The 72,089-nt window shown below is 44.3% G+C and overlaps 3 protein-coding genes across 12 annotated transcripts in view; 2 read left to right on the plus strand and 1 right to left on the minus strand.

Moving 5' to 3' along the window:
* CSPP1 (centrosome and spindle pole associated protein 1) overlaps nt 1–6,469 on the minus strand; it is a 77,002-nt gene extending 70,533 nt beyond the window's left edge. For all 4 annotated transcript variants that reach the window (XM_075583803.1, XM_075583798.1, XM_075583811.1 and 1 more), the window contains exon 1: nt 6,360–6,469. The gene's annotated coding sequence lies outside the window, so the exon portion shown is untranslated. The remainder of the gene's footprint in view (nt 1–6,359) is intronic.
* Nucleotides 6,470–7,893: 1,424 nt separating this feature from the next.
* COPS5 (COP9 signalosome subunit 5) lies at nt 7,894–30,818 on the plus strand. The gene is made up of 8 exons (XM_075583821.1): nt 7,894–8,155; nt 9,960–10,194; nt 14,542–14,670; nt 16,681–16,746; nt 17,100–17,185; nt 17,737–17,848; nt 27,983–28,131; nt 30,493–30,818. The coding sequence occupies exons 1-8, from the start codon at nt 8,007–8,009 to the stop codon at nt 30,575–30,577; spliced, it is 1,011 nt and encodes a 336-aa protein (XP_075439936.1). The 5' UTR covers nt 7,894–8,006; the 3' UTR covers nt 30,578–30,818.
* A 30,761-nt stretch (nt 30,819–61,579) lies between these two features.
* PPP1R42 (protein phosphatase 1 regulatory subunit 42) overlaps nt 61,580–72,089 on the plus strand; it is a 79,975-nt gene continuing 69,465 nt past the window's right edge. For 2 of the 7 annotated variants that reach the window (XM_075583827.1, XM_075583857.1), the window contains exon 1: nt 61,676–61,797. The gene's annotated coding sequence lies outside the window, so the exon portion shown is untranslated. The other 5 variants (XM_075583845.1, XM_075583855.1, XM_075583837.1 and 2 more) reach the window with 5 other exon arrangements.

Below are 72,089 nucleotides of genomic sequence, written 5' to 3' on the forward strand. Positions count from 1 at the left end.
ACACACCTCATATGTACCGCGCACACACACACACCTCATATGTACCGCGCACACACACACCTCATATGTACCGCGCACACACACACCTCATATGTACCGCGCACACGCGCACACACACACACCTCATATGTACCACGCACACACACACACCTCATATGTACCGCACACACACACACACCTCATATGTACCGCGCACACACACACCTCACATGGACCGCGCGCACACACCCCCCTCATATGTACCGCGCGCACACACACCCCCTCATATGTACCGCGCACACACACCCCTCATATGTACCGCGCACACACTTCATATGTACCACTCACACACACCTCATATGTACCACTCACACACACCTCATATGTACTGCACACGCACGCACCTATGTACTGCACACGCACGCACCTATGTACTGCACACGCACGCACCTCATATGTACTGCTCACACACAGCTCATATGTACCGCGTGCACACACACACACACACACCCCATATGTACCGCGCACACACACACCTCATATGTACCGCATACACACACACATACCTCATTGTACCACACACACACACCTCACATGTACCGCGCGCACACACACACCCCTCATATGGACTGTGCGCGCACACACACCCCTCATATGGACTGCGCGCGCACACACCCCTCATATGGACTGCGCGCGCACACACACACACCTCATATGTACCGCGCGCGCACGCAAACACACACACCTCATATGTACCGCGCACAAACACACCTCATATGTACCACACACACACACACCTCATATGTACCGCGCGCACACACACACACACACCTCATACGTACCGTGCACACACACACCCCATATGTACCGCGCACACACACACCCCATATGTACCGCGCACACACACACCCCATATGTACCGCGCACATACACACATCTCATATGTACCGCGCACACACACACACACACCTCATATGTACCGCGCACACACACACCTCATATGTACCGCGCACACACACACACCTCATATGTACCGCGCACACACACACACACCTCATATGTACCGCGCACACACACACACCTCATATGTACCGCGCACACACACACACCTCATATGTACCGCGCACACACACCTCATATGTACCGCGCACACACACACCTCATATGTACCGCGCACACACTTCATATGTACCACTCACACACACCTCATATGTACCACTCACACACACCTCATATGTACTGCACACGCACGCACCTATGTACTGCACACGCACGCACCTCATATGTACTGCTCACACACAGCTCATATGTACCGCGTGCACACACACACACACACACCCCATATGTACCGCGCACACACACACCTCATATGTACCGCATACACACACACATACCTCATTGTACCACACACACACACACCTCACATGTACCGCGCGCACACACACACACCCCTCATATGGACTGTGCGCGCACACACACCCCTCATATGGACTGCGCGCGCACACACCCCTCATATGGACTGCGCGCGCACACACACACACCTCATATGTACCGCGCACACACACACACCTCATATGTACCGCGCACACACACACACCTCATATGTACCGCGCACACACACACACACACCTCATATGTACCGCGCACACACACACACACACCTCATATGTACCGCGCACACACACACACCTCATATGTACCGCGCACACACACCTCATATGTACCGCGCACACACACACACACCTCATATGTACCGCGCACAAACACACCTCATATGTACCACACACACACACCTCATATGTACCGCGCGCGCACACACACACACACACACACACACACACACACACACACCTCATATGTACCGTGCACACACACACCCCATATGTACCGCGCACACACACACCCCATATGTACCGCGCACATACACACACCTCATATGTACCGCGCGCACACACACACACCTCATATGTACCGCGCACACACACACACACACACCTCATATGTACCGCGCACACACACACACCTCATATGTACCGCGCACACACACACACACCTCATATGTACCGCGCACACACACACACCTCATATGTACCGCGCACACACACCTCATATGTACCGCGCACACACACACCTCATATGTACCGCGCACACACACACCTCATATGTACAGCGCACACGCGAACACACACACCTCATATGTACCGCACACACACACACACACACACACCTCATATGTACCACGCACACACACACACCTCATATGTACCGCGCACACACACACCTCACATGGACCGCGCGCACACACCCCCCTCATATGTACCGCTCGCACAAACCCCCCTCATATGTACCGCGCACACACACCCCTCATATGTACCGCACACACACCCCTCATATGTACCACTCACACACACCTCATATGTACCACTCACACACACCTCATATGTACTGCACACGCACGCACCTATGTACTGCACACGCACGCACCTCATATGTACTGCTCACACACAGCTCATATGTACCGCGTGCACACACACACACACACACACACACCCCATATGTACCGCGCACACACACACCTCATATGTACCGCATACACACACACATACCTCATTGTACCCCCCTCATATGGACTGCGCGCGCACACACACACACCTCATATGTACCGCGCACACACACACACCTCATATGTACCGCGCACACACACACACACACACACCTCATATGTACCGCGCACACACACACACCTCATATGTACCGCGCACACACACCTCATATGTACCGCGCACACACACACACACCTCATATGTACCGCGCACAAACACACCTCATATGTACCACACACACACACCTCATATGTACCGCGCGCGCACACACACACACACACACACACACACACCTCATATGTACCGTGCACACACATACCCCATATGTACCGCGCACACACACACCCCATATGTACCGCGCACACACACACCCCATATGTACCGCGCACATACACACATCTCATATGTACCGCGCGCACACACACACACCTCATATGTACCGCGCACACACACACACACACACCTCATATGTACCGCGCACACACACACCTCATATGTACAGCGCACACGCGCACACACACACCTCATATGTACCGCACACACACACACACACACACACACACACACACACACACACACACACCTCATATGTACCACGCACACACACACACCTCATATGTACCGCGCACACACACACCTCACATGGACCGCGCGCACACACCCCCCTCATATGTACCGCTCGCACAAACCCCCCTCATATGTACCGCGCACACACACCCCTCATATGTACCGCGCACACACTTCATATGTACCACTCACACACACCTCATATGTACCACTCACACACACCTCATATGTACTGCACACGCACGCACCTATGTACTGCACACACACGCACCTCATATGTACTGCTCACACACAGCTCATATGTACCGCGTGCACACACACACACACACACACCCCATATGTACCGCGCACACACACACCTCATATGTACCGCATACACACACACATACCTCATTGTACCACACACACACACCTCACATGTACCGCGCGCACACACACACCCCTCATATGGACTGTGCGCGCACACACACCCCTCATATGGACTGCGCGCGCACACACCCCTCATATGGACTGCGCGCGCACACACCCCTCATATGGACTGCGCGCGCACACACACACACCCCTCATATGGACTGCGCGCGCGCACACACACACCTCATATGGACTGCGCGCACACACACACACACACCTCATATGGACTGCGCGCACACAAACACACCCCTCATATGGACTGCGCGCGCACACACACACACCCCTCATATGGACTGAGCGCGCACACACCCCTCATATGGACTGCACACACACACACACCCCTCATATGGACTGCGCGCACACACCCCTCATATGGACTGCGCGCACACACATACACGCACACCCCTCATATGGACTGCGCGCACACACACCTCATATGGACTGCGCGCACACACACACACCTCATATGGACTGCGCGCACACACACACCTCATATGTACCGCACGCACACACACACACCTCATATGTACCGCGCGCACACACACCTCATATGTACCGCACACACACACACACACACACACACCTCATATGTACCGCGCACACACCCCCCCCTCATATGTACCGCGCACACACACCCCTCATATGTATCGCGCACACACACCCCTCATATGTATCGCGCACACACACCCCTCATATGTATCGCGCACACACACCCCTCATATGTACCGTGCACACACCCCTCATATGTACCGCGCACACACACACCCCTCATATGTACCGCGCACACACACACCCCTCATATGTACCGCGTACACACACACACCTCATATGTACCGCGCACACACCCCTCATATGTACCACTCACACACCTCATATGTACCACTCACACACACCTCATATGTACTGCACACGCACGCACCTATGTACTGCACACGCAAGCACCTCATATGTATTACACACACAGCTCATATGTACCGCGTGCACACACACACACCCCCCATATGTACCGCGCACACACACACCTCATATGTACCGCGCACACACACACCTCATATGTACCGCATACACACACATACCTCATTGTAAAACGCGCACACACACACACCTCACATGTACCGCACGCACACACACACACCCCTCATATGGACTGTGCGCGCACACACACACACATCCCTCATATGGACTACGCGCGCGCGCACACACACACACACACACACACACACACACACACACACACACACACACACACACACACACACACACACACACACACACACCTCATATGGACTGCGCGCACACACACACCTCATATGGACAGCGCGCACACACACACACCCCATATGGACTGCGCGCACGCGCACACACACACCTCATATGGACTGCGCACACGCACCCCTCCTATGGATTGCGCACGCACACACCCCTCCTATGGACTGCGCACGCACACACCCCTCCTATGGACTGCGCACACAAACACCCCTCCTATGGACTTCGCACACACACACCTCATATGGACTTCGCACGCACACACCTCATATGGACTGCGTTCGCACACACCCCTCCTATGGACTGCGCACGCACCCCTCCTATGGACTGCGCACGCACCCCTCCTATGGGCTGCGCACGCACACACCCCTCCTATGGGCTGCGCACGCACACACCCCTCCTATGGGCTGCGCGCGCACACACCCCTCCTATGGACTGCGCGCGCACACACCCCTCCTATGGACTGCGCGCGCACACACCCCTCCCATGGACTGCGCGCACACACCCCTCCTATGGACTGCGCGCACACGCACACACCTCTCCTATGGACTGCGCGCGCACACACCCCTCCTATGGACTGCGCGCGCACACACACCCCCTATGGAATGCGCGCGCACACACCCCCCCTATGGACTGCGCACGCACACACACCCCCTATGGACTGCGCACGCACACACACCCCCTATGGACGGCGCACGCACACACACACCCTATGGACTGCGCACGCACACACCCCCTATGGACTGCGCGCACACACCCCTCATATGGACTGCGCACACACCCCTCATATGGACTGCACACACACCCCTCATATGTACTGAGTACACACCTCATATGTAACACACACGCACGCACGCACGCACACACACCATATGTACTGTGCACATGCCTCCTATGTACCGCGCACACGCCTCATATGCTCATATGTACTGCACACACGCCTCATATGCTCATATGTACTGCACACACGCCTCATATGCTCATATGTACTGCACACACGCCTCATATGTAACACACACGCACGCCATATGTACTGTGCACATGCCTCATATGCTCATATGTACTGCACACACGCCTCATATGCTCATATGTACTGCACACACGCCTCATATGCTCATATGTACTGCACACACGCCTCATATGCTCATATGTACTGCACACACGCCTCATATGCTCATATGTACTGCACACACGCCTCATATGTAACACACACGCACGCCATATGTACTGTGCACATGCCTCATATGCACTGCACACACGCCTCATATGCTCATATGTACTGCACACACGCCTCATATGCTCATATGTACTGCACACACGCCTCATATGTAACACACACGCACGCCATATGTACTGTGCACATGCCTCATATGCTCATATGTACTGCACACACGCCTCATATGCTCATATGTACTGCACACACGCCTCATATGTACTGCACACACCCATCAACACACACACACCACACACCACACACCACACACCACACACCACACACCACACACCACACACCACGTCTCCGGGATCTCTTACCCCAGGTCTCCCCCGGGTCCCGGTGTGTACACCGTTAGCTGTGTGTGTGTCTCTCTGGTGACAGTCTCCGCCCCCGGATCACACTGAGCTGCTTCTACTCTAGAGCAGAGCGGGCCCAGCGCCCCCTGCGGGGGGGAGGACCCCACTGCACGCAGCTGCCTGTCACACACCTTGTCCCTGTGCTTCATGCCGTGCATAGAAAGGAAGTTCAAAGCACACCAACGTTATAAACAGAGATACACAGTATTCATAACATCAAATAAAAAGTCACCAACAATGTCTCATTTGTTTGCAAACCCTGATGAAGGTCACATTGGGGCGAAACATTAGCACATTGACTGATTCTCCTATAGTACATGCATGGGGCTATGTGCATTTATGAGCACCCAGACTGATATACTTTTGCTTCATTTTTATTTTGTACTCTTTTTACGTCTGTAGTTAATGTTCTTTTTTTGTTGTATAATAAAATGTATAGCCAGTAATGTTTACCAATAATCAGTGCGCCGATGTTTTTGTGTCCAATAGGCATTAAATCCAATAATCAGTGCTCGAGGCCATAAGTGTGATCATCATATACAGTGATCAGAGGGGATGTTCGAGTATTTGCTTATATCCCTGATGGGCACCGATGGGTTGCATGATCCCTGTAATTAAAAAAAAAACAGTTCATTAAAAGTTGGTGTAAACCCCATTGGGGTTTATTCCTAAAGAATCCCTGGTGCAAAACTGGAGCAAAATGAGTGCAAAAGAATTGCACTAGATTTACCAAAGAAAAAAAACTCCTATTGCTTTCTATGGCTTTCCTTTACTTTGCTAAATATGGTGCTCTGCTTCTGCCCCAGCTTTGGAGATGTGAGACTTTAATTAAAACCCTAGAAGAGCACTGCATCCCACACACGCCCATACAAAAGACACAACATTAAAAGTCATCATTTAAAATGTTAGGGTGGCAATAAGGGACAGAGGTTGACACTTCACGGGGCTTTGAGCACAGGTTACCCACGACTGTCCTGGAGACCCAATACATTCTATTCTCCCCTAATAATTGTGTGGCACTGATGCGAACAGTTACTGTCAGTGAGGCCTGCAAATTCATTTAAAATTGTTGTCCTTCAAAATTAAGGGTTATGAAGGAGGGTGCAGATATGTATGAGTAGAGCAAAGGGTAAATGGCAGCATAAGACAAAGCCAGACTGCCCCAAAGAGCTTGCAATCCAAGTGCTTATAATATTATTCCTTTATCTTCACTTCCACCTGTCTCCACTAGGGGGGCAGGCACATCTCTGCCACAGCAGCCTGAGCCAGCAGCTTCCAGACTCACAGCGGGCCGTACCATCTCCGAGCACAGGAGGGGGAAACCCAATACGCATGATTCCCCTCTCAATCCGTTGTTACAACAACGTTCGCTTCTTGACTAACGCCCTTCCTTATTACAATTGATAATATCGTATTAACACGGGATGCCATTACGAGCTGAAATGTGGGTAATATGTTCATTCCCCCCCTCCCCTGAGAGTGAGTGGGCTGCGCTAGGTCCGGTGTCAGGGTGTCATGGCTGCCGCTACTGCGCAGTAGAGAGGAGAGGAGGACAGGAGGAAGAGAAGGATAGGAGGAGAGATCGGGGGGTTCTGTGTCTGTGTGGAAATGGCCGGGGTCATGCCAGGCAACAGCGTGGCCCAGAAGACCTGGGAGCTCTCCAATAACATGCAGGAGGTGCAGAGCATTGACGAGATATACAAGTACGACAAGAAACAGCAGCAGGAGATCCTGGCAGCCAAGCCCTGGACCAAGGAGTGAGCGATATACACGGGGAGGGGGAGCAGGGGGTATGAGAGAGGGGAGCAGGGGGTATGAGAGAGGGGAGCAGGGGGTATGAGAGAGGGGAGCTGGAGGTATGAGAGGGGGGAGCAGGGGGTATGAGAGGGGGGAGCAGGGGGTATGAGAGGGGGGAGCAGGGGGTATGAGGGATTGGGAGAGGGGAGCAAGGGGTATGAGTATGAGAGGGAGGAGGGGTGCTGGAAAGAGGAAATAGAGGGGGAGCAGGAGATGCATTGGGGTTAGGAGGCAGCATGGGGATACATTGCAGAGTAGGAGGGTAACGAGATACACTTGGGAAGGGGGCCATGACATCCCTACCAACTAACTCCTGATGAGAAGTGGGATAATCCATATTTTGGTCACTTGAATGACTTATTTCGAAGCAGCAGTATGTGCTGCTCATAATTGTTAGGGGTCCCCCCCCACCTGAAGCAGGGCGTCCCCTGTAGCGGATCCATTGTCCCATGACTCCTTGGTTTCCGAGTAACATAACCAGCACATAGGTACATACATGCACACAGATCCTGGTCGGATCGGCACTCCTTGCGGCGTCATTTATTGAGGTGCACGACAAAAACTAAATATATATAAATATATAGCTTGAGTGGCTCAGTGAGTAAAGACACTGGCTATGATAATGTGACCTTGAGCAAGTCCTTTTATCTCCCTGTGCCTCAATCACCAGAAACATAGATTGTAAGCTCATCTGGGCAGGGACTGTCTGTAAAATCTAAGTACTGTGCTGCATACCTTGCACTACACTGTAATTTTGAAGCGCTTTGAGTCCCAAAAGTGCTATAGGAAATAGTTATTATATATGTATATCTTGGGAATGTGGATCGGACCGGCAGATCAGCACAGAGCGACTCACGAATCATTAATTCATTTTGAAGGGATTGCTGCTTTAATAGACCAGTAAATGACAATACAAAACTAGGACTGGATCCTTATTGCACTGTCTGTGATGTCAGGCTGCGTTTATAGTGCCTTGCGACGCGACTGCTCGGAAACAAATACATTGACTCCGTCGCAAGCGCTTATAGTAAGCGCGACGGAACGACCAAAAAATTTTAAGCCGGATAAATTTGATTTTTTAGAGACAGTCGCCACATGTGACGGTCTCTAAACCAATAAATTTTGCGCGGCCTGCCCCCTTGGTGAAAACCTTATTACAACTTTCACTAATGGTGCCGTCGCCAGCACTATAAGCGCGGCCTTAGTTGGCAGCTGTTTGTTTGCAGGATATACACACGCCAAAGAGGGTTTGTGCTGCTGAGCATCAGGCCTATAATAGGGTAACAATGAGGGTGTGGAACTTATGGTAAGAGTTGACTGAGGCCGCGGGCATGGTCAGCAGTGAGCCCCTGCAGCTGAAATGAGAGCGGCTTTAGCAGGGGCTCGCGCACGCTTCCGCAGGCTTGCGGAAGCGTAGCCGACAAGTCAGTTTTCGTTTCGGCGCTCACAGGAGCACAGGTCAAGTGAGCGGTTCGCCTAATGAACGGTTCGCCCGTGACGCCCCTGACACGCCCCCAGACGGCGCGCGAACTAAGGCCAGGGAAAGCACCCGCTTTCCCTCAGCGCGCCTCCGCACGGCTAAAGTCACTATGGACTTAGTCTGAGGGTAGAAATTTTAACACAGTCCTACTTGTCAGAGAGGGGCGATAAAAACTCACAATTCTTTTACTTAAAAATAAAAAAGGACTGCTCAGGCAAAATGGAAGAATCCCTTTTTTAATTGATGTTTGTTTTTCAAATAACTTATTTCTCAATGCTTTGCAGCCATCATTACTTCAAGTACTGCAAGGTGTCTGCCCTGGCCCTGCTGAAGATGGTCATGCACGCCCGCTCAGGCGGTAACCTGGAGGTGATGGGACTCATGCTTGGGAAGGTAGATGGTGAAACTATGATCATCATGGACAGCTTTGCTTTACCGGTTGAAGGAACGGAAACGCGAGTCAACGCTCAAGCAGCTGCTTACGAGTATATGGCGGCATACATAGAAAATGCAAAACAGGTAGGGTTATGATCTGCAGTGGGGCAATGTATTATTTTATTAATGCATAACATTTTTATTGGATTTTACATGGAAAGTTACATGTTACGTTACAAAGAAGCAGGAATTGTTCCAAGTATATAACAAGTTTTGTACAAATGTAACTTTTTATTGTAAGTAAAACATGGATTTACGAGCATATATTTTACAGCGATAAAACAGCTGGTTGTTTCATGAGAAAATAAAGTAACGCGAGAGGTGCTATTTTCAGTATTCTGTAATCTAACAATAATGAAATAGAAGTGACGTGTGCATAAACACACACGCAACGTTGATGCAATACTATATACAAGCGTGGCTGTAAAGTTAATGCGATGGCACAGGAATTTCTATTTACCAATAAGCTGCACCTCTTGCTGATTTTTTTTAATAACCTGTAAATGTGTATGTACACTCAGAACAGTGTATTTTGTCAGTCCCGCCCTCTGCAATTTGTATTGCCCTGGATGAAGGACTTTGAGAGCACAGCTGAATTCATTCAGAACCTCTTCAGCCTACATCTGCGGCACCCATAGGGTGTCATTGTATGTCTTTATTTATATAGCGCCGTTAATGTACATAGCGCTTCACAGTAATACACATAGTAATCATATAAATAACATACGTCTGCTGATGTTACAGCTGCTCTGTTGCGATCCGAAACGCACCAACCTGCGCCATATGTTTCCACGCACCCTTTGCTTGCTCCTTGGGGCAGGGCCCTCCTTACTGCTACAATGTATTGTTAATCTTTATTATTGTCTTTCGTTCTCCGACCCTATTGTACAGCGCTCCGGACTACGTTGGCGCGTTATAAATATGTAGTGTAATATGGTTTGAGGGGACATAATTTGCGCCTGAAGGAAATATGGGAAATGGTAGATTTGCTGGGAAATGCTGCTACGGACAGTCAAAGTATTTTTGGGTAGTTAAAAACGTAATTGTGAACTTTAGCAGACCAAATTCAGCTACATGGCACAGTTGTGGTAAAATCGGTTAAGACCTGTTGGAGCGAACTGCTGTTTTTAATGCATGTCAAACAGCAAAGAGGTTAATATTGCTGATTTTAATATGAAACAGCCAGTTGACCCACAGATGTTCTAGCAATGTCACTGTCTCACAATCCTGTTATTCCGCACTTTAGATTAGTGATGTTCCCAATAAATATTCACCTTTTTAAAGATAGGGTTTATTTTCTCTCAGTTATGTTGTACATATTATTGAGATTTACTGTAACTAGTGCATTTACACAGGGTAAATGTCTGTTTTTTCTCGTTTTTCCCCCCAACTTTGCAACTGTAATATGCAAAGGGAGGTCATTTTCTGCCCCATGAGGGATTTAGAGGTGGGGAGAATAGGATCAGCAGCTATAATTACTAGAAGGCTGGAAAGTGACTCAGCGTAAACAATGCTTTAGTTGATTGTAATGACACAAGTTTACTCTTTATTTATTTTGAAGTGTAACACATGTTTTCCCCCTCCTTCCCCCCTCTGGGAGATTGCATTGTTACATGGTGTGGTGTGGTGCAAACCTGCTGGCTCACAGTAGATCTGAGCTTCCCGCGTTGTTGTAGGGGAGAATAGGACAGGTGTCTGGGGTAGTGAAAGCGTTACTTTTTTACTTTGGTAGGAATCACTTCACTCAACCTAGTGATTTGGGCAGCACTGGTTTAGCAGTCTCCGAAACACAGACAAATATGAGCTCGGGAAGATAGGAGTCAGACAACAGGGTTGCTGCTTCCACACTTCAAAGTTTTATTCAGTTGTGCCCCGACATTTATACAGAAAACCAAGGGCATGTCATATCATGTTTAACAATGTGAGAAATAACTAGTTTCTGTAGAGGTTATGTATCTGTGTCTTTGGACAAAGCATTAGTAAATCATTACATCTTGCTTGTGTTTGGCCGGCAGTTTCTACTTCTACATTACAAAGAGAAAAACAGGGAATGTTTATCAAGAGCATGCAGCTGTCTTGTTTGGGACATTTTACAGCTCTTGCTATTGTATGAAAGACAAACTGAGAACAGAAGTAAATAAAGATTACAACTAGCATAGTGAGTTAATTCTCTCAGTACTGGAACAGCTCATATAAGAAGGATAAAGCTAGCAGATTATATTAACCCTTTCAATCCCTGAGACTTGTAGAGCTGACATTTAATTTTAACCCCTTCAGGTAGTACCTGATTCGTACTCACTGTGACAGTGCCTCCATCTCTTGCAGGTCCCAGGGATGTGGAGACAATCCCTGCAGGAGAACTTACTTCCACTCACCCCTGATAGATTGCAGTCTCAGACAGGAAGGATATCTTTAACAGGATCACTTTATTTATACACACTGCAGATGGTCAGCATACACAGCTCACACAGTGGTTACAGCAGTTCTTGGGGCTTCGCCCTCAGGATGTACCCTAGACCTTCAGGCCAAGGGGCCCTGAAGCAGTCCTTGCTCTTCCCTTACTCCCTGGTGGGGTAAGGAGTATTGTCTCCCATCTACTACCCTAAGGGAAGGAATACAGATTGGCAGAGCCCTGCACAACTGTTGTGGGTAGACTAGCCTCTCTCAAGAAGGTAGAGGCACTGACTAACTTTGGTAGTGCAGCCACTTAAGTACAAGAAAAGCAGGAACCAGGTCTGAGTCCCTGATTGGACGCACACAAGCCTAGTCGCACCGCCTCCCCTGTGACTCACTGAAGATGCTGGGGGTGGCGAAAACCCATGATAACTCCTGGCAGACATGCTCTTACCAGGGCTTACTGCCACGAGAAGGGCAGACTGATAGCCAGAAACCAGTCATGGCTACAGAATGAGAAACTATTGTAATATGAAATGATCAGGGCACTGCCAGACCCCTTAAATAGCATGAAGTATCCGTTGTTGTACATGGAAACTAATCATTGTTATGCATGTTCTGCAATTGCATTGTACTTGCAGCCACCTTAAAGCAGCAGTCTGCGCTTGTGGCCATTTTATGTTTTCTTTAGTACATCTGGCCATATCCAAGATTTGTTTTTATTTTTTAAACATGGATCTCCATTCGGCAGCTATAAGTATGTCTGGGAGGTTAAAATGGAGCTCTATTCAGATCCCAGTGGAGTGTAAATGTTACCATGGTAACCAGAGTCTGGAGATTACGGAAATCATGATTTCTAATGCTACATTAGAAAACATTTTTTTTTAAAGATGAACATGCTCAGGGGGCAAGATCACATTGAGGTAAACTACTATAGATTCCCGGGGGGGATTGCTGCATTAAACGGTTGTCTTGCCTCTGAGAGCCTTCAGTAAGTAGGGAGCTGTGCAGGCTGATTGGTTCGTAATGGAATGTGCAGGATAACCTCTGCTGTAGAGGACAAAGATTTTAAGCTGGGCAACACTTTTGGACTGTGCTATATTGACAGTGAGCAGCCATAGATGTTTAAACCGTTTTTATTTCTGATAAAACCTGTATCAATGTTTGCTCTACATTCAATTACCATCTAAGTAGGAACTGGATAACTAAACATGTATGTTTCCGTACAAAGGTTCAGCTGTTACATGGTTGCTAAGCAACAACCGGAATGCCTCTGAGGGGAGGAGACCGAGCAAGAGACAGCAGGGAGGGGAGAGGAGGAAACGGAGACAGCAAGGAGAGTAGGAGACAGATGAGTCTAGTGTGCACAGAGAAGAGCTGACACAGTAAGGCTGAGTCCCCAGTCTTCACTGTGACACGTGCGCCCGGCAGGGGGGGGGGCGGCGCGTGCACAGCGCTACACCGCGATCTGCGGTCTGGGGGGAGAGGGAAGGTTTACGATGGGAGGGGGCGTGGCCATGACATCCCGCGGCTGGTTCGCCCTTATTGGCTGAACCGCCGGCGGGGGCGTGGCCACGCCCCAGTCGCAGATGTCGAGGTCAAATTCCCCTGCCTCCCTGAAAACCTGTCGCGCACCTCCTGGGGTAAGGTGCGCGACAAGGTAGGGACTGGGACCGGCCGGACTGGAGGTAGTGGGGCTTGATAGCGCACGCCGAGCCGTGCGCTGTGGCGGTGACTGGGACCGCAGCCTAAGGCAGGGAATGCAAAGAGGAGTAGGGCATGGAGGTGCGGATGAGAGGATAATAAACGGCAAGGCATTACCGGGAGGGGTGAAAACAAAGAGTAATTAATAATCTTTAAGGTCTGTTAGATTGGCATATGTTACGCCGGGTACAGATAGTTTTTATTGCCAATGCGTACATAGCATACTGAAATAGTGTAAAATGCAGGGGACATAGGGATTGATTAGCGTGCAAGAAATAAAATGGTAAAAGCCAGAAGAGGACAGCAGACGAATAACTTTCCTTCCATCCCCAGGTAGGACGCCTTGAAAATGCAATTGGCTGGTACCACAGTCACCCTGGCTATGGCTGCTGGCTTTCAGGGATAGATGTCAGCACTCAAATGCTCAATCAGCAATTTCAAGAGCCCTTTGTTGCAGTTGTGGTGAGTACTGTTTGAGAGTGCTTTTCATATCATGTTCAGTTGCAAAGTAAAGCGATATTAAAACATTTGCTCCTTGGTGTCATGAAACACGTAAAGATTACATGCTTATCAGGGATATTACGAATACACTAGCAGAACACAAGGGCTAATGAAATCAGACGTTTATTGGTAATGTTTAAAACCAGAGACATCACATAAAACACAGACAAAGCTCAGTGCACATCCAGAAAAACTTATATACGGTACAGTGCCTAAATATACATGTATAAATAACTAATAAATAAAATGGTCTTTTAGTTTAACATTTTGGCCAAATTGTTTTAAGCCCTTGAGCCATCTGCACGGCAGACCACGTTTCAAGGGTCCCTAACACTAATATAGATTCTTAATAACCTGTGCATTGCCAGGAAGAATGATTTATAATAAATCTGTCAATATTAGTTGCAAAAGTTCTAAGTCTGATTGAAGCTTTTATTAACCTGTACATTACCAGGAAAAGCACTCTGTAATAGATTTGTCACAATCACACTGTAAGCAGGCAAGTTCCCCTGAGAGTGGGAGATGCTATGGAGTGAGCTTTTAACCATTTAAATGTGGGAGAGAGTGAGCTTCAATTAGGTAGGAGGTTGCCACCCTCCAATCAGCTAAGACTAGCTGAACAAGAATTATAAAACATACAGAACACCTACAAGCTCATATTGAACCCCCAAAATACCCACAACATATATATAGGCATATAAGTTTCACAGAGGAGTGGGTATTTTGGGGGTTCAATATGAGCTTGTAGGTGTTCTGTATGTTTTATAATTCTTGTTCAGCTAGTCTTAGCTGATTGGAGGGTGGCAACCTCCTACCTAATTGAAGCTCGCTCCCTCCCACTCCATGGCATCTCCCACTCTCAGGGGAACTTGCCTGCTTACAGTGTGATTGTGACAAATCTAATACAGAGTGCTTTTCCTGGTAATCTCTCAAGTCCGTCAGAGCTAGTCTGGTTATACTTTTCCGGGTTCCCATTCATAAAATGGGAACATCGAGTGGTAGCCAGTCAGCCGCGTCCCTTTAAACCGCGGGTGGCCGCGATGGACAAATCATATGGGTGGAGTCACGTACTACGCACCGCCCAATGGGAGGGGTGGTGGGATAAACAAACTGGCTATTCATGGGAGTGCTGACAAAGCTAGTGCTATCCAGCAAGTAGCCGGGCAGAGCTCAGGGTCCCCAGCAGAGCGTGGCGCTGATCTGCCGTTGTAGAGCCATGCTCCAGCTTTGAAGTGAGGGCCCCCACCACTGGCTGCTGACCTCCAACACTGAGCAATGCCTCAGACAAATAAAATGCAGTTAACTGCTACATACAATGACCACACCGTTAACCTTTACCTATCACAGTAACATAGCGATAAAGGGGACATTACCCCCCAACCTTTACAAAATAACCCTGCTGACAGCCAGAGGCAGCAGGCGGACTTATTTATTTATTTTATTTATTTATAAAATATTTTACCAGGAAGTAATACATTGAGTTACCTCTCGTTTTCAAGTATGCCCTTGACCTTTTTATTGTGAAGTGGCCTGGCTGCCTTGTCATACTTGGTCTTAAAACATCGTTATGCACTTCATTGTTGTTTGGTATTAAATAGCGATTCTAAATCCAAATCGCTACAAACATCACTATGACCACCGCCAATGATTAATCCTCAACGATTGGCCATACATACAACTTTCAACTGTAGTATAAAAGAGCAGAAAGTGTTGCTCAACACTTGTAAATAATAAAATATGTGATTAATTAGTCACAGTGATCAGATACCCTGTTTTTTTCACTTAACAGTGCATAGAAGTGATAATACACTAGGGAATAGAATACATATGGCAATACATTTAATAAAGACAAGTGAAATCAAATAAATGAAACATTATACTACTCCACTCAAAACCCTGGAACAGGATGTTTCCAATATCCTTTTCTTGAGAACCAGATCGAGACTGTTTGTTTGTTTTTTCTATCTTCAGATTGATCCAACCAGAACAATATCTGCCGGCAAAGTTAACCTCGGTGCTTTCAGGACATATCCAAAGGTAAAATATATCTATACAAACCTTGCATGTTCTTTCCAAAAAGATTAATCAGTGTTCTGCTACTGATGTAAAGGAAAGTTTGTGACCAATAGTGATTTGATCAAAGTATGAATTGGTAACATGAGACCTGACTTTAAATACCACTTTCACCTGTTTCTAGGCCGGATTCTTACTTCCAAGCTACCATTTTACACGCCCCACACACACGCCCCACACACACACACGCCACACACACACACGCATCGGGAAGTTAATTGTTGGTCACAAACATAAAGAACTATACCACAGTTTTTGTTTATTTATTAAAATGGACTTGCATCTGGTTAATTGATATGTTTATTTTTGTGTGTCAGGGATACAAACCTCCAGATGAAGGTCCGTCAGAGTACCAGACTATTCCTCTAAACAAAATAGAAGATTTTGGTGTGCATTGTAAGCAGTAAGTAAATCTGCAATAGAAGAGCAGAAAGATGAAGGTGTTTGAAGGTTAAGATCAGTGGGTCTTGATCTTGCTATTCTTCTTAGTTTTAGGCATAAACCTTTACTGATTATTTTTTATTTTTTTACCTCATCACTGTTTTGGTCGGTTGCTGATTTTTGTTCCCAATTAAACTGCCCCTTCCAGAATTGTATGGGTTTCAGCCTTCCAGTAATGCTTCATTAACCCTTTCGGGACTTGAGGTGACTTTAGTGCATTGCTGTGCACAAAAAGGGCTCTAACATTTGTGCTGCTAGGAACATTGGTGTAGATTCATGAAGCTAAAATGGCAATAAGTAATTCTAGACTACACTAAACCCCTATGCTGATTGGATAGCCGATTCCCCTCCATTATAAATTAGTGTCATGCCTATATCCCTGTCTAAAACATATTTTTTGAACTCTATAAAAAAAAAGTGTGTGTGTGTATTCCTCCTCCCATGATGCATTCCCTATATGTTCATGTTACTAAATAGGATTCTGCTATAAACACTTGTTTTGTTTGTGTTCAGGTATTACGCCTTGGAGGTTACATATTTCAAATCTTCCTTGGATCGCAAGCTGCTTGAGCTATTATGGAATAAGTACTGGGTGAATACGTTGAGTTCTTCCAGCTTGCTAACAGTAAGTAAATCACTTTCCTAAAGCATACTGACCAATCATACTATTTTACTAGGATTCTTGCCTTCACCAGTGAGCATAGGATATAGACCTGTAATGTGTTTGTTATATTAATTCAAGTTTGCAGGTTATGACCAGGAGCGTCTGTTTTAGCTTTTGTTTTGCTCTCTCGCTGGTCAGACTGAGTTGTCTTATTCGGTGGAAAGGTTGAGGCATCTTTCTCTTCTGCTTGTGTCTGAACATCTCCTGTGGGGTCAGGTAACCAGATTGATAATTACAGATCTATGTTTGTGTCAGAATGTTCTGTAGGTTAGCTCTAAATCCTGCTTCATCACTTCAGTCTTTTTCCTGGAACCACTTGAAAGCGAGATTGATATTAGAGTATCTTTCCTGGTTTTATAAATCAACCTGCAATGGTTATTGTGATGCCTAATAAGTTCTAAGTACTATTTGAGTAATCCGTGATGTGTTGAAGTTCTTATGAAATGTTATATGCGATCGTTGACCTTTTTGGTTCAGATGAGAAACTGTAATCGGTGTATTTGATGTTTAGCAAAATATTGTGGATCTTTACCTTCCCTACTACTTTAGCTATAAAGGTTTGGATAATATGATGCAATATGTTACCAGTCCATATAACCTGTAACAGAGGTGTTCCAGAATAAACTCTGAATTAGGGCACTTTGGTGTCGGGTATTATGTTTGACCTCTGAAACAGAAATATTACAAGCATTAAAACTAGAGAGACACTGAAGGCAAAATCATAATAAATCACAAGGTCAAAACAATATCCCATGAAGCTTAAATCAAAAGAACAGGAACTGTAAGCAATAAAGCAGATATAATGGCAAGTTTAGTACAGTGGCTTCTCAAATTTTGATAGTCTTTTATTTTTTATTTTTATATAATGTACACAAAATAAATATAACCCCCTTTGCTTCCATTCCTCTGTGCTGCTTTGCGGGTCCCTCTGGCATCAATAAGGTTCAATATTTTGTTTCTTTCGAATAGTTTTGTTTTCAGTGTATTAGAAATTAAGCCGGAATATTTTCTTTAACTCTTTTGTAATTGTATTAAATGCTATATTTTCTGAAAGTTGATAAAACATATTGTTGTTTTGCTATGGTATATGACAGCTCATCCAGACAATTTGTATATTACATACTGCATTGGAAAGTAAAAAAAGTATTCATAATGTTTTTTTTTTTGGTATACTTATTAGATTGGTGAAGTCAAATGACCAAATATGCACATTGGACAAACACCAATTTAAAATTCAACTTTTGATATGCTGTATATTATGCTAGCATACACCACAACACTGACACTGAAATTACCGATTTACAATTAGCAACGTTTTAAAAAAAAATGTGAACATTACAATAGCATTGTACAGTAGGTAACTACCCTTGTTAGTGAGGGGGTAGTTCCCAGCAATATATTATTGTTGGAAAAGGCAACATACCCATGTCTGTACTTCATTGGATGTGTACTTTCAGAAAATTATACTTTTGTGGGGGTATTTTTCTTTTACGAGTAGTTCTGTCTTGCTAATTACTTCGTGCACCTTTTACATTCCGGCATGAAAATGTATTTACACGTGAAAAGTCTTGTTAATTTGGGGTCTGTATTGAGCGGAAAAGTATGTAAACCTATACAGATCTAGTACCAGTGTAATTGGGGAAACAGGGCAATCTCATTTAGGATTAGATTTTAATATTTTTATATATCATTTTAATGAAATTAATGAATTTGTTAGATATCTGGGAGAATATTAAAAAAAAGTACACGTTGGTCCCGTGATATGCAATGCACCCCCCAAGACCAAAACCAATGAAAAGCTGGAAAAAAACAAGATCTTACTTTCATAGGTAAATATGAAGTTCATCACAGGAATCGTACTTAAACAAATGTATACCAAAAGTTTGAAATTTTCTGTGGCCACACAGGTGTCAAACACTCTTGGCACTGAGTTCAAAAAATCCTTCCTGCATAAGTTTTTATGGTATCGGTTTTGTATTACTTGTCACTTGTCACTTCTGTGTTTTACTGAGGTACCAGGCACATTTACACCTCATTAACAAATCATATGGGTTGTTCCGCTGGCTGATACCACACATCTCATATACACCGACATTGGCCCCTTGCAGACGCACTTAGCAGAACGCACTCCGACTGTCTCTGTTTGTTCTCACCCCTTAGATTGTAAGCTCTTGGGGCAGTGACTCCTTTTCCTATTGTTTTATGTCTGAAGCGCTTATTCCCATTGTGTTATAATATGTCATGAGTAGTGTAAAGGGCTATGTAACTGGATGGAGCTATATAACTAAAGATACATACATAGATATATACATAATGAAGGGCTTGGTGGCCACTGCGTAGAAGCAAATGCAATGAGTGAGGAAGAGGGGATCCTCTAGGCCAGTGGTGGTCAAACTAGGGGGTGCGGGATTTTTTGGGGGGTGGGGGGGCACGGCGGTTGCAGAGGCCCCGCGCTCTTCCCCCAAGGCATTTAAATTAAATGCTGTGGGACCGCGCGCGACGCCTCTGTAACTCAACTTGCCGTGATTTAGTCAGCTTTGGGTGACGCGTCGCCATGGCAACACGACGTCACATGACCCGCGGCATAATTTGACGCCGCACTAAGGTATGGGCAAGGGCATGAGCACTTGTGAAGAGCAGGCGGGGGGGGCACAGCAACAAAATTTTGCGCACCCCTGCTCTAGGTAAAGTCCCACCTCAGTGAAACATAGCAGAAGATGCCACCAGAGGGGGCCGGAGAGACAGTCTGATAAGGATTCACGTTCTGCTATATGGCACTGCCACTTTAAGATCAAAAGAAAAGAAAAAGTATAGAACATTGAAGTATTCTTAAATATACAAACATTCTGACTGTATCACTCTGGCTTCATCCCCTTAACTTTTGTGGGGAAAATGTCAGCGATCTTCAATTCGGTGAAAATTCGATTATTTTTGGAGGCTGATATCTCCAGATTGCAACATCATAATAATATAAAGAAAGTATATTAAAAAGCAGCACACACAAGAACCCGAGGCTTCACCTTTTATAAAATGTACCTTTGGCGACTTCTGGTGTCTGCTTCCTTTAATCTATAAAACCTGCCACTGTCATTTAGTTCATTTTTGTACTAGGAGGGAACTGCCCTTTTAAAGGTGCCATCCAAAAACAACCTTTTTTTTTATTTTTTGTAAATCATTTAACAATCTAATTGGCATCTTTAAACAAATGTAACCATGGTGAATGCAAATATTTGGCTGTTTTTTGTATGTATTTCTTGACTTGTATCGTGCCATCCATTTACATGGTACTTTACAGTAGTAATACATGTGACCTAAATAAGCGCTTCATACATAAAGGTAACATTAGGAAAAGGAGTCCCTGCCCAAAATAGTTTACAATTTAAATGGCAGGTAGGGAGAACTTAGAGACAGTAGGAGGGTGTTATGGTAAGTGTCTGCAAGGGGTCGTGGTAAATCCATATGAGATGTATATCAGTCAATGGAGATACCCAAATGCTTCATTAAAGAGGTGTGTTTTAAGATGGGCCTTAAAGGTGGAGAGAGAGCGTGCCAGTCAGATATTGAGGGGAAAGACATTCTAGAGGTGTGGGGCAGTGAGTGAGAGGTTTAAGGCATCCTTCAGCAGAACAAAAGTCGATCAAGTGTACAGCGAGAAATTAGGGCTGAGATGTAAGGATATGCAGAAGTGTATAGCCTTAGAGAGGAGAATTTTGTAAATAATACAGTCTTTAATAGGAAGCCCTGGGATTTCAGCAGGAGAGAAGCTGTGACAGATGTATTATTATAGATATGTACGTATATCGTTACTGATACTGTGGAAGACCTAGTCCTGGGTGGATTATGGTGCTCAAAAGGACATATCCAGATGCTTCATATAAATAATACAATTTCAATGTCCAGAGATTCCTTATTTGAATGACCACAAGTAAATACTCAGGCTTGTGCACAGAAGATGAAACATTCACGGTGGAAGATAACCAGGAGTAACAGCGTCCTAGATTTCTTCAGTAATTTCATATATGGTAACACTGCCTTACAACGAGAACAGTTTGAAAATGAAATATCCAAGAAGCGATACTCCCATGCACATGAATCTTGTCGTCAGCTCTGTGTCATAGAGAAATCTTTAGTGTGCCATTCCGCTGGGTACGAGTAGAGGAAGAAAGGTGTGACAGTGCGGTGCACTACCACATAGAGAAAAATACTTGGAGGTGAACTCCAATAAAAAATAAAGATTTATTGAGTCATAGTAACAAAAGGGCGGTAAAGAGAGCACCCACGCGTTTTATGCCGAAACACTTTATCAAGGTGTGCATACAGACAATAAATGAACATGCTTTAAGCACAATAGCATCCAGAGCTAGCGTCGTACATGACGACGCGTTGCCGCGTACAGTACGTAATACGCAGAACAAATACAACTTTATTAAACACAATATGTGTGAAGTAAAAAGAACCCATAGACTGTAGGAGTTAATTCAATAATCACATGTAAAACATCTGACATGCATAAAATCAAATGTTGGAAGGACTTTTTGCTGCAACAGTAATTTTATGTTGTGAGACCAACAGGTGGTTTTACAACAACAACGTAAGTTGCAAGAAATATTTTATTTTTTATATTTTATTGAGGTGCTAATCATTTTTTCCTTTGACTTAAGTAGTGAACATTCCAGTGAACAATAGTCTTCCCAACAAATCCATCAAAGCCCATCCACACTTTACAGTGTCAATGGTGCTCATTTAAGTGACTCATTTCTTTCGGGCTTTAAAACAACAGCTTTTTTTTTTGGAAAGGAGGACACACCGGGTGGTCTCTATGGTAAAGTGAGGCGAGATTGCTACATTGCTTTATAAACAGTCTGTAAAATCCTACATGGCAAGTGCAGATTTAGTATGTTTATCAGAAGGAATTATTGTGCACACAAGTTGTGCATCTTCCATTGCAGTAGATGGAATGGATGTTATGCAGAAATGTCTAAGCACTACTCTTAACTTTTTTTTTTTAAACTAACATTCTTGGATTTCAGGAGATATAAACAGATACTTATGTAATAATATTCTAAGCAAATTGTGTGGCTAATTGCTAATTGTATATTTAGGGGTAACATGGGTCTAACCATGCAACATACAGCAGGAGAAATGATGCCCTGATGTCATTTTGTCACACAGACAGCAGAATGATGCACATCCATCACCCCGTAGTGCAGGGGAGCACAATCCTTTTTCCCTGACGGCTCTTCCCCTCTCTTTGCGCTCCCCCCCCCCCCTTCTTACCTTTGCTTCGGCGTCATGGCGACGTGTCTTCAGGAGCAAGGTTAGTGCAGTTTACAAAGGCCTTTGCCACTTCCTCGGCACTTAATTTAAGTGCCTTAGGGAAGCGCGCGGGGCCTCTGTAAACCCTGCGCCCCCCACAATCTCGCACCCCCCAGTTTGCGTACCTCTGCCATAGTGGCTACTAGCAATAGCATTGCTTCCACTAATTTGTGTTATGAATACTCTACCCTATATTTGCTGGCTTGTTATATCATATAGTATTGTGGAATACAGGACTATTTCAACTCCTCGTCTGTCAGAAGAGGTAGCAGCACTTTGCAAAGCAACGGCTGACCCGTTCCTTTAGTGGGATGGAGTACCAAGTAACCATATTTTCTTGCATTGAAAAGAACACGAATGTGGCGCTGCCTTGTTTTAGCAAACATCTGACATGATTTTACTCGTGTTTCTGGCACACAAATAAGGGAGGAAACTGTTTTCCCCAGATACAGTGATTTCCCTTGTATTTTCTCATGGTAGACAGGAGTTCACTGTACTTGGCTTTTGTCACAAGGTCATCGGGTCAGTGGTCCATCTAATTATTACTGACATTGGCTGTAGCCCAAAGCCATATTTGTTAAATATACACTGATCTAAACATGTCGTATTTTTGTTTTGTTTTTTCTTTCACACAGAAAGATCACTGTAATTGGTTTCTATTTTGTTTATCTTAATTGCCTATAGTGGCTGATGGCAGTGCATGAATTGGTTCTCATCTGTGAAATTAAGTTTTCATCTATTTCTCCATATTAGTTCCTGTATTAAGTGTGTTTGAGGTTTGTTGAAACTTGATTCTTTGGACCAACATAGCAAAGCTATTAACCTCGTTTGCTGCCGGAGAGGCATTGCCTTATTGCACTTGTAACTTGTGTTTTAAATAGTGTTCATGATTTATTGTTTGAGTAATAACACGCCTCCTCTTAAGGGGGCATCGCAATACTTTACAGTTAAACAAATAAAATGATATACAATTGTTTTGTTAGCCTGAAATAAGAGGCAAGTCCTACACCGAGCCCAATACAGTGGTAATGTAGATAGACACCTGAGCTCTGGCGGTAGCAAGCTCCAGATCTCTGAAGTTGCACACGAGAAGGCACGCCTACCCAGCGTAGGGTGCAGTACTCTTGACACGGAGAGGCGGACTGCAGATTGGCAGGCCCTTGGCCGTGCAAGATTTTAAAGGCCACTACGACCAACTTGAACCAAACCTGGAAGATCACTGGAACCCAGTGCAGATCGCATAAGATGGTAGTGATCTGCTCAAAGCAAGCAACATGTCTCCGCATCCGAGCTGCAGCGTTCTGCACAAGCTGGCGTTTCCGCATCAGGCACAACGGTAGTCTTGCATATAAGGCATTCCCATAGTCCAACCGCGTAGAGACACAGGCATGGACCAGTGACTCCAGGTCCATAGATGACAGGAGTGGACACAAGCTCTGAGGCAGCCCCCCGACCCCTCCCCATGATCAATTGTGTCTAAGACCGCTGAGCGGTCCCACATGACAAGGGCAGAGATACCACCCTTGTCCATGGCCATCAAAAAGTAGTCCAACACACAGACCAGGGCAGACTCTGTTCCATGACTAAAACCAGACACTGTGGGGTCGAAGACAATCTTCCAGGTGAGTGAAAACTACCCCCTCTAACCTTCCCTAGCATAGGAAGGTTGGAGATTGGACGATAGTAGGCGAGAAAATCAACATCTAGACGCACTATAACAGGGGACGGATCAGTGCCTTTTTCTAGGCCACCGGCACCTCCCCCAACATCGAGGGATCTATTGATCTCCACCAACCACGGAGCCACTGCATCAATTGTCTATTTTAGGAGCCATGATGGACAAGGATCCAGGTCACAATTGGTCCAGTTCATCCCAGTCGTAATTCGAGAGGAAATCCGGGTTTGAGATGATGCTGAACTCTTCCAAGACCAGCTTTGCCTGTGGGGTGAGGCAGACCACGTGGTCCATTGGGGGACGAATAGCATAGTTTCCATTTCCTCTCCTAGAGCAAGATGCACAGAAAATATACACCATTACGATACTATCTCTGCCCATATACAATTTTGTTTAATCATGTAAGATACTACGTTTATTAAATCGACAATCCTTCCAAGGCGAATTACATTATAATTGTTTTATGTAATTGGAACCGGGTGGGTCCTGCAGAGCAGAATCGGGCGATTTTCAGCTCCTGTGAACACCTGGTTTCCGAGATGTTGGTGCCTGTGACCCCTTCTGGAGAACCGATATGGATGCCAAATAATTTCCTCAGTAAGGAGGGTAATTGTTGGGTCCCTACACTATTAAGCACCTGAGAACCCCTCTTTCCCTCCACCCCAAGTGCCAAAACATTTATTAATAATAATAATAATAATAATAATAATAAAGAAAACCTTCCTACAGATTTTAGACAATTTTAATGATTTTTTTTTTAATTGTTTGATTTCACAATAACATAAAGTGAAAATAAAAGCAATTGTACATTTGATTACAGTATTTGGACGCAGTGATTTGCACCTTTATTTTTTTAATATATAGAAGGCCATTGAATTTGTACGAATATAAACTGCAGTGCGTTGGTGTTCTTAGTAACACTAGCAAAAATCCTGTGTTCGGGAAAATGCCTCTTGCTCATTATTAAAATGAGTCGGGCTGGACTGTGCCATAAATCAGGACCTCCATGTTAATGCTAGGCTTATTTTGCCTTGTCAGTACATTCTTTATCAAACCTCAGTTCAGTTTCTCAAATACGGCTTGGATTGTTTTCAAGATATTCCACGTTACGATTTGCCATCTGTCAGTGCGCATGTTCAAATCTGAAGCATAATTGACCATTTCCTTATGTTGGGTCCTATGACAATGGGCCTTTTATTTTATTACTATAACTTTGGACCTTGTGTGCTTTTTGTTAGGAGTCCGTACACTAGCAAGGCCATGTAATGTACTATGCATACTGCTGATATATTAGCACAACAGGGTACTTGTCCTTATTTATTTTCTTCGTAAACGTGGCTGATATTCATTTTGTAGCCCCTTACTCCCTGCATGAGTTGTTACCATGATCAGGTATTACCTGACAGTAATTAGTCATTAGAATGACTATATTCGCACATGCCATTGGTTCAAAAACTTTGTAGTAAAAATAAACGTGTGACCTGAGAATGTGTGGATTAGACATTCCTTGCACGGTCTGTGTGTTTTTCAACCAGTAGCTCTGCGCCCCAGCTTTAAGGGCTGGTAAACACAAATAATCCCTCCCTTTTTATTTTGTTCTCGCATGTACCTCTTGTCTCCTGCTTTACAAGGTCTTGTTTAGTATGCTCAGACAAACCAAACATTATCAGAATAGCTTTGCAGAAGGCAAATAGATTGCCAAGTCTCCAGGAGGGGCAGCAGCATTTAAAAAGCTGTTTATTGAGCCTGTTGTGGTCACAGCAAACAGTTTTAAGCGTGTAGTGATTTGGATCACATTTCCTGCTTCATCTCTGGAGGGGGGGGGGGGGGGAGAGTAGATTGATGCTTGTTAAACAGTGTGTGTTTAGCAATGCTTTCTAGCCCTCCTGATGTTCTTTAGTGTTTATGTAAACATCATGATGAACTTGCTTACCTTGCCTAATCTACAGTATGGCATCCATCCATCTGTATGTTGATGAACATGTATTTGGCTATGAAAGAAGCAGCAGTGACATTATAATCCATGAAAAAAATCATTATTTAACCAAATAATGATTACACTTATTTTACACATCTCGATCACACGCTTCATTGCGAAAACCATTGGTCATTTTCAGTTTCAAAAGAATATGCATACAATGTGTATATGGTTTATAAACTGTAGCTAATTACAATATGCTTAAACATGCATACAGAAAATAGCATTGATTCCATATTCCCTGGTGTTTGACATTGTGCATTTTAATGTTTCTTTTAAATCCTTAAATAGTAGATGACCACCTATTTGGACAAGCAATCTATTTTTAAGATTAATTTTAAAATGTAGAACCTTCTTCCTCAGGTCAAGCAATACTGCTTAATACATCTATTTATATTAAGTGGAGGTAGTGATGATAAAGATGAGATATTGCTGAGTATTTAAATACCTATTTTTTTCACTATTAACTTGAAACAGGACTACCAGTCTAATTTATGATGAGGTGGAAAAATATGGCGGTACACAGCTGAGAAAGATGAGGGCTAATTAAAAAATGTAATTTATTTGGCTCATGGCAGCATATAAAAAAGCATAGAGGATTGGCAAGTTACACCTCTAAGACGTTTCACGCCATTCTGTGCTTTATCACGAATGGCGTGGAAGCACGCAAGTTCTGTTTGACGTGACAATTCAGGTTGTGAATACCACTAAAGGTTTTCAATGTTACCGGGGGACATGTATGGATATTCTGATTGAACTATTATGATAATTACTCCAAGGTTTTGGTGTCTGTCCTCTTCCCATTTTGGGGAAACAAAATAGTTGCAAAACCACAGGCCAATAAGAAGCTTTAACAGTTGACGTGATGTGGCTTCCTACTTGATGACCACATGCACCATTTAAAAAAAAAAAAAAAAAAAAAATTAAGTGCAGCAAAAACTGAAGTGTCGGTGCCAGGGGTTCCCGGAGCTTAAAATAGTGTCTGCTCTGGGATACAAATCTAATCATCTTCCCCCCCCCCCCCCCCTCAGATTGCTGCTTTAAATATAAGTGGAATCTTAATTGTGTGTGTATTGTGTTTTTGTTTGTTTTATAATACCTTTTTTTTGTCCCCGATTTTTTTCAGAATGCAGACTACACAACTGGACAAGTTTTCGACTTATCTGAGAAACTAGAACAGTCGGAAGCACAGCTTGGCCGTGGGAGTTTTATGTTGGGATTAGAGACCCACGACAGAAAGTCTGAAGACAAATTGGCCAAAGCAACAAGAGACAGGTACTACATTAATAGTGTGGTTTACGCTTGCTTTTAATACTACGTCAAGCTAGGTTGTGGTGGATAGATGTGATTGGAGTTTGCACGCATCGGTCATCTTTGCAGATGCCTACAATTCATTCCTGCAATGCAGCTCCATGCTGCAGACTAATCATTAAATTCCATGTCGATTCAGCTACAGTATAGCAAGGAAGATTTGCAATAATCTTGTTTCCAGAGTTTCAGAAAGCTCACTTCAGTAGCCCTTTGTTTGCACTTAGGTTTTACCATTGGATTAGTCTTGGGTGTCCTCTGACTCCCAGACCCTCTTAGCAACATGCATTGGCAGCCCTCAAGTATGCTGCCATTCTCTGTTTAGTTAGATGAAATAAAAGGTAGTGGAAATGCAAAGATTTGGTTACATTGGGAACATTACAATTCACAGAAAATTTTAAAATACCAATTTGTTTTGTGCAAGGTTTTTTTCCTCAATCATTGACCCCAAACACATTAAACATCACTAGCATGAATTCACTTTGGTCCTACTGTTCAACTCCAGCTAATATGCAACGCATAACCTTTTCTTATTTTTCCTGCCAGTTGAGATTGTACTGAAATGCCCTAAGAACGCTGCACTGTATAATTGCAATGATTTAAACTAGGTTGCAAGGAATAGTTTGAACACTTGTTTACATTAACCTTTGCTTGAAACCGAAAGAAACATCTGTATTTGCCTGCGAAAAATGTCATTGGGAAGTAAAGGACATTTTAAAATAGAAAAATGTTTGACCTATGTGGGCCTGTGCTTTTAAAACATAGGCTATTCTTTGTGTGTGTGTGTGTGTGTGTGTGTGTGTGTGTGTTATATATCTATCTTTCTTTATGTAGCGCCATCCAGGTACATGGCGCTTCACAGTCGTAATACATGTCACATAATAATATAACACAATGGGAATAAACTCTTCAGACATTAAACTAACATTAGGAAAAGATGGCCCTGTCCCAAAGAGCTTACAATCTAAGTGGTAAGTGGGGAGAACTTACAGACACAGTAGGAGCGTGTTCTGGTAAGTGCGTCTGCAAAAGGCCATGGTCCGTGCATATATGAGGTGTACAGTATCAGCCAGTGGAGCTACCCATATGCTTTGCTAAAGAGGTGTGTTTTTAAGATGGGTATTAAGGGTGGAGAGAGAGAGAGAGATGGTGACAGTCGGATATTGAAGGGAAGGACATTCCAGAGATGTGGGGCAAGGAGAAAGGGCTTTAGATGCAAAAAGGGTAGACGCGAGACATCCATGAGTCGGCCAGGTGTATAGCAAGAAATTAGGGCTGAGATGTAAGATGGGGCAGTGGAATGTATAGCCATAGTAGTGAGGAATTTTGTAAGTAATACCACACATAAATAAGTTATGGTGGGTAAAAGTGACACACCCTCCACTATACAGCAAATAAAAAGCACTTGTGAGCAGATTTGCATGTCTTAGGCCTCGGACATGGTCAGCGCTTATGCGCTGACCCGTGCTGCTGCTCGGCACTGAGCCCCTGCAGCCGCAATGAGAGCGGCTTTAGCAGGGGCTCGCGCACACGTCCGCACGTTTGGGGAAGCGTGTCTCACACAGTTTTCAAATTTGGCGCTCGCCGGAGCGCAGGGCCGGTCACGTGAGCGGTTCGCCCAATGAGGGCGAACCAGCTCCGTGACGTCACTGGCCCGCCCCCAGACCCGCCCACGGACGGCGCGCGGTCTAAGGCCAGGGAAAGCACCGCTTTCCCTGAGCCTCAGCGCGCCTCCACTGTTTTGGGCACTATGTCCCAGGCCTTAGACAGGTCTGCAACCTTGCTTTTCATCATTATCTCTTGGCATACAATGCTTCCATTGCAGCTAGGGGTTCTGGGAAATTACATGCAAATGAGCACTGTTGCCTTTCGCTTGAAATTCATTTTAACATGGAGCCCTATAAGTTTATTCCTGCCGCATTAACACTGCTTTTCAGCACAGCCTGGGTTAAAGAAGTGCATAGCCAGTAAACCTACTCATAGACAGCTGTTTCAACCTTTTGGGTCTAATCAGTGTTAGAATGGTTATACTGGCTTTGCAATTTGAAGCTGTGATAGGTTTCAAGCACACATTAAATAATTAATATGGGATTTAATAGGGAACCAGGAGAGAGATTTCAGCAGGAGAGACCCTGAGACAGATTTAGGAGAAAGTAGTGCAATTCTTTTTGCAGCAGGGTTACAAGAATCTGCTCTGGTGTTTGTCAGCTGCGTTCTGAAACTCTTATTCCAAGTTACAGCTGATGTAGTCTCCGATAAAACCTGCAAACTTCTGATGTTTAGCTGTGACCTGTTCTAATCCATTTTTTATTTTTTTATTTTTTACAGCTGCAAGACCACCATTGAGGCCATCCATGGATTGATGTCACAAGTGATTAAAGATAAACTGTTTAATCAGATAAATACCTTCTAAATGCATACCACTTTGTAATAATACCCTGTTGTCTTGCTTGTCATCAAATGTGTATCTCGTTTCTTTAGGTGGCTTCTTTTCTGCAGAAGTCAGAAAATGTCATCAAGACAGCACTAATATCCCTAGTTTAAAAGAAAGCATATGACAACTATTGCAACTGTATAGCAATAATTAAGAATTGCAAACTTCTTTGCTTTCTGCCTGTGTCAGGGTGAATAAAATAACACGTTAAACTATATAATGTGTTATCTTCTCATTGTAATACTTATAATATATTTCTACCATACATTTGGTTGAGTTGCTAATAGCCTATATGTTTTAGATTGTAGATGTCCAAAATTACATTGCGTAGAACAGGTTGCAGACAAATGGCTTAGAAGGGGACAAGAAAAATGGATGAAAATATAAATCTGTGCCAATCCCAGGTGGGTAAACTGAGTCACGGGGAGATGGTTGCTCAAGATAACACAGAGTGAATCTTGGAGGCTGAGGTTAAACATACAATCCCAGAGTATTAATGCGTAACACTTAAACTCTTTCGTCTGAAATTATTCTTAGTCATGTTTCAATGCAGTTTTCCTTTCTGTACCATGAGAGAGAAAAATGCACAACAGATGGTTTTTTTTGTAATCGTTTGCGAATGGCAAAATAAGCTTCATATAGAAGCATAATTATCTCATACTAAGATGCCAAGGAATTTGTGAGAGCGCACAATTTCAGGGAATAGGTGAAGCCTCTTCAACCTGACAATATCTATCCACAAGCTGGAGGTGAGCCGCCTTTTTCCTCTGAATCGTCATAGTTGATAAAGTTGAACCAGATATTTTACTTGTTTCTTAAATGGTTACTTCTGCCATTCATTTTCCCGCCTAGTTAAGTGCACTGGGCTGACATGGCGTGGAGTTTAAACTATATTCAAACAATGTCTAATAGCCCTGACATACACATTGAGATCCTCACACAGTGAAAGTTAATATGGTTGGTACTATTGACATTTTTTTGTGTTGAATACCAGGAAAGAGCTGGTGGAAAAAGCAAAGCAATCTGCTCATTCTGCTTTTTATTTTCTCACAAAAATAAATAGTGAATGGTTCTAGTAGTATAGTAGAAATGATGACCAGGTCCGTAGGATTTCAGTGAATATGATTTTCATATTCTAATATAGCAGGGCTTTTAACTGGCTGCATACGAGCCACATGCAAAGAGCTTTGATGGGGCCCTTGGACTCAGTTCCTGCTAATTTTATACTGGTTGTTAAATAAGACGGTGCTCAATCTACCCTAGAAAAACAAAAAAATGAAAGACAAAAGGTGGTAATGGAGAGCTCATAAGTCCTACCCTACTAATAAACTCTACATCAATTGTTTACAAATATATACCGTCCTTTAATATCAATAGTATTACCAAAACATACATAATATTGCAAGCTGTTAAGGGCAAAGCTTTATTTTGTACTATTACACTCTTTAGTCAGTGGTACAATGAAAATCAGAACTGGGACATGGCTATACCAGGCTACACTATAGTTAGGCCTGAGACCCGGTGCGGCGCGGGCGGCCACACGCGAGTTCCCCACCAGCAGGGGAATCCTGCGGAGCCGGTCCCGGTCCCCCCTGGCTGCACAGCTCACTACACGCTGTGGCGCGTCAGCCGCTACGGGATACAAGAGAATGGTGATCCCTAGTGTTGACGCGTTACGTGGTGTGGCTGTGAGCCAATGAGGAGAGGAGGCTTCGGGAGGAGGAGAGGCTTCGGGGAGCGGGGAGGAGTGTGGGGGGAAAGCAGCGTGAGTGCCTGTCTCTGTGTGTGTATGTGTGTGCCTGAGTGCGTGAGTGCCTGCCTCTGTCTGTGTGTGTGTGTGTGTGTGTGCGTGCGCGCGCCTGTGTGTGTGTGTGTGTATGAGTGCCAGCCCGAGCCCGTGGAGGGAGGGGAGAGTAGCGGGTCCCTCCGCTCAAGCCACGCCCCCCCTCCCGCTCAAACCTCCCGCTCCCTACAGACCGCATATCGCGGTCTGTGTATGTCAGCGCCCCGCCTGTCTGCAGTGCGGGAGCGCTGACGGAGGGACAGGGGCCTTAGCCTTAGAATTGTAGATGTATCTTTGGGGAGCGCAGATCTCACCATATGTGGAATAGAAAAATAATATACATAGTGTAATAAATTACAAAAATATTTGTGACTTCTAGGTTTCAGCAACATGGACTCACACTTTCTCAGCAAAGAGTCAGCAGTTTCCACACAGATGTGGCTTTGAATATCTTCTAAACTCAGGTGGGTGGGTAACAGTGGTCCAAGTGTGATGTTCCTCAATAGGACAGAGATGACACCTTAGTGCAACATTGTTTGTTCAATAAAGATATATATTATAACAAATGATATTACTCACATTTGTATAGTGTAGCATGGACACATACAAACTAGAGCTGAATGGCTTGTTTGGCTGCTCCGTTGCTCGGTCTGCCTGGCTGCCGGTGTGCGTCAATTCCGGATACGATCGATCCCAATTTCGGGGTGGCAAACGGGTCACAGTGAATTCCAGGAGGATGCCAGTGGAGCCTACTCGTTACGCTTGGCACAGCTTCTTCAGGAGTCCTCTTTGAACAAACAATGTTGCACTAAGGTGTCATCTCTGTCCTATTGAGGAACATCACGCTGAGACCACTGTTACCCACCTATCTGAGTTTAGAAGATATTCAAAGCCACATCTGTGTGGAAACTGCTGTCTCTTTGCTGGGAAAGTGTGAGTCCCCATTTTGCTGATACCTAGTAGTCGCAAATTATTTTTAGAATTTATTACACTATTTATATTATTTTTCTATTCCACATATGGTGAAATCTGCGCTCCCCAAAGCTACATCTACAATTCGACTAGAAGAGAATTTTGGACCTTTTCTTCATAGGGTTGGGCTGCGACTTTTCACTTTATTCACTGTATATTTACACATTTGCACGTTCACTTATATAAGTTAATTGGTGCACTGTAGACAACATTTCAGTGATTATATTACTTTGTATAAATTTTTTGGTATTTTATTTTATCACTTTTTTCACACTCTGTATAGGAGCGCCTAAAACCACTTTTTTTTTTTTTTTTTGCACTACACTATAGTAAGAAAGGACAGAGTAAGAAGGAACTGCCCGACTTGCGTTCTGCTCAAGGATGTCTTCTGTCTAGCTGTTTTGCATCTAAAGCCCTCTTCCGCCTAAAACCTTTCTCACTCACTGCCCCACACCTCTGGAATCCCCATCCCCTCAATATCTTCCGACTGCCACCCTTTCTATCCACCTTTAGGAGCTTTCTTAAAACACACTTTTTATTTTTTATTTTATTGGAACATTTCAATAGAACAACATTATCATTACTATTTTGACAGATTTTCCATAACACATTTCACATTTTGAGAATACACACACTTTGCTTAACAAACAGCCTGAAAATTTATTGTAGAAAATAGGGAGCGCAGAGTCATGTGGAAGACAAAAATATGCATATAGTACAATATTGTAATGGTAATAAAGTTTGTGGTAGATTTATTATATGGACGAGAGATCAAAGCCACTACTCACATGGCCCAGGATGGGTAAGCACCTCTAAAGGTATCTTTAAGAGGTGGTATCCATCCTCTCCCCTCTTGGTCACTGGTCGTGCTTGATTCCTTGTCAGTCTAGTAGGGGACGTCTACCCATAGGTTGGATCTGAATCAGGAACCCTTGGTAGGATATGTTCTCCCCCCCCCCATATGGAATCACCGTACACAGAGTGGTATGTAAACAAGATGTATTGACATAAAATATAGCACAGTAACTGTACTTGCATATTAAAAGAAAATCTGCAGCCAAATAATGGAGCGTGGTAGTGTAGCAGCCGTGTGGATAGCGTGTCACCTCGGATTCTTCTCCTGCGGTTTCCTGACGAAGCATTTCAGTTGTGAAACATGTTGAATATTATCGTGACCTTTTTGGAGCTAGTTAGCCGCCGAAGCTGTATCACCAGTAAGCTGAGGACACGGACGTAATACGAGACCCACGAGAGAAGGATCGGAGGCAACATGCTATCCACACGGCTGCTACACTACTACGCTCCATTATTCGGCCGCAGATGTTATTTTAATATGTAAGTATAGAGTTACTGTGCTGTATTATGTGAATACATCTTGTTTACATAACGAGAGTGTTATGTACAGTGATTCCATATGGGTGGAAGAACATATTCTACTAAGGGTTCCTGATCCAGATCCAACCTATGGGTAGATGTCCCCCACTAGACTGACAAGGAATCAAGCACTACCAGTGACCAAGAGAGGATACCCCCTCTTAAAGATACCTTTATAGGTGCTTACCCATCCTGGGCCACGTGAGTAGTGGCTTTGATCTCTCGTCCATATAATAAATACCACAAACTTTATTACCATTACAATATTGCACTATATGCATATTTTTGTCTTCCACATGACTCTGCGCTCCCTCTTTTCTACAATCAACTATCTATAAGAATCGAAGGAGGATCCTCATTGGTCGAGCAACTTCTCACTAATTATATATTTTTGCACTATATATTCACATTGCACTATTTTTCACTTTATATTCCTTTATATATCACAATTGTATTTACTTCAAGTAGCACAAAAGAGCGCCTCGGTTTCTCTTGCCTTACACTAGCCTGATTATTTACCCTAAACACATTTCTTAATGTAACTCATGATGCACTTGATCTTCTGTACATGGGCTTTTCCCTTTTTATCATGGTTGACAACATCGTGGTTTTATTGTCACAATTTTTTTTATTTTTTTATTCTTGAACTAACTTTAACATGACAATCCATCGCAGCGGTTTTAACCATTCTTTCTACCTGTTAAGCTGCCTGACTGGATTTCCCCCTCCCCCTAACTACAATGTCCATCCTTTTCTTTACTTATGCAGAAAGTGAATACTTAACTTTAATTTCAGTCTCAGTTGGGTATTCTATTTCGTGTGAGTAGCTGTCTGGTTAAACACCACGTTGTCTGCAAATAATTTTTCTATTGACTCCACACCTAATAGAGGTTTTCAACTCGTTTATGGGTGGAGGTGATGTCCCACTCTCCATGTCCACGGCTAACCTGGCAATCATCCACAAAGAAGGAAGAGACCCACTGCAATGTAGGAGCTATACCAGTAGGCCAATATCTCTCCTAAATTCGGACCTAAAAATGTATAGTAACATCCTTGCAAACAGGCTTAACCCAATATTACCAAGCTTGATCCATAGAGACCAGGTCGGATTTGTTTTGGGCAGACAAGCTTCGGATAACACTCGTAAAATAATAAATATCATCGACCACATGCATCTGGTGGGTACAAAAGCATTTCTATTGAGTCTAGATGCTGAAAAAGCATTCGATAGAATTAGATGGGACATTTTAGATCATACTATGATTAAATTCGAATTCAGAGGTCCCTTCCTGGAGGGGGTAAGAGCCCTCTATAAAAACCCAACGGCTTTTGTAAAACTCCTGGGCGGAGACTCAGTTCCCATAAAAATTAAGCATGGTACAAGACAAGGCTGGCCTCTGTCACCACTCCTTTTCGCACTGTCAATTGAACCCCTGGCGGCAACAATTAGACAAAACCAGGATATAAAAGGGGTCGTGATCAGAGACAGAGAACACAATCTCGTTGTTCGCGGATGACGTTATTCTGTCATTAGCCTCCCCCATGACGACCCTACCTAACCTTCAGTCTCAATTAGAAAATTTCGGCCGGATCTCAGGGTACAAAATTAACAGAGACAAATCAGAAGCCCTGAATCTATCCCTGCCCACACATGAAGTAAAACTTCTACAACTCAATTTCAGCTACAAGTGGAGCTCCACGAATATAAAATACTTGGGGGTCAGAATAGCCAACTCGTACTCAGCACTTTTCAAATGTAATTTCCCCTCTTCCTCCCCCCCCCATCCTATTTGCTGATATTAAAAAAATACCTCCAGAGATGGAACAAATATCATATTTCGTGGCTCGGTAGGGTGGCATCAGTTAAGATGAACATCCTTCCCAGACTACTGTATTTTTTCCAGACTCTCCCTGTCTGTGTCCCGCTGGCAGACCTCAAAAACATTCAAAATAGCATCTTCCAATTTATATGGAAAGACAAGAGGCCGCGAGTGGCTCGAATGGTAATGCTTGTCCCAAAGGAGTGTGGAGGCCTAGGTGTACCAGATATAATTAAGTATTACCGAGCAGCCCACCTAAAGCAAACGGTGGTATGGAATAATGACCCAGCGTCTTGCGGCTGGTTGGAAATTGAGGCCTTCTATGTCTCTCCCGTATCTCTTGGGGCGCTACTTTGGTCCCGAGGGGGCGGGAAGATATCGGACGGGACTGGCCTGGGAGCCATGAGATGCACGTGGAGGATTTTGACAAAAAAACAAAAACAGACATGGATTAACATAACATATTCCCCCTCCATACTCACCCCCATATTTGGGAACCCGGATTTCCCCCCTGAGTTGCGACCCCAGGGATTTCAAGCAATTCCGCGTGTCTGGTATAAAAACAGAATCAGACCTTCTGAATAAGGGGTCTCTGATCCCACTCTTGAAGTTGCAGGAAAGACACCACTCAGTAAAACTCCCCTTATACGGATTCTTTCAGATCAGACACTTCCTCCAAGCGATATCCCAAAAGTCTAAGTTTACAGGCCCCACGTCCTTTGAAAGGAAATGTGCGGTGGGGTCATACCAAAGGGGTCTGATCTCAGGGATCTACTCGGAGTTAGCACGTTCCATGATACCCGCCAACCATAACTATATGATGAAATGGGCTGAAGACCTCAATCTAGAAATAGAGCTGACTGGGAGGACATTTGGGAAGCTGCGGCCAAAACTTCTATTTGTACTACTATCAAAGAAAATATCTACAAAATTTTATTTCAATGGTACCTGTCCCAGAGGAGGCTGAGCCAGATCTTCCCTGACCAGCCTGATATGTGTTGGGAAGGATGCGGTCAGAGCGGAGATCTGGTGCATATACTGTGGACATGCCCTAAGATCCAGATATTCTGGAGCATGATCTGCTCCCTAATTGAGGAAATAAACGGTAAGGAGATCCGCCTAGATCAACTGGTGTTTCTTCTAGCAAAACCGGTGGAGTCAGTCTCTGCCCCTCTTAGAAAACGAATCTCACGTGCTCACCGCAGCTCGTTGCTCGCTCACAGCCAATTGGAAAAAAATTACACCCCCGTCCAAACAGATGGTGCTCCCATAGAACAAACGAGGTTAAACTAATGGAGTACTTATCGCTCTCTTGAACCAGAAACTGGACCAGTTCAACAGGGTCTGGGACCAGTGGTCCTTGTGACGGTAACTTTATGACAGGCTATAATAATACACCAAAAATACCTGGGTTGAACTGAACATGGCTGAGATATGATAAAATATAATTTATTCCTTGAAAAAGGTGAACACACAAGTTATACAAATAACAAACAAAATATAGACACTTCAGATGGAATGATGAAACAGTCAGAAATCTGGACTGGCAGTTCATACAGCAATCTTGAAAATCACCAAAACACGAAGAACACAGAGCATAGGCTGAGCCCCATTTTTATATCATCTCAAGCCCATCTCTTTAAACCTAGGCGCCGAGCTGGCTAGCAAAATCTATTTGAAGTAGATTCTTCCCCTGCAGTTGTGAACTAGGACACTTGCAAAACACTCAATTTCTTTGTTCCTGGCCCTGGTATAAACAATCAGGGCAGTTAACCTTTGATCAGAGGGCGTATGCTAAACCATCCGGCTGCCCTTCCTGACCTATTAGCATAGCAGATGAGGTCTGCATTTTCAGAGCAGATCCAAAATACCATATACACTTTAATATCTTCACATATTAATAAGTTCCGTTCTGGTGGGCTCAGTGGGTCGAAAATTGCAGTTATTAATGCCTACAGTGACTCTACATATTGGCCAAATTTCAACTCTGCGACCTCCAGAACCGGAGATACATAAATGCACTTTAACACATTTTTTAAAATACAGGATTCGTCCCTTTAAAAATGAATCTCTGCTTTTCACTCTTTCCCCATTGAAATCAACAGGGTCCGCCGCCATAGCATTGAATGGCGGGCTCCGCCGTTGCCGTCAATGGGGTTTCCCGCCATAGACTTTCAATGGGGAAACCGCCGCCATTGCAGTCTATGGGAAAAACCAAAAATCTTTACATTCATCCACACTCTGTCTGGTTGGTCGGAGAGGGCTGGGAATGGTCATGCATTAAAGCCGGAACCTTGGATACATGCCACCCAAATCCCATCCCTCTGGTCATTCCAGAACCGGAGATATGGACTTACATTTTTCACCATTTCACACTTAGCCATTTTTACGCCACGCGGTTTTTCCCCATTGGAATCAATGGCCGGCGCCGCCATAGACAATGCATGAGCGCACGCCGCCATTGGATTCAATGGGGCCTCCGCTCCGCCATTGAAGTCAATGGCGCGACCCTCCTCCGCTCGACCCCTTACGGGAGTCTCTCATTCCTGGACCCGGTGTGGGTCATGTGGGGGGGTTCCTAGGGGCTAGGGGCAAAAATAATTTTATTCCCTGGGGCCCTAGAACCTAAGATTCCCATGCCAATTGTTATTGAACTTGACTGAAGTGATTAAACTCTCTTCAAAGACATTGTATCCGCTTTTGCGGTCTGCGGTTTGGATGGCTGCCAACCTTTTCCTCGAGGCCGGCGTCGAGGAATCTCCACTGAAGTCAATGAGCCCATTGACTTACAATGGGAAACCGCCGCTCCTCCTCTCGGACGCCACCTGCTGGTCGTCGCTGGAAAACAGGTCCAAAACCGCTACTTCTGCCATTAGAATGCATGGAGTCTCAATGGCGACCTATGGAAGGCTGCAAAATGGAGCCTGAAAAGGCGGGAAAAGGGAACAAAGGGCTATAATCACTAAATTAAGATTAACCCCTTCCTTCCCGCATCAACCCTAGTGTATGTGTGAGTGCAAACACCAGGATGCGACAATACCTTTATACAGGGAATAAACAGTTGGATACTGAAGCAAGGTAAAAACACATTACTGGACTCCAGTCCAGTTAACCCCTTGCTTCCCAGGTGAGGGTAGGGGGTGGCCAAATGGGGTGTAACCCCTTTAATCCCGGGCCAAATCCCCTCTCCCTTGACAGTCCTACAATTAAAATAGTATAAAAACTAGGTCTAGAGGAGGCCTGATGGCCCTCTCACTTGATCTACCAGCTCACTGTGCCGCCCCTCCCCCCCTCCTCTCCCTGTCCCTCTCCTAGCTCCATCCTTATCCCCCCCCCCCATCCATTTCCTCTCCCTCTCTCTCCTCTCTCTCTTTCTTTGCCTGTTTTTTTCTATCTTCTCCAAGAAGTTCCTACATCGGTGTTCCATGTTCGATGAAGTTCTCCCTGTATAGGCCCTTAAGGATTTGTTGTTCTACTGTATGCACACTGTGTCGGGTAAACATGCCTCCCGAAAAAGATTTGGAACTTTTGTTGTAATCCTCCTGGAAAACCAATAAAAATATTTGTCATTAAAAAAAACACACCTCTTTAACGAAGCATTTGGGTAGCTCCGCTGGTTGATACAATGCATCTCGCATACACTGACCTTGATTCCTTGCAGACACACTTACTATAAAACCCTTCTACTGTAAGTTCTCTCCACATACCACTTGGATCAGGGGTGCGGAAGCTACGAGTTGCACCCTCCATGGGGCGGCGTGAGATTCTCTGCGGGGGCCCTGGGTTTACAGAGGCCCTGCGCGCTTCACAAAAGCATTCAAATTAAATGCTGGGGAAGCAGCGAAGGCCTCTGTAAATTTCACTTACCTTGGCTCAGATGGCTTCTGGAGATGCGTCGCCATGGCAATGTGGCGTCAAATGACGCCGCGGGGTCGTGATGTTGCTTTGCCATGGCAATGTGGCGTCATGACGCCAGAACACCGGAGCCAAGGTGAGGCGGGAGGGGACAGCTGGCAGTGGAAAAAGATTGCGCTCTCCCTGACTTAGATTGTAAGCTCTTCGGCGCAGGGACTCCTTTGCCTAATGTTACTTTTGTCTTAAGCGCTTATTCCCATTGTGTTATATTATGTCATGTGTATTACCATTATAAAGCGTGATGTACCTAGATCAGCGGGGCGCAAAACTTTTTTGGTGGGGCGCGGCTTACTTACCCGGCTTCCATGTCCACTCGTCCCCAAGACAACGTGGTGTCAAATGATGCCGCGGGGCCATGTGATGTGCACCTCCATTCCTCTTTTATCGACCAATAAAGATTATTTTTAAATGAGCTTTTTGACCCACTCTCCTTGCTGTGCGCCTTCATCTCTATGGATACACCTTAATAATTATGTTTGTTCAGTCTTCACAGGTGAAGGGACCACATTTGGGTAACAGGAATATAAATGTAAAGGAGGTAGACACAATTCCGTTTACATATCAGAAAGTTCTACTGGTACTTTCAAAACCGAATGTGAACATGTCAATTGGGCCAGATGGGATACATCCAATGATTAGTAAAAGCACTCAGGGGAAAGTTGACAACACTGTTAACAGAACTATTTAACCAGTCACTATTAACAGGTGCACTTCCAGATAACTAGAGAAGAGCAAGTGTAGTCCCGCTTCACAACTGGAAGTAGGGCAAAGGCAGGTAACTACAGGCCAGTGCAGCTGTCAGTAGTTGGGAAAATTGAAAACATTGCTGAAAGATAGACTTGTTGATTAAAGTCCAGGAATTGACAAGCTCACAGGCAGCATGAATTCACTGAGGGAGATCATGTCAAGCAAACAATTTGTATTTATTTTTTTGACTGGCTGACTGTAGAGATCCGGGTGAAGCAGTATATGTAGCCTACCTAGATTTTATTAAGGCTTTTGACACTGTATCACAGAAACGACTGATAAACAAGTTGCAATGCTCGGGATTGCGCTCTAACACGATTCAATGGATGCCATTGGTTGAAGGATAGGACAGTTGTGGTAAATGGAGAACATTCACAGGAGGTGATGGTGACCAGTGGAGTTCCAGTTGTTTTGTACTGGGACTGGTGATCTTTAATATCTTTATAAATGGTCTGGAGGGAACGTATCCCGTGTTGAAGATGATATGAAGCAATGCAGAAAGCCAGCGGGATTGCAAAGGGAGAGGTACAGATGTAGTAAGATTTACTGCCGTCACAGGCACCACAAGGTGCGGCGTGACAGCTGCATGAACACATTATTTTCTACACAGGTACGCGACCGTGCCGCGTTATGATACGGTAGCCGCAAGTATCTTGAATGTTACAGTACTGTACAGTTGGAACTTTTACATGTAAATCTTACTATATCTGTATTAGCAGCAGCAAGGGAGGGGTGGTGATGCACTTTATAGATCATTGGTGAGACCTCGCTGTGCTGCATTCTGGAGACCATATCTCCAGAGAGAGAGAATGTAAATAAACTGGAGATTGTGAAAAGAAGTGGTGACATGGTGCATGTGACAGCAGAAGACTTATCAGGAAAAATTAAAGGACCTTAATATGTACAGCTTGGAGAACAGAAGGGAGAGTGGGATATGATCAAAACTTTCACTAACAAAGGGTTTCAACAGAGTATAAGATGGAAACATATTTCAGAGAAAGAAGTTTTGGAACAAGAGGTCATGTTCTGATGCGGGAGGCTAAGGGAAAATGTGAGGAACTACTTCTTCCCATAAAGGGTGGTGGATACGTGGAATCCACTACCCAACTCCAGTCCTCAAGTGCCCCTAACATTCCAGGGTTTAAGAATATCCTCACATTGGCACAGGTGGCTCAATCACTTTAACTGAACCTCTTGTGCTCAAGCTGGAATTTCCTTAAAACCTGGACTATTAGGGGGACTGGAGTTGGGAAACGCTGCAGTAAGGGAATTCCAACATGTTTGGCATAGACATAAGATTATCCTAAAGATAAAAGAAAGCCAAGGATCAAATAGGGTCTAATGTTTTAGAGCAGATAGGACAATGGTCAGACTACGTGGTCCAAGTGGTTCTTCCATTAAATTATGTTTCTATAATGATAAAATAAAGACAAATCTAGCTAAAAATATATACTTGGGCAGTGTGTTGCGGTTCACCTTCGCAGTGATGAGGTTCATTCAGTTTACCTGACTGTAGAAGTGATTTATAGTATGTTCAGAGACTTCCAACCCCATACGAATATGAATAACTGTTCTTATGCTATAGCAAAGACTAGGTAATAGTTAACATTTTAATAAAGCAGTCAGCCCAGCATTACATAATAGAATAATATACTAGACTACTGCGAGTTCAAAAGCTTCCAAATAAACACAGCCTATGCGAAACAGATCAGGGCTATAAAAGTCATCTGTAAAACAATTCATTTCTTTTTTTATTAACAGATTGGCACATGAGTGATTACAGATGCAAGAATTATGCATGCTTACAGGAATTCATTGATAGCACTATAGTCTGCTTTGTATCTAGATTCAATGATGTAAGTGGAGCAGAAAACAATAGAGGCCAGAGCTGGCTGCTCTTCATTAAGTCACCACTACCAGGGGATGTACAAGCTGAAGGTTGGAATTTAAGGTGTTCGACTGCAGTGGTTCGTTTCAATATTTAACTCCCCCTCGTCTATTCCCTGCTCTATTCTGCCACGCTGCCATTCACTACTACACTACATTAGGCTGAGTCCCCAGTCTTCACTGTGGCACACGTGCCCGGCGGGGGGGCGGCACGTGCACAGCGCTGCACCGCGATAGGCGGTCTGAGGGGAGAGGGAAGGTTTGCGACGGGAGGGAGCATGGCTGTGGGTTTGCGGGGGCGTGGCCATGACGCCCCGCGGCTGGTTCGCCCTTATTGGCTGAACCGCCGGCGGGGGCGTGGCCACGCCTCCATCGCGGATGCTAATTTTAAATTCCCCTGCCTCCCTGAAAAGGTAGGGACTGGGACCGGCCGGACTGGGGGAGCGGGGCTTGATAGCACAGCGCACGCCGAGCCGTGCACTGTAGAAGTGACTGGGGCCGCCCCCTTAGTGTTGTACTTACTTTATTATCTCCCTTTAATGTATCTGGAAAGCAGCCAACAATCTTGAATTTATAAAGACATACAATACAATTTATACTGTGCTCAGTTTCTTAACCCAATGCTATTGCATGAAGAAGACTAGAAAATAGTAGGAACTAAGATATTTATTTAACTTCTGTTGATTTTGACGAACAAATGCCTTTATTTTTTGGGACTAGGAAAAGAAAACTTTGACTTGGAAGTGTGGAATAACTCTATTGGAGGCAAAGCCTTAAAAGCTTGCTATGAAATGACTACCACGTTTTGATTTGAATACCTGCACACTGCACTCAGCTGCTATTTACTGGTGTGTATTTTGAGCAAGTAAAAGTTATCAGTGACCCTCAATTTCTTTCTTAAATTTGGTCTAGCTCTTTTGAATCAGAAAAATAGTCATAGGCGCCTTTTTTTTCTTGTGTATTAGCGCATCCATGTTTGCTCCTATAATAAAAGTAGAACAACACATTAGTTTATTCTTCACTGGCTATTCTGTGTGCTGTCCTTTGGGGGGTTATCCATTAAACAGCCGGTTGGGGCAGTATTATCGCACGGAAAGTGCTATTGACTTCAATGGGAGTTTCCATGTGATCGGGCCCGATCTGTACTATTTCAGCTTTATGAATAACCCCCATTATTTCCTTCTTTGACAGAGTGACCCGCAGTGCTGTTCATGGCCCCTACGGCAGCGAACGGGTTTGTTTGTTTTTTCTGATCGTTTTCTGCAATGTCACACTAGATCCTCCAGGAACATCGGAGGTCAATTTTCCCTGTGTTTGTTTTGGGGAATGAAGCTTCTATGCTATGTTGCTAGTGCACCAGACTAAATACAAATCCACCAAATCATTATTTACTTTTCAAGGGAACTGAGCTCTGCTTAATATTTTATCCTCTTGTTTCAGAAAAAAAAGTATAAAAACAAAAATCAATCAATTTATGGTTAAGGATTCTGGATAAAAGTCAGTGAGTGGAAAAATAGTAAGAATGCACTTTTACAAAAGTTGTAAAGTGGGTTTATTTATCAAAACAGAATGAGGTGGGCTCAGACTTACTCCTATGACAAAATGTATCCTTCAATACCTCATGGAGTATGCTGCTATGGAAAGGGAATTGGCCATACATTTACAGATAACAAATAAAGAAACCCTGCGCTTCTCCCAATTTGGCTGGCAATTTATTCATGAACTTTAATATTTTGATCCTAAGTCTTTTAATAAAAAAGTCATTTAATTGCATCTTTTGATCGCATTTTTTTAAGCCTGCTGACCCTGTCAAGGTAACTCCATTTAAGCAGGTACCTACACCAAATACATAATATTTCTTATTGTCCTATGGACAAAACATCTTCACTATAACAAAAGAAGGTAACAGGCTGGGTCCGAACAACACGGGAACATGTGAATGTGCCTAAAGGATTTAATGAATGAAGCATGTATGCTATCCAAAATTCAGAGCAATTAAAACTGGCAAAAAAAATGACTCCTTTAATAAAAGACTTATGGGCCTCTTGACTAAACCTCGATAAATTCAGTGCATTGGCAAGCAATTTTGCATTGTTTTATCGCACTATAAAATGTGTCAAACCGTATTCACTGAGAAAAAAAAAAACCATTTCAAGTGTGGTCAAAAAATGCAAGATCGTATTACTTGTGTTTTTTCCCCCTAAGTCTTATTGCACTGAAACTGTTTGTTTAAACTGGAGCCTGGAAGAGCTGCACAGAGACGCTGCATCTCCATGCACGGTTCTCCTAGGCGATTGTGCAGTTTTAAGCCAATGAAGGGGTTATGGCAGAGTAGCTGGTTTATTGGGGGTAGAGAGGGTGGGTGGTTATGCCTACCAGAAAGTTTGTGGGATGAGTTAACTCCTTTATTACCATAGCAGTGGTAACCGCTATGGTAATGAAGGGGTTAACCCCTCCAGCTACCCACCCTGTAGGCCTAACCACCCACCCTGGGCCAAGTACCCCCTTCACCTACCCCCAATAAACATTAAAATACCTACCAATAAACAAACCACCCACCCCCTGTACCCCCAACACCCCCCCCCCCAATACATACAGTACAGTAATGGGCAAAATTACTATTATCCAGATATGGATAATAGTTTATTTGCCCATTAAACATAAAACCAGCCAGCATAAAGTAAATTAAAGTTATACTTACCCCTGCCAGTATGTTGGCTGTTCTCATCTTCCTCTCCGTCCTCCGTGGGCAGCAACATTACAATAATAAAAAAACTAATGGTCACTAACCCCTTAATCACCGTAGCGGTTAGTAACCACTGTACTAATTAAGGGGTTAACCTCCCTCCCCCCTGCTACCCACCCGGGAGGCCTAACTGCCCTTCCTGGGGCAACTACCCCCACCCTCCACCACTGCTACCCATTGATTGGCACAGTGTTAAACCATGCCCCCAATATGGGCATGGTTTGCCACACTAACAATTTATGGGCAAGCTAAAAAAACAGGCACAAAATAAAACACATTACATTCAAATAAAACAAGCATTTGACAATAAACCAATTGATTGGCACAGTGGTATACCATGCCCATATAATACGAGTATGGTTTGCCACTATGGAAGTCAATGGGCAACCTAAAAAAACAAGCACCAAAAATACAATACATAATTAAATAAAAACAAGCATTTGAGAAAAATTGCATTGCTTATCACTTTGCTTATCTCTACCTCGAAAGGGGCATAGATAAACACATTGGCAGTCAATGGGCATCCAAAAAAAATCCACAATTAAATAAAATACAATCAATCAATGTGTTTCTTACCTTTGATGTCTTCACCCCCGTCCTACGCGAGCACCAACTCTTAATCCACGACGCAATGCTCTTCAACAGCCGATGCGAAGAAGTCCATGATCATATCTTGATTGAAGAGACATCTCCCCAGTAAGTTCTTCATTCTTTTCTTCTTCATTATTTTCTTCTTTCCTTCTGTCTTCTGTCCTTGTAATCCAATGGGGCGGATGTTATCCCGTCGGCTTCTTGGCATCAAATGAGACGGGACAGGCCTTATTTAAGGCCAGTGATGTCACAGTTGAGTGTTAAATCGTGCACACCCAATCCGATTGGCTGGTGTACCATGTGACAGATTATATATATATTTTTCAAAGGCTGTGACGTCATCAAAAGGGAGGGAAGCCAGCCAATCAGGAAAGTTATGCTTCCCTTCCTTTAAGATGACGTCACCAAAAAAATGGCTGCTATAACATGTTACTCAAACCAATCGGATTGGGAGATGTACCATGTGAGACATCATATGGCACTCCCCCAATCTGATTGGTTGTAGTACCATGTGACAGCTTCCATTTTTTTTCCAAAGGATGTGACATCATCTTAAAGGAAGTGACGTCATATCCTTTAAAAAATATAGAAGCTGTGACATGGTACTACAGCCAATCAACTTGGGGGTTTAGCATGTGATGCCTCACATGGTACATCTCCCAATCTGATTAGTTGGAGTAACATGTGATGGAAGCCATTTTTATTGGTCCCATAGAGTGTAGAATCCTTTAGGACTACATCTCAACTATGAAAATGGTGACTTAACTGAACCAGGACAGATGGCATCTTGCAGAACTGAGAAGTCTAGAGAAACACTAGAAATGCTGAAATACTAGAAGTAGTTAGGTATGAAATCATAACCCTAATGAGTTTAATGTAGTTCAGCACAATACAATGAAGGTTTTGTACTCGCAAAAACACAGGGTTATGGACACTTTCATAAAGAAGTTAATGAGTTGAGATTCTGATTTGATGCATGGGACAAATGATTGATTGCCTTTTTTCCCCACGTAGGTATTTTTGTGGCAAGACTTGTCGAACAACTGATGCAGGGAAGTCCCTTGTTGAGTAGGCAGGGCTCATATTTACTTTAGATTAAAAGACAAGTAGCAGAAGCACTTTCTCTACTCAGAGAAATAGCGCTGTACCCCAGGGGTATGCTTTGATAATCTGCAGTACTTTGCATGAATACATTTGTGTTGAATCCAAGCTCTGTTTATACTACATATGAAATCATGAAAAAAAGGATACTTCACTTCTTATAATATGCTTAACTCCTTATCCACCTGAAGCCCTTTGCTGCTGGAGGGGTATTGCTTTGCATGCATTGTAGCAAAGAGATTCAGACCCACATTACTATTCAATAAGACATCCTCCACTGCTAGAAGACAAATTATGGGCCAATAGGTGTCTTCCAGCACCGGAAAGTGTCATGAAATAGCATTGCTTAGTCGATATGGGCCTGAGTGGGTTGACGTGGCCATTCATACAGTATAGACTGTGGGCAAAATTTATTGCAGAACGTGATGCTCAAATTCAAAATACCAATAGAGTAAGAACCATTTGATTCTTACCAAGGATCAAACATTATCTTTGTGTTCCTTCTGTATTGGGAATACTTTCACTATAAGGAGAAGAGGAATTTAGGGACCCGTTTATTTTCATACGGGAAACTTTTATGTTTCTTCTCCAAACATTGATACAACAAACTCAGAAGCTGATGGTGTCTCCTTTTAGCTTCAGTCCTAATTGCTCTAACTTGCATCATTTATTTATAACAACGTTTATATAGCACCCTTATCCAGTGCGCTGTGCATTAGTTAGTACAGACTGACACCGGGATTTGAATCAGACTCCCTTCAAATTCAGTGTCATTGTTTTCCAGTCAGTGTCTTTACTCACTGAGCCACTTCTTCCCCTATTATGAAGCTATATATATATAATAAAGCTTGAAGCTGTATAAAAGCTTTATAATATATATATATATATATATATATATATATATAAATGTAAATACAACTGTATGCTCATCTGCATGTCTTAGGCAGGTCTGCAACCCCGCCTTTCCCCATTATCACCCAGCATACAGCACTTCCACTGCATATGCTGTATATATATATTTTTTTTCCCACAAACCAGGCACAATACAATGCTGGTTTCATTGTGTTATGTAATTTGTGCAGCGGGCTCAGTTTTGTTATACATATCATTATATCATTGCATCTGGTTTGCAGCCTGTCATCTCAATTCTTAATACTGATTGGGTAAACCCCCTTAACATTAGACATTTGCAGCATACCTTTATTTCCTGGGATTGTTTTTTTGTGCAGTTGAGGTAATCCACAGAAATACCAAGCCTTATTTAATGAGAAGAATACATGGTTTAAAGGCCTATTTAAACTATGTTTCCTTAATTGTGTTTTTTGAATAATTCTGTTCCATATCATATCGTGTAGTTTTTGTTGCATTGTCATAATAAGAAATGATCTGACAACATTCCCTACATTTGTATTTACCCCATTGTAAATTAGACGTTATGAGAGGGTGACATACATCTTATTTTAAGAACAATCCCTTGTGTATGTAAACTTGCTTTAGTTTTCTATGCAGTTCATCTATCATTTCCTCTGAGAAATGTTGTGTTTACTTTAGATCAATTTACCTTAGGGCTTGTATATCACTAAGAAGGCATTCATTTTTTTAAAAATAGGAAATGGGATTTTATGTGCATACATTTTAAGGACACAAACTCTATAATAATTACATCCATCTGAGCTGTTGTTAGATGTTATATCCGTTTACACCACCTAGGTTAAATAATGTAATTTCTTTCATTTCCACTATACGGCAGTCCTCCTCGACATTGAAGGGTTAACTAATAAGAAAGTAAATAGTGAAATTAAAATTTTTTTTTGCTTATAACTGAACATTTCCAAGGTCAAAACAATGAAAATACCCTCATATTACATCATTAATACGATTTAGTCGTCACACACAGGTCCCTGTGCTACGGATTTCGATATGAAAGTAGACTTATATTAGACTGACTGCTTTGCCCGGAGTGATGAGAGCTACTGATTGTTCTTAGTCACATGTTTAACCCGGCAGGAAATATTTGCACCTTTAAGCAACTTGCCAATGTAAGACAAATGAAATCACCCTTGTTTATTTTCTTTACTCATTTCTGCCCGGTGACAAATGAATGTGTTATTATTTTCATTAGTTCCTGTAAAATTCAATCCTATCAGAAAGGATTTTCTTTCTCTTTTAGCCGCCTGCCAAAACATTATTTTACAAAAACGTACCAGTGATCCCCAATAAGATTGGGTGAAACATGTTGTTACCTTGTAGACATTAACACTTTTAAAATGATTTTAAAATACTTATATTTGTCTGTTCTTTTAGTTTTCTTTTATTCTCTGGGGTCTGCACCGTTAAGATGTACAGGGCAGACCTGTTTGTCTCAGCCAAGCCCTGGGTTTTCTCATTGTAAATTCATACCATTGATGAAAGAAAACTTGGATCTTACCATGTTATTATTATTCAACAGACACAATCACTTACTGTAGCATGACATCATTAAGTATATTAATCCTACACATGAGCAATGTTAATACCTGATGATATAGCACGCGGTGAGGATCGTTAATAGCAAAGTATGTTTTATTTGCCACATGTAGTACCAAAGTGTTGTAAAATCAATAGGACTGTCCGTATATATCACTCTGGCCCATGGTATAAACCAGAGGTCTCAAACTCAGTCGTCAAGGGCCACCAACAGGCTAGGTTTTATGGATATCCCTGCTTCAGCACAGGTGGCTCAATCAATGGCTCAGTCTTTGACTGAGCCACCTGTGCTGAAGGAAGCAGGGATATCCATAAAACCTGGCCTGTTGGTGGCCTTGAGGACGGAGTTTGAGACCCCTGGTAAACAAAGTGGTGGTGGTATAAACTGATTATATACAGTATCATCTGATGGTTAGGACGAAAAGACAGGGCGCTAGCTCAAAATGTACTCCGATGCAATTTAAAAGTGATAACAATACTACCTTACATTAGTCCCCCAAGTACACCACAAGGAAGGAGCTACTTGCGGCAATTCTAATTACTGCAGCTCAACCCAAAAGGATCTTTCCTGGATCCTTGGAAACATATGAAAACAAAAAATATGGGAGCACAGAGTTAGTTTGTGAGACACAAGATAGATGTCATAGATAATGCAAATATCGAGACAAAAATAGAGATGTTCATTGATAGATAAACTTGAAACAGTAGGAACAGTGATAGTGGTGGTAATATGGTAATACGTTGAGGCTAGTAATAATACTCACACGGCCATGTAAGTACACAAGTGATGTTTGGTTTCTTTACAGATGTTCTCTCCCAGTCTTAGTTCCTCTGGTTGTATGTTACCAGCTCAGGCATACATGCCACGTCTGTTATTTCTTGTTTACACCCGATTCCTCCAACCGACAGGAGTATCGAGGAGACAGTATTTTAAAAATAGAAATGTATTTAAACAAGAAATAACAGTGGACTTACATAGTTAACTTAATTTGTCGGCGACAGCACTCCCCGGGGTCTCTGCGGAACTGCTTGGCTCCTACTACCGCATCCGGTAAGGCTGCTGGAACGCAGGCTGGAATGCAGATCCTACAAGCAAGGGGTACAGTTGTATATTAGTACATTGGTTTGAAATTAAAAAGATACTTTGGTGCATACTTACAGATCAGGTGAATAGAAGTAAGAGGTAAGTCGGCATCTGGAACACGCTTCTACAGGGGGTTGTAAGGACCTTACGACTGCTGATGGGTTTTGGTTCTAGCTACCTATGGCTTAGTCAGATGCCGACAGCTGTCCTTTGGCGGAGAGAGGTGGCGCGATTGGGCCGCTGTAGCTCCATAGGGATTTAAAACAGAACTGAGGAATCATCCAGTGTTTGGGCAGCTGAGTCTCGGATACTGTGATATATTAGCAACAGCTGCCACACCCTATGAAACTTGGGGCAGGAGTCTCTCAAAAAACGCGTAATTCTCTCCATTTGGATAAACAGGACGGGACCGCGAGGCTGAGTTGGGGATGTTAGTGTACACCGACCTTCAGCCGCGAGAGCGTGTCCGGAGTGCAGAGTGATAGTCGTATAGCCGGGTTAGGGTTGGAGAAGTGAGAATAGTTGTGATACTCGCCGTGGTCAGGGGTTGGAGAAGTTGGATGGTCGAAGAGGGTAGCTGGGGTGCAAGGGTAGAGAAGGTAGAGATCTAGATGCAAGCCCCGGTAGGGAGAGGTCTGGGGTCCAGGTACAAGCTGAGGTCAAAACACAGAGATAAGTCAGGATCAAAAGGCACAAGGCAGCAGGATGCTTGGGGTAAGCACTACATTCAGCAACGAAGAATTATGCTCAGCCAATTTGCCACAGGGTTGGCTGACCATAAAAGGGCAGGTAGCCAATGAGCAGCCAGCAAGCAGCTGCCACAAATTAGCATCAACCGCCCACTCGGTATACAAGTGCCCAATAGTAGTCAGGAGGCGTAGCGTACCGCAGGTGCAGGTGATCCTGGGCTAGTGTAGAGTTTAGGGATTAACCCCTCATGTGATCTTCATAGCGTGGCGCCTGCGCTTGGTTTCCTGCACGCGTGGTGCGCCACCTGTGCCGTCACGGGACGTGACATGGGGGCGGGTCCTAAGCCAGAACCTGGAGGTATCCCCCTGCCTGGTAGTGCAGCGCCCGTGGGTAGCTTCCCTGGTCTGAGGCGTGTCGTCACGGGACCAGTCGCAGGGGCGGGACCTAATGCCGATCCTCACAATACCCCCCCCCCCTTCAGGAGCGACCTCTGGGCATCTCAGGGATGGTTTGAGGGGCTACTTCAAATGGAAGGCCCAGACAAGCCTGGGGGCATGTAATTGGTCCCTGGAGATCCAAGATCACTCTTTGGGCCCACAACCCCTCCAATGGACCAGATACTGGAGACTTCCCCTGGTTATCCTGGAATCCAGAGCTGTCTGTACTTCAAACTCTTGTTGTCCCTCTACTAGGAGGGGTTCAGGAGGCGAGACCGGGGCAGGAGACCGAGAGTCCTGTACAAATGGCTTAAGGAGAGAGGTGTGGAAGACAGATGGGATTCACATGGAAGCTGGCAACCGTAACCGATAGGCCACTGGATTGATTTTCTTAATGATGGTAAATGGGCCAATAAATCTAGGTGCCAATTTTGCTGTGGGTACCTTCAGACAAATGTTTTTGGTGGACAGCCATACCTTTTCCCCTGGATTGTATGCTGGAGTTTTCCATCGATGCCAATAAGCCTGTTTTTTCTACATGGAAACTGCTTTCTTGAGATTCTCTTGAATCTTTTCCCATGAGTTCTGTAGTTGCAGAACCCTTTTGTCAGCTGCTGGCACCCCGAATCTGGGTCCTGTAGTGGGAAGAACTGAAGGGTGAAACCTATAATTGATCAAAAACGGGGAGTCCATTGTTTACTCACTACATAAGTTGTTGTGTGAGAACTTGGCCCAAGGCAAAAGATCTGTCCAGTTGTCCTGGGTATCTGAAATAAAACATTGGATGAATTGTTCTAGTGATTGTTTAGTCCGTTCTCTCTGAACATTGGTCTGAGGATGATAAAGAGAAGTGGGGAGAGACCCCCAATTGTTGACAAAAGGCCCACCAAAATTTAGAGATAAATTGGGACCCCCGATCCGAGACAATAACTTGAGGTACCGCATGGAGACGAAAATTTTTCTTGTTGAATACCTGTGATAATTTGAGGGCATTAGGCAGTCCCTTAAGCGGAATAAAATGGGCTTGCTTGGAAAATCGGTCCACCACTACTAGGATGGTATTCATACCTTTGGATATAGGTAATTCCACAATGAAATCCGTGGAGAGGTGGGAGCATGGACGATCTGAAATTGGAAGAGGCTGGAGCAACCCTGTGGGTCTGTTACGGGGAGTCTTATTTTGAGCACATGTAGGGCACGCACTGACAAATTCCTTGATCTCCCTCCACATTCCTGGCCACCAAAAGGTCAGTTCCAGCAGGTCGATGGTTCTCCTAGTTCCTGGGTGTCCGGAGCTCTTGGACAAAATGCCCCATTCCAGTACCTTCCTACGATATGCAGGTGTGGTGAAAAGACGTCCTTCTGGGACTTCGAGACCCTCAGGAATATCAGACTGACCTTTAACGATGTTCTCCAAAGAATCAAAGGTATTAGCTGAGATTACCAAATATAATTTGGATACGCTTTTAAAGAAATTAGAATTCGTAAGTACCCATATCACAGAACCCAAGACTCACATCACATTTATTGTCTGCAACATATTGCACTATATTTTGTATGTCTTTTATTTTGCATATACCTGCGCTCCCCATTCACTTGGACTACTAATCATGTGGGATTGAGGAAATCCAATCTGCAAAGGGTTTGAGCTGCGAAGTATAATTTTTTATTCTTCTTTTTATCACAGAATTGTATTAATCATAATTATTCATTATCCATATTTTGGATTAATATTCACTTATATATATATGTTACGGAAATTTCTATTAGAGGAAAAATTTGATCTAAGCGCTTGTTTTGGTAACACTCCTTGTTCACATTAGCTGAGATTATGCATGATGGGGGAAGTATAGTCTCCTCTGTCTTCAGCCTTGTCTTCCACCAGGAATTGACGGGAGAGGGCGCCTGCCTTCACGTTCTTTGAGCCTGGTAGATACGAAATAATAAAATTAAACAGAGGGGAAAAAAGTGACCATCGTGCTTGTCGTGACCAACCGACGAGCGCCTTCAATGTATAGGAGATTTTTGTGATCCGTAAGTATGGTGACTGGATTTTCAGTGCCCTCGAGCAGATGCCTCCATTCCTCTAAAGCCATTTTGATGGCCAGGAGTTCCCGATTGCCTACATCATAGTTTTGTTCGGCAGAAGAACATTTCTTGGAGAAGAAAGCGCATGGGTGAAGTTTGGCCTGAGGTGTCTTCCTCTGGGACAATACTGCTCCGGTCCCGACGTCAGATGCGTCCACTTCAAGAGTGAAGGGTAAACCAGGGTCCGGGTGCACGAGGACAGAAGCTGCTACGAAGTCTGTTTTCAGTCTCTCTAATGCTTGCATAGCAGTAGGAGATCATAAGGTGGGATAAGCACCTTTCTGTGTCAAGGCCGTAATGGGCACTACTATGGACGAGAAGTTCTGTATGAATCTTCAGTAGTAGTTGGCGAAGCCTAGGAAGCGTTGTACAGCTTTCAGAGTCACGGGGCAAGGCCAATCCAGGACCGCTTTCACCTTGGCTGGATCTATGGCAAGGCCAGTATCAGAGATGAAATAACCTAAAAAAGCTGTCGTGGTCTGATGGAACCGACACGTCTCTAACTTAGCGAATAGATGATTCTCCCGCATACGTAGAAGTACTGTTCCTGTTTAACATGACCAGAATGTTCCTGTACGGACTTGGAGAAGATTAGGATATCATCCAGGTAGACAATGATGTATTTGTCAAGGAGATCCCTGAGCATTTTGTTAACAAAGTCCTGGAATACTGCTGGAGCATTACAAAGTCCGAATGGCATTCATAATGTCTGTCCCGGGTGTTGAAGGCTGTCTTCCACTCGTCCCCCTGACGGATTCTTAGTAGATTGTAAGCTCCTCGTAAGTCCAACTTAGAGAAGATTGTAGACCCTGGCAGTCTGTCAAAGAGTTTGGAAATTAACAGTTAGGGGTACTGGTTCTTTATTGTGATCTTGTCCCCGATAATCAATGCAGGGTCTGAGGGATCCATCCTTTTTCTTTACAAAGAAAAAACCCGCTCCTGCGGGAGACGAGGACTTCAGGAGAAATCCCATTTGTAGGTTCTCTTGAATGTATTCCTTCATGGCCTTGGTCTCTGGAGGGAATAACGGGTAGGAACATCCTTGCGGGGTAACCGACGAGCCGGGCAGTAGATCGATGGGACAGTCGAATGATTGGTCAGGTGTTAGTTTCTCAGATTGTGCCTTGTTAAATACATCCTGAAAGTCAGAGTAGATTTCAGGTAATTGTATGTTTACTTGTTCGGGTACTGAAACCCTGCATAATATTTTGGAAGAAACAGAGCAGTTCTGCAAGCAATGAGAACTCCATTGGAAGGGCTTCGATCCAGTCCAGTCTATCCGAGGGTTATGCACTTGGAGCCATGGGAGTCCAAGGATGATGTCGACCATCCAAGGGTTTAAGCTCACCCCTCCCGACTTTCCAAGTGAGCAGGTCTTGACTCTAGAATACTTTGGTATACAGAGGAGTTTATGGTCGACTCAATGTCTGCAAGGTTCCCAGGTTATGTGGCTGCAAAACAAGCCCAAATGATCACCACCGTGCTTGACAGTTGGTAATAGGTGTTTTTGCTGATATGCTGTGTTTGGTTTTCGCCAAACGTGGCACTGTGCATTATGGCCAAACATCTCCACTTTGGTCTCGTCTATCCAAAGGACATTGTTCCAGAAGTCTTGTGGTTTGTTCAGATGCAACTTTGCAAACCTAAGCCATGTTCTTTTTAGAGAGAAGAGGCTTTCTCCTGGCAACCCTTCCAAACAAACCATACTTGTTCAGTCTTTTTCTAATTGTACTGTCATGAACTTTAACATTTAACATGATAACTGAGGCCTGTAGAGTCTGAGATGTACACTGGCGACACACTTTATTCGAGCTTGGCTAGTCCCACGAATTCGGGTATACCCGGGTGTATTGAGGTTTGTGACTGTTTTCTGCCCGAGTACATTGAGTTATTTTCCAAGCAGGGATTGAAGCATTTTATTCCCGCTGGCTGCAATACTGCACAGTATATATATATAAACTGCAGTACAATTCATGAATTTATGCCATCTGGTAGACACGCGAAGCATTGCAGCCTATTAAATCCTAATCATTATCATTTAACAGATCAGCCGCCCATCAGCCAGGCATGAACCCAGGCTGGGAAGGCAAATGCAACGGGGCTTGTCAGAGGTTAGGAGTGGCGCATTCCAGGTATCTGCCAGGTACATACCGGGTATTTACTCGAATAAAGTGTGTCGGTGCAGTAACTCTTGTTTTTTTTTTGCAATTTCTCTGAGCATTGCACGGTCTGACCTTGGGGTGAATTTGCTGGGACACCCACTCCTGGAAAGATTGATAACTGTCTTGAATGTTTTCCACTTTTGAATAATCTTTCTCACTGTAGAATGATGGACTTTAAATTGTTTGTAAATTGCCTTATAACCCTTCCCAGATTGATGGGCAGCAACAATTGCTTCTCTATGATCATTGCTGATGTCTTTCCTCCTTGGCATTGTGTTAACACACACCTGAATGCTCAAATTAGCAAAAATGGATAATGAAAAAAGGATTGCAATAGAAAGTAAGGTCAACCCTAAAAAGTTCTTTAAGTACCTTAATAACAAAAAAATGAGAAAAGAAAATATAGGACCCTTTCAGTGTGAGATGGGTAGGCAGATTATTGGACATAAGGAAAAAGCTGAGGTATTAAACAAATTCTTTGCCTCTGTGTTTACCAGGGAAGAATCAAGTTCAATAGTAGTGCCGCAGGAGGAAGCCACAACCTCCATATTAATGAACAATTGGTTAACTGAGGAAGAAGTTCATAAGCGACTTGAAAAAATTAAAGTAAATAAGGCACCTGGCCCCGATGGCATACATCCAAGAGTTCTCAAGGAGTTAAGCTCAGTAATAGCAAAACCATTATATTTAATATTCAAGGACTCCATTTCCACAGGCTCGGTACCACAAGATTGGCGTAAAGCAGATGTGGTGCCTATATTTAAAAAGGGAGCTAGATCACAACCGGGAAATTACAGACCTGTAAGCCTGACTTCATTAGTAGGGAAACTACTTGAAGGTTTAATACGGGATAATATTCAGGAATACCTAATGGAAAACAAAATTATTAGTAGTAGTCAGCATGGATTTATGAAGGATAGATCTTGCCAAACTAACCTTATTTGTTTCTTTGAGGAGGTAAGTAGGAATTTAGACCAGGGTAATGCAGTTGATGTGGTCTACTTAGATTTTGCAAAGGCTTTTGATACGGTTTCACACAAGAGGTTGGTGTACAAAATATAGAAAATTGGACTCCGTAATAATATAAGCACCTGGATTGAAAACTGGTTAAAGGACAGACAACAGAGGGTTGTCATAAATGGAACTTTTTCAGGTTGGGCTAAAGTCGTGAGTGGAGTACCTCAGGGATCGGTACTGGGACCCATGCTTTTTAACTTGTTTATTAATGACCTTGAGGTTGGGATCGAGAGCAAAGTCTCCATCTATGCTGATGATACTAAATTGTGTAAGGTAATAGAATCAGAGCAGGATGTAATTTCTCTTCAGAAGGACTTGGAGAGACTGGAAACGTGGGCAGGTAAATGGCAGATGAGGTTTAATACAGATAAATGTAAGGTTATGCATTTGGGATGCAAGAATAAAAAGGTGACTTACAAATTAAATGGAGATATATTGGGGGTATCCTTGATGAAGAAGGATTTAGGAGTGCTTGTAGACAGCAGGCTTAGCAATAGTGCCCAATGTCATGCAGTAGCTGCAAAGGCAAACAAGATGTTATCTTGCATCAAACGGGCAATGGATGGAAGGGAAGTAAACATAATTATGCCCCTTTACAAAGCATTAGTAAGATCACACCTTGAATATGGAGTACAATTTTGGGCACCAATCCTAAGAAACGACATTATGGAACTAGAGAGAGTGCAGAGAAGAGCCACCAAATTAATAAAGGGGATGGACATTCTAACTTATGAGGAGAGGCTAGCTAAATTAGATTTATTTACATTAGAAAAGAGGCGTCTAAGAGGGGATATGATAACTATATACAAATATATTCAGGGACAATACAAGTAGCTTTCAAAAGAACTATTCATCCCACTGGCAGTACAAAGGACTCGGGCCATCCCTTAAGGTTGGAGGAAAGGAAATTTCACCAGCAACAAAGGAAAGGGTTCTTTACAGCAAGGGCAGTTAAAATGTGGAATTCATTACCCATGGAGACTGTGATGGCAGATACAATAGATTTGTTCAAAAAAAGGTTAGACATCTTTTTAGATGGGAAAGGTATACAGGGATATACCAAATAAGTATACATGGGAAGGATGTTGATCCAGGGATTAATCCGATTGCCAATTCTTGGAGTCAGGAAGGAATTAATTTGTCCCCTTAATGGGGTTTTTTGTTTGCCTTCCTCTGGATCAATAAGTAAGTATAGATATAGGATAAAGTATCTGTTGTCTAAATTTAGCATAGGTTGAACTTGATGGACCTACGTATTTTTTCAACCTCATCTACTACTGTATGTAACTATGTAATGTGTTGTTGTTCATCTGAGGTTGTATTTACTTAATTTTTAGGCCTGCTAAGGAACAGATTGTTGTTATTATGTCCTGATATGTAAAACCATGGAATTCAGAGGGTGTACTTTCTTTTTCACATGACTATATATATTATCTAGTAATTTTTGGGGTTCCTTAGAGCTTGCTGGGTATCTGTGTGTTTATTAACTTTGTCCAGCTGGTCTCAGCTATTTTGGAGGTCAGTGGCCCCTCCCTCCTAGGGTTTAAGCTCACCCCTCCCCACTTTCCAAGTGAGCAGGTCTTGCATGCAGCTGGTTGTGACAGAGACTTTTTGTTTTCTAATAGCATGTTTGGTATCAGCGACTAAAGGTTTTTGTTGTATTGGTGGGTATATCCTGGGCTCTTGCCATTATATAGTTTCTTGATCAATTTCTTCTGTGCTTATAGGCTTGTCTTGGTCTCTCTATTGTGAGAATCAAACTGAATATACTACCAGTACTTACAATGGTAGAATTGTTTTTAATTACACTTTAACTACATCTTATATACGCTATTACAAGGGTTTTTTTTTTCCTTCATTTTGTGAGGATCACCCCAGTACTCAAAAAATTGTTGTTTTTTTAATCTCTGGAGATGACTGTTACTATTACAGCATAAAGAAGTGATCATAGAGACATTGGGTCTGCCGACATCAGTCTGTCCCTTTGTCCAGGCACGTAGCACTTTTACACCATGAAGACTGCATATTAGCTTGATGTGCTCTTGTTGACTGGGTGTTTAGTGGAGTCTGTGTAAAAATAGCCGGGTTAAGTGCAGCTCAGCCGCTCAGGGATGCACTGCAGTCTGCTCTTTGCATAAAACACTTTAATGCTTATTACTGGTAGCGTGCTCACCATGGGACCTAGGGTGAGCCGATGGTAGGCTATCCCTGAGTCCAGACACGCAGTTTATCCAGTATATATATATTTACACTTCCAGAGACGATTGTTACTTTTGCAGCATAAGACGTGATCATAGAAACTTTGGGTCAGCCGATAGCAGTCTGTCCCTTTGTCCAGGACACGCAGTAGTACTATATCACCTAGACTGTTTATTGGCTGTATTAGCCATTATTGACCGTGTGTACAGCGGAGTCTATGTAAAAGAACAGGGCTGAGTGCGAATCAGCCACTGAGGGATTCACTGCAGTCCGCTCCTGTGTATATAATTCAAACGCTTATTCACTGGTAGCGTGATCACTATGGGACCTAGAGTGAGCCGATGATAGGCTATCCCTGAGACCAGACACGCAAACTATCCAGTATATACATTAACATCTCTCCAGAATGTTTTTGGGTAGAGGAGTATAATGAGGATAAAGCAATAGCACTTTATGGCTCATTGGTAAGACCTCACCTAGAGCAGGGGTGCGGCTGTTACAGAGGCCCAGCGCTTCCCCGAAGGCACGTTGCCATGGTAACGTGACGTCATATAACCCCACGTCATTTGATGCCGGAGCCGTGCAGAAGATGGGAGGGGGTGCGAGTCGAGGGGGGGTGGGAGGAGACAGAGGGGCGCATTAAGGAAAGTTTGAGCACCCCTAACCTAGAGTGTTGTGCTCAGTTCTGGAGACCATATCTGCATAAAATGTTGTGAAGTCTACACCATAAAACTTACTTGGAAGGACTTTAAAATGTATAGCTTGGAGCAGAGAAGGAAGAGCGGGGATACGATAGAAACTTTCAAATACATAAAGGGTTTCAACAAAAGAAGCATACAGTACAGTATTACAGAGAAAGAGAAGTGCTATAACAATAGGTCATGCTCTGAAGCGTCTCGTGGACCTAGGGGAAATGTGAGGAAGTACTTATGCACAGAAAGGGTAGTTGATTCATGGACTAGTCTGCCAACAGAGGTAGAAGAGGCCAATACATTAAGGAAATTGAAATATTCTTGGCATAAAAAGTCACATAAGGCTATCCTAAATATAAAACCAAACCAAGTATCTAATACGATCTGAGGTTTTAGAGAAGATAGGAAACTGGACAGACTAAGTGGGTTAAATGGTTCTCATTTTCTGTCAAATTCAATTTCCTTGGTACTCAATCATACAGTACATTTTTGTGTAATTTTTTTCTTCAAAGTATATAAGACCTATCTGTAATAATGCTCAAAATGAAACATGCACATAGGAAATAAAATATTTTCCAGTTAGAAAATAATAATAAAAATAAAAAAACAGGTTAAACACTTTTCCAGAACCTTGACCTACACATGACATGAGTTATTGTAATAAGGGAGAAGATGGTAGGATAATAATGTAAGATGTATGGTGAGAGGGAGGCATAATGTCATGTTTCTCAGCACAAAGTGTAGGCTTTTCACGATTCTGAGGAATGGAGGGCTTAAAAAAAATTATGCTACAGGTGATAAACCAACTGGGCAGTGGAATATAACTGAATTATACTGATTCGGAGTAGAGGGATTTATTTGTTTTAGGTGTGTAGTAGTTAATATAAAATGTTTGAGGAGTGGGAAGATTAAATAAATGTGTTTCAAGTGTGCATGACCTAATGTAATAATATCTTCTGAGAGAATATTGTCTGCAGAATGGATGGGTTATGTAATTTAAAAGTGAATGTCCTGTGTTTGGGGAGTAGCAAGTATATCCAACACGGAATGGAAAGATTAGTGTAACCCCTGTCACAAGTGAGCGGGCAAATGTCTGCGAGGAAGAGCAACAAAAAACCGTCAGCCAAAAAAACCCGTTAGAATCCTAATAACCCGCGCTGCTCGAGGCGGGAGCAGGCGTAGCAAAACTCGCGAGATCTCCATAACGGCAGTGTCTGAAACTAGCGTTCCGTCTCCATGGCAACACTTCTGGGCCGAGCGGAGGGAAGAGTAGAATCAAGTGGCGCGAGCCTCTCTGACTGTGAGTGATCCGTGCGCTGTTTATACTGTCCAGTAACGGCTCCAGCAAAGTGCACGCGCTCGGTATAGCAACGGTCCTTAGATCGGCTCATGTTAAAGAGTGAGTGACCGAGGGTTTGACAGCAGTAGGTGAGAGCTCGGCCTGTGCTGGGGGCGCACTGCTGGTGTATGCGCACAGAAACATTTCGTTAGGGCACCCGAGGTGTGAGGGGGAAAGTTTCAGCAAAGAACCATGGTACTGGGGGTCATACTAGGATGACCCTTTGAAACACGGTGGCAAAGGTTGTTGGTCACCACTTGCCCCCATAATATTAGTGCTTTACCTGATATAAATAGAATTGATTTTGATATGGTGACACTTTCTGTTCCTATTACATAAGTGAAATACACCTCATATCACATGATATATATTATAAAGCGCTAATGTTATGTATATCTATCTTGTACTGTTATTTTGTATGTATTATGTAAACCCCAGATAAGAGGTTAATCAGGGTCCACATCCTAAGTACCAGAGGGGTGAGATTGAGCTCAGAAAGGCCTGGACTGCCCGGCGCTGAGTGCATGTTCTGAATGTGTTACAATGAATAACATTTGCTTAAAAACATTCTAAGCCAGTTGAGATGCACATAAGTAGTATCAGTACTTTGTACACCTTTTAGTACTAACCAACTGTGACCACTTGGGTTACTATTATTACTCATGTATCTAGTGACCAGTGAAGGGTTTCTTTTGAGTAGATTGGCAGACCTGGTAAGGGACACCCTTTTCCAGTGACTTTTACTTGTTCATACAGATGGAGTCTTTCCTTATGTCCCAGCGTCTGCGGGCATGGGAAGCAGCACATTTTGGAAATCAGGGACTCTCCGCAGGACAGTCCATAGCAGGCTGTAATGGCCCATCTGATTAACACAGGGTGGGCCCCTGCATTTGAAAGGGACTCACTCTGTGTGAATCCTACTGGGCTGCACCTGTCTTTAGGAAACGCGCACTTAGGCCGAGCTCATGTTTGTAGCGCGGGCGATGTCCCAGCGATGTGTGCGCTAGCTGCAGGAGATTGGGGGGTGTGGCGAATGCATCACGGAACTGATTTGCCCTCATTGGCTGAACCAGCTTACGTGACGCTGACGTCACGTGACTGCAGCCCGAAATCTCAATTTGAGTTGTGGCGGCAAAATGTAGCAGCGTCAACGCGCGCAGCACCGCGGGCACTTGAGAAACTACCATAGGCAATCAGGTAAGAGTCCCGGAGCTTAATTACCATAGCGGCTAGCTGCTAAGGCAATGCAGGGGTTAAGCCAGAGTACCTGGTTTATTGGGGGTGAAGGGGGTAGTTGCCCCAGGGTGGGTGTTTAGGCCTAAAATAAAACGGTGCGATAGCATATTAGAGGCGCGCACGGAGAATGACGTATTCAGTCTCACTCTTAGTGTGCGTCTCGCAGCCCGGTAGGATTCACACTGCGCAAATCCCATTCAGATGCAGGGACCCCCGCTGTGTTAATCCTGATGGGCCATTAAGTCTCCGTACTTGCATGGCAATCGTGAGGGGGGAGGGGTGGAGTTCCCGTGCTGTTGCAGCAAGGAGGTCAGGCCAGAACTGCAGGTTCCATCTGTATCATCATACTGGCCAACATGTGACAGCTCAATTTATAGAGGTCAGGGATGGGAGATCTTTGTATCTTTGGGAAACAAGGTGCTAGTCTATTTATTAATATCAATGCAATGAACTATGTACAGTATATAGGCTAGCAGATATCAGATCAGGGGCTGTATAGACTTAACAAGTCTATCATTTTTGTGACAGGGATGTGTCTCTTGGGTTAAATGTAGGTAATGGTAATTGATGCCTTTAAAGTTCAAATGTGAATATTTAAAAATAATTTGTGAGAAACGTTTAATGTCTTTATGGTAGCCCAGTGTGTTGTGATAAGACTGTTAGAGAAACCATGTGTCTACATGCAAATTTGTAAATTCTTTGTTTTTTTGGGGGAACGTAATCACAATGCAGTCATAACCAAAACAGTTAAGAGTGGAGGCCTATTTGTCCACAGGACACAGATAATTTTTTTTACTTTAAGGCTAATTTAATGTGTTTGTACTAAATGCCAAGTGAACAGTTGATTGGGCGCAAATGTTCTTGCATTGATTGAGTAAAATCTAATGTGTGTGTACCCCTGGTAAGATTAGGGGCTATATTTCTATCCTCCTCCTGTGCATTAATCCCTGGTAAGGGCAGGTTTGCCAGGAGTTATCATGGGTTTCCCCCACTTCAAGCACTTGCCCTGATTGGACTCAGGATCAGGTGACTATCTTCACCAATCAAGAGACACAGGGGCGGTGCCTGCTGAAATCATAAAGAGCAGTGCACTTCCTATTTAGAGTTAGTCTAGTGATTAGTCTGAGAGTCTAAGTATTGAGTCCAAGAGAGTTAGTTAGCTAGGAGATGAGTAGAGCTGATAGTGAGTTATAGGTGGACAAAATACTTCTTACCCTGCTTAGGGGGTAAAGAAAGAGCTAGCCTCACTCTAAGTGCTCCTGAGGCCCAGAGTGGAGACAGGGACATCCTACAGGAGTACAGCTGGCTGCTGGTTCGTATGTGATACCTGATTGTATGCTGCAAAGAGAGAGAGAAATAAAGAGCTGCTGCTAACTATAGAAGACTTGTGTGGAGACTGGAATCTCTCAACCCTGGGAGGGGATTCTGTGGTAGGGATTCCACCCCGTATCCCTGGGGCTTACTACAGATGGAGGCGCTGCACCATTAGAAGAAGAACGAAGGCATCCACCCCAGAAACCTGTCCTGTTGTCCCCCATGTCATCGCGGGAGACTCAGGCCCTCCTGTTGCCAGCAGGTATGCTTAAAACCAGAGACAGAACATAAAACACAGACAGAGCTCAGTGCACATCCAGTGAAACTCTTACATGGTACAGTGCCTAAATATATATGTATAAATATCTATTAAATAAAATGGTCTTTTAGTTTAACATTTTTGGCCAAAATTGTTGTAATCCCCTGAGCCACTGCACGGCAGACAACATTTCCAGGGGTCCTTAATGTCACGGTAGCTTATGACAAGATATAATGAACACCAAATATCTGTGTTGAACTGTTCGAGGCTTAGATATAATAAAATATAATTTATTCCTTAAATAAGGTGAACACAGCAATATAGTACAATTAACAGGCAAGAAGATAACACTTACTTAGGGTTGGGGAATGGAGAAGTACCCAATAGCAATTCTCCATCAATCCAGTGACATTCCAGGTGGAATCAGAAGCACAACTCCAGCAATCCAGCACAACTAAAAACTGTAGGGTTGACACAGTTTATATACCTGTGCAACCCTATTCTTAACATTGAACACAGCCTATTGGTGAACAATTATCTGTATCCACTCTCTAATGTGGAGACCTAGACTAACAGACTAACCAATGCCCTCAGGTAACAATTAGACTGGCAGAGTTTTGTTGATTGATTAATACTTATTCCCTAGACATTGGGTAACAATCAAGGCAGTTAACTTTTTGATTGCCGTGCTTAGGCTACTCAGCCGTCTGCCCTTCATGACCTATTAGCCTAGCAAATGGCGTCTGCATTTTCAGAACAGATCCAAAATATAATACATATACACTTTAATATCTACACATATTAATAAGTTCCATTCTGGTGGGCTCAGGGGGTCGACCTTTGGCAGTTTTTAATGCCTACAGTGACTCCACATATTGGCCAAATATGAACTCTCTGCGACCTCCAGAACTGGAGATACAGAAATGCACTTTAAAACATTAAAATACATGCTTATAATGAAACATGGGAACAGGGGAACATACATTTTCAAGGTATAACAAAGTGCAAACCACATCCCTGGACCGCAGTCCAGTTAACCCCTTGTCTCTCTGGTGAGGTCAGGGGATGGCCATATGGGGTGCAACCCCTTTAATACCGGGCCACCCCCTTTCTCCCTCTACACCTCCCCTTCTTAATGGGTGACCTGTGGCCCACTGGCCCTAACGGGGAGTGGGGCACTGCTGGCACCCTTAACGAACTCAGTCTCAGAGGGATAGTCCTGACGTGAAAGTCCATCAGCATTGCTGTTTTCACTACCCTTTTTGTGCTGAATAGTAAACTCAAACTCTTGCAAGGCCAAGCTCCACCTTAGCAACTTGGCATTCTCCCCTGATGCCCTCTGCAGCCAACTCAAGGGGTTGTGGTCTGTGAGGACCGTGAAAGCCCTTCCATACACATAGGGCTGGAGTTTTTTGAGTGCCCACACAATGGCCAAGCACTCTTTCTCAATGGTGGCATAGGCCTCCTCTCTGGGAAGTAGTTTTCGGCTGAGGTACACCACAGGGTGCTCTCTACCATCGTCCCCCACTTGGATCAACACAGCCCGAATGCCATAGTCCGAGGCATCAGTCTGTATGAGGAAATGTTTGGTATTGTCTGGGGCAGCCAGTATGGGGGCCCCAGCAAGCGCAGATTTCAGTGCCTGGAAAGCAGTTTCACAGGCAGGAGTCCAGGTGATAAGCACAGGCAGTTGCTTCTTAGTCAAATCAGTCAGGGGTTTGGCCACGGCGCTGTACTGTGGGACAATCTTCCTATAGTACCCTGCGTGCCCAAAAATGCCATGACCTGTTTCTTGGTTTTTGGAACAGGCCACTGAACTATGGCTTCCACCTTGGCTGGCTCTGGTTTGAGGTGCCCTCCACCCACCCTGTGCCCTAAGTACAGGACCTCTGCCATCCCTACCATACACTTAGTGGGTTTCAAGGTAAGCCCAGCCTCCCTGATCCTATCTAGCACCGCTGCTACATGTCCTAAATGGGAGTCCCAGGAATTACTAAAGACAGCAATGTCATCTAAGTAAGCCCTGGCATAGCTCTGCATCCCTTCCAGTAACCTATTGACCAGGCGTTGGAAGGTAGCCGGGGCATTCTTCATCCCAAATGGCATCACTAAAAACTCATAGAGGCCACTTGGAGTGATGAATGCTGACTTCTCCCTCGCCTCCAGGGTCAGTGGGATTTGCCAATAGCCTTTGCTCAAATCCATAGTGGTCAGATACTTTGCCCCGCGAGTTCATCTAGTAACTCATCCATGCGGGGCATGGGATAGGCATCTGACACCGTCCCAGCGCTGAGCAAGCGGTAGTCCACACAAAACCGGGTGGTCTTGTCCTTCTTAGGAACTAGGACTACCGGGCTTGCCCAAGGACTCTGGGACGGAGTAATAACCCCTAGGGTCATTATCTCCTCTATCTCCCTCTCCATACTGGTCTTGACCTCTGCTGACACTCTATAAGCGTGCTTATGCAGAGGCTGCAGGTCCCCTGTGAGCACTGGGTGTTTTGTGAGATGTGTGGTCCCTGGCATGTCAGTGAAGAGGGCCCCATACTTAGCTAGCATGTCCCTGGCTTCTCCCTTCTGCCTAGCACTCAACTGTGCCCCTATCTCCACCTGCTCCACAGTGTTTCCCTGCCTGCTAGAAATCATAAGGGGTCCTACAAGATCCATCGCTACTTTCTGGAAGGGTTCCCCAATTATCGGTAGGGGTTTCAGGGGTGCTTTCACACGGTCGCCCGCCTTACCCACTCGCTGGCAGGCATCACAAGAGCGGCAGAAGTTGCCCACATCTCGAGATGCCCCCGGCCAGTAGTAACGCTGTAATAACCGGGCTCGCGTTCTGTTGACCCCCTGATGTCCCGCTAACGGAATAGAGTGAGCTACTCGTAACAGTTGCTGTCGGTACCCCTGGGGCACTACTAGCTGTCGCTTACCGGTCAATCCCTCCTCTATCCGTGGGTTCCCTTCTACTCTATACAGGAGTCCCTTATGCCATAGGCAGTGCTCAGTGCCTTCCCCTGCCTGAGATTCGGACGCCCGAAGTCTCACGCCGGCCAGGGTAGGGTCTGTCTTCACTGCCTCCCTAAACTGGGCTCCTAATTCTGGCTACCCCCCAGTCATGTCATTGTCCGGAGAATGGGAAGGGTGAGGGGAAACAGTAAGTCAGTCTGTGGTTGCAACTGATCCTGGCTTCTCCCAGGGCTCCTTTGCGCCCTCCGCTAACGTTGGTCCCAAAGGCTGGGGGACTGGCGCCGCCGCCATTGCCACTGTCTGGCTACGGGTAACCGCCGCCACTGCAGCGGGCTTGGGCACTCGGTCATAGGTGCAGGTCATCGGTCCCAGATCATTGCCAAGAAGAACATCGGCATCCAAACCGGGTAAAACCCCCACCTCCTGCACACCCTGGCCCTCCCCCCAATCCAAAAAGATTCTGGCCACTTGCAGGAAACGTGGCTCTCCGTCGGCCACAGTGATCTGTATCCCATGGCCTGGGATCAATTCCTCTGGCCGGACCATATCAGGTCGGACCAGGGTCACTGCAGCTCCTGAATCCATGAAGCCGACTGCTTGCCGGTCACCGACTGTGACCGGGGTGAGATGTCTGCTCCGGCCGTCCGTCTGCTGCAGGTCCGCGCTGAAATGTCCTCCACTCCTGGCTGTAGGCACCGACGAAACCGGGACAGGTGTGGCATGGGACGCCTCGCTGGGAGTTGGTTCCATGACCGGTCCGGAGTCTGTGGTGGAGACCACCCGCACGCGGGCTACCGGCTTCGCAGCTGGGGTGCGTTGCCCCTGATGGGGTCCGCCGGAACGCAGGGGTTCCGGGCAATCTGGTCTGATGTGACCAGGGCGGTTGCAGTTGTAGCACCGGCGCTCGTGCCGGAGCTCCCCCGCCTTCGGTGGACTGCTGCCCGCAGGCGGCCTCTGAGTCCATTGGGGGGTATTGGCATACTTTCTGGCCGGTGCCGCCGCCACCGCCGCCTTGGCTACTGTTTTGGCGGTCATCAGGGCTCGGCTGGCCACATAGTCATCTGCAAGCCTCGCCGCCTCCTGGTAAGTCTTGGGCTTCTTGTCGTACACCCAAGCCCTCACCGCCGGCGGGCACTGCTCCATGAGCTGCTCCTGAAAGATGAGGTCCAGCAGGCGTTGGTAAGTCCGTGCCTCATAGCCCTCCACCCAGCATATCCCGTATAAAGCCATGCGGGTCACGTAGGTAACATAGGACTCCTGGGGCTGCCTCTCCTCCTGCCGGAATTTACCCCGGTAGGCTTCAGGGGTAAAACCGTACTGAAACAATAACAGTTCTTTCAGGTGTTCGTAGTCATCAGCATACTCATCTGGAAGCGCCATCATTGTCTGCTTAGCCAAGCCGGACAGTAAGGGGTCCAAACGTGCAACCCTATGCTGGGGAAGCACTTTGTACCGCCGGCACTGCATTTCAAAGTTCTTTAAGAAACTGTCAATCTGGTCAGTGCCTTCCACGAACTTGGTGAGACTGTGCTGGTCCAGCTTGAGTTCATCTTGGCTGGGTTGGACAGGGGGGTAATAAGCGGGTCTGTTCACTGCCATAGTGATAAACTGCAGCCGCTCCTCTGGTGTCCCTCTGTCTCCCCATGCAGTAATTAGTGTCAACATTTCAGGGGTGAACGGACTGGTAGCCGAAGCAACCAGTACCCCTCCTGTTGCACTGCTCCCGGGAGGTGCACTCGTTCCCTCCCGAGATTCCGCCGCCCCGGCACTGAGTTCCTTCCCTGATCTCCGGGTGGCTGTAAAAGGGCAAGCTGAGCCGTATCCTGAGGCTCTGCAAGCCGGGCTTCATAGTCACCGATTGCGTCAACCATGTCTGCGACCTCCTGGTTCTCATAGGGCAGTCCATATTCATGGCACTTGTCCTTCAGCTGAGCTCGGGTCCACATGTTGGATGAGCCTTCAGCCTCGCTCATGGTTCAGTCGCAGCAGTAAGGTGGTTTTTCAACTTGTGTTAACTGTTGCACTACTGTGTGTTCAATATCTTTAGTCCCAGGAACTTGCAATTACCATCAAGTTCCTACTATGTTACAGTATCCCGCAGTATACTGTAACACAGGTCCAGTTCAATCCCACAGCTGCCACCAGTTAATTATAGAGCTTGTCACGGTAGCTTATGACAAGATATAATGAACACCAAATATCTGTGTTGAACTGTTCGAGGCTTAGATATAATAAAATATAATTTATTCCTTAAATAAGGTGAACACAGCAATATAGTACAATTAACAGGCAAGAAGATAACACTTACTTAGGGTTGGGGAATGGAGAAGTACCCAATAGCAATTCTCCATCAATCCAGTGACATTCCAGGTGGAATCAGAAGCACAACTCCAGCAATCCAGCACAACTAAAAACTGTAGGGTTGACACAGTTTATATACCTGTGCAACCCTATTCTTAACATTGAACACAGCCTATTGATGAACAATTATCTGTATCCACTCTCTAATGTGGAGACCCAGACTAACAGACTAACCCATGCCCTTAGGTAACAATTAGACTGGCAGAGTTTTGTTGATTGATTAATACTTAATCCCTAGACATTGGTAACAATCAAGGCAGTTAACTTTTTGATTGCCGTGCTTAGGCTACTCAGCCGTCTGCCCTTCATGACCTATTAGCCTAGCAAATGGCGTCTGCATTTTCAGAACAGATCCAAAATATAATACATATACACTTTAATATCTACACATATTAATAAGTTCCATTCTGGTGGGCTCAGGGGGTTGACCTTTGCCAGTTTTTAATGCCGACAGTGACTCCACATATTGGCCAAATATGAACTCTCTGCGATTTCCAGAACTGGAGATACAGAAATGCACTTTAAAACATTAAAATACATGCTTATAATGAAACATGGGAACAGGGGAACATACATTTTCATGGTATAACAAAGTGCAAACCACATCCCTGGACCGCAGTCCAGTTAACCCCTTGTCTCTCTGGTGAGGTCAGGGGATGGCCATATGGGGTGCAACCCCTTCAATACCGGGCCACCCCCTTTCTCCCTCTACACCTAACACTAATATAAATTTTTAATGACCTGTGCAATTCTAGGAAGAATGATTTATAATAAATCTGTCAATATTAGTTGCAAAGTTCTAAGTCTGATTGAAGCTTTTAATAACCTGTACATTACCAGGAAAAGCACTCTGTATTAGAGTTGTCACAACCATACTGCAAGCAAGCAAGTTCCCCTGGGAGTGGGAGATGCTATGGAGTGAGCTTTTAACCATTTAAATGTGGGAGGGGGTAAGCTTCAATTAGGTAGGAGCTTGCCACCCTCCAATCAGCTAAGACTAGCTGAACAGGAATTGTAAAACATACTGGACACCTAACAAGCTTCTATTGAACCCCCAAAATAACCACAACATATATATAAGCATATGAGTGTCACAGAGGAGTGCTACTGAGCATGGCAATATATATTTAAAACCAGAGACAGAACATAAAACACAGACAGAGCTCAGTGCACATCCAGTGAAACACATACATGGTACAGTGCCTAAATATATATGTATAAATATCTATTAAATAAAATGGTCTTTTAGTTTAACATTTTTGGCCAAAATTGTTGTAAGCCCCTGAGCCACTGGATGTGCACTGAGCTCTGTCTGTGTTTTATGTTCTGTCTCTGGTTTTAAATATATATTGCCATGCTCAGTAGCACTCCTCTGTGACACTCATATGCTTATATATATGTTGTGGTTATTTTGGGGGTTCAATAGGAGCTTGTGGTTATTTTGGGGGTTCAATAGGAGCTTGTTAGGTGTCCAGTATGTTTTACAATTCTTGTTCAGCTAGTCTTAGCTGATTGGAGGGTGGCAACCTCCTACCTAATTGAAGCTTACCCCCTCCCACATTTAAATGGTTAAAATCTCACTCCATTGGAGGGTGGCAACCTCCTACCTAATTGAAGCTTACCCCCTACCACATTTAAATGGTTAAAAGCTCACTCCATAGCATCTCCCACTCTCAGGGGAACTTGCTTGCTTGCAGTATGGTTGTGACAAATCTAATACAGAGTGCTTTTCCTGGTAATGTACAGGTTATTAAAAGCTTCAATCAGACTTAGAACTTTGCAACTAATATTGACAGATTTATTATAAATCATTCTTCCTGGCATTGCACAGGTTATTAAGAATTTATATTAGTGTTAGGGACCCCTGAAATTGTGGTCTGCCGTGCAGTGGCTCAGGGGCTTACAACAATTTTGGCCAAAAATGTTAAACTAAAAGACCATTTTATTTAATAGATATTTATACATATATATTTAGGCACTGTACCGTGTATGAGTTTCACTGGATGTGCACTGAGCTCTGTCTGTGTTTTATGTTCTGTCTCTGGTTTTAAATATATATTGCCATGCTCAGTAGCACTCCTCTGTGACACTCATATGCTTATATATATGTTTTGTTTATTTTAGCGGTTCAATAGGAGCTTGTTAGGTGTCCAGTATGTTTTGCCAGCAGGTATGCACCACACCGAGACATATAGCCAGACCTTGAGACACCCTAGGGTACCCGATCTGCGATTGGGTGGGGATA

Source organism: Ascaphus truei, chromosome 2 (assembly GCF_040206685.1).
Source record: "Ascaphus truei isolate aAscTru1 chromosome 2, aAscTru1.hap1, whole genome shotgun sequence".
NCBI classification, from domain to species: Eukaryota; Metazoa; Chordata; class Amphibia; order Anura; family Ascaphidae; genus Ascaphus; species Ascaphus truei.

Bases quoted from the DNA above. Each gene is read 5' to 3' on its own strand.
- COPS5 (XM_075583821.1), top strand. From the start codon at position 8,007: ATGGCCGGGGTCATGCCAGGCAACAGCGTGGCCCAGAAGACCTGGGAG. The intron at 16,747-17,099 runs GTAAAATATATC...TTTGTGTGTCAG, and splicing joins CTTTCAGGACATATCCAAAG to GGATACAAACCTCCAGATGA. The intron at 17,186-17,736 runs GTAAGTAAATCT...GTTTGTGTTCAG, and splicing joins TTTGGTGTGCATTGTAAGCA to GTATTACGCCTTGGAGGTTA.